At 39.0% G+C, this 59,416-nt stretch overlaps 1 protein-coding gene across 1 annotated transcript; it reads left to right on the forward strand.

Annotated features, from left to right (window-relative positions):
- Nucleotides 1-16,282: 16,282 nt before the first annotated feature.
- Nucleotides 16,283-58,159, forward strand: LRRC72 (leucine rich repeat containing 72). The gene is made up of 9 exons (XM_032643730.1): nt 16,283-16,443; nt 22,138-22,211; nt 26,706-26,775; nt 34,914-34,995; nt 36,327-36,437; nt 44,161-44,250; nt 45,180-45,332; nt 56,919-56,946; nt 57,930-58,159. Exons 1-9 carry the CDS (start codon nt 16,351-16,353, stop codon nt 58,093-58,095), a joined length of 867 nt encoding a protein of 288 aa, XP_032499621.1. The 5' UTR covers nt 16,283-16,350; the 3' UTR covers nt 58,096-58,159.
- Nucleotides 58,160-59,416: the final 1,257 nt, after the last annotated feature.

Here is a 59,416-nt window from a genome sequence, read left to right on the forward strand (position 1 = left end):
AAAATAAATTAACATGTCATCTAGACTAAATGCAAGGAAGATGTTCATGTTGCACTTGGTGCAATGTGGCGTATAGGAAGAATGAAACCAGAAATATGTGGTATTCATAATAGACAGTCAAAGCCAGATACAATTCAAGGGGTTTACGGAGTGTATGAGGAGAAGGTGCCAAGCACTTAAGAGAAAATGAACCAGAGCTGCAGCCATGGGACATGGACCAATGGTTAGGAAAAGGAAAATAGAAAAGGCAACAGGAGACATTTACTAGTTGATTCCAGTTAATTCCAGTGGAAGGAACACTGTACAAAGCCTGGTCAATATTTGCCAAATTGTGCTGTGCAAGTATAACCTGACACCTGATTGCTCACAGGTCCTAATAAAAATGCTTCGTTTTGTTTTCCTTTAAACACATTGTATTAGTCTGTATAAGCTGACCTATGCTGCAGTAACAAATAATGTCTCCCCTACAAAATCTCAAAGGATCAATACCACAAAATGTCTCAGTCACACACCATGTCCATTAGGAGGAGGTAGAAGTCATTCAGGAGCCCAGACGGATGAAGCAGCCACCTTCGCAGATGTTGCCATCCTCATGTCAGACCAAAAGAAATGTCATGGAAAATCTTGCACTGGCATTTAAATGCTCCCATTCAGAAGTGACCCAAATTATTTCTATTTATAACTCACTGGCTATAACTAGTCACCTGGCCCCATGCAATGAGAAGGGATCAAGGAAGTGTAATCTAACCATGTGCTGAGAAGAGCAGAGGACCAGAAATATGACAAGCAGTTCAAATGGTACCACCATCTTCATGGTGAAACAGTCAACCTTTTCTTGTTTTTCTTGTTTCTCATGGAAACAGCTATGCATAAAGATATGTCATGTTATATAACTCAGTTGTACCCACTAAAATGTAATGAGGGAAAGAAATTTTGTTTTTATCTGATGTGTCCCTAGGGCCTAAAACAGTTCCTGTAACATGAGAGAGTTTAAACAAATATTTTTGGATAAATAAAACTCTTGTGAGAAGTAAGAATAGGCAGAGAGAGAGAGCTAAGAGTAATGTTATCATTTATCAGAGTGACTATCACTAACTTGCTATTAATTATTTCAAAATCACCAAGAAATTTCCACAGTCAAATGATTCACCAACTGTATTGAAATGATTCTGTCACCACTTTACTAAATTGCTTCAGAAGCCTTACCCCAATTAAGATCAAGTACAAATCCCATCATAGACTATGCCCAACACCACATATTTAACCACAAATAGCCAAGTCAGTCTTTAAAAAAATTTTTTTAAAGAGGATGGGCAAAGAGATGGCCTTGTCCTCTGAGATACTGATCTCAGCAAATAGAATAACATTTCATACTCCTGCACCTGCATGGGAAGTCAATCATTTATATTGATCTGGATTTTCCCTAAATTAATCTATAAATTTAGTGCAAACCATTCAAAATTCTAGTCAGGCTTTTTTCTCCATAAAATATTTCCATTTTAATTTCATGAAGTTCCTAACTTCCATAAGTCACCAAATTTCACCCAAAATGCCTTTGACATTTGCAAAACAGCTGGATTGGTTTAGGAGAATGCTTAAGACCACTGAAACTCTCTGGCGAATTTGCTAAGAAATAAAACCATATGAGGATAACCATCCTGTCATCTTGGGAGAAGCCCTGGGGCCCTGTCCTCTCCCACTCTGGGGCCACCCGCGGAGTGTAGCAATGGAGACTCTAAGCATGGGGTCGTTCCCCCTTTCCCAGACCCCGGATTCTCCCAACCTTGCTCTGGACCTTATGACCAGTTAGACGGAGCTGCCTAGAGAAGCCAGGCTGAGACTTCCCTCTGATCCTGGGCCCAGGGTCTCGGATGCGTGGGGACAGAATCTGACCATTTTACAGTTTGAGTCCAACAGGGAAGCCCAACGTTACTCATATGGTGACAAGTAACATCATATGGTGACTGGTATGAAAGTAGAAGAAGCCATCACGACAGGAGGGGTTCAAGCCTCCTGGCCTTACCCAGATGGCTCTGCGTTCTGGATGGTGGTCTTTACTCACAGTCAGAAAGAAAATGTGGCCTCTCAAATGGAGTGATACAAGGTTCAAAGGTAGCTGACAGGCAGATTAACCCTGGCCACTCACCAAATCAGGACAAGAACTGAGTCTCATTCCTGTGTTCACCCCCAGTATCAGCTGCCTTCCTGAAACATGGTGGAGGTTCCTGAACTTCCCCTGAAGGGAGTTAAACAGAAAGCAGGTCAGGATGTTCTGAGTAGACTGTTCATGACAAAGGGCTGGTTAACCACAGCAGAGGTTCCGAAAGGGACTTTTGTTTCTCTTACACACCTTTGAGCTTTTCTGTCTAGTGAGGGACCAACCATGGGCTTGAGCTCTGTCCAGCATTTATTTACCTGGCATTGGCTGCTGGTCACGGCGTGTCTTTTAACACTGAAAAGGTGAGGGACCCAGGAGAGTACACCTGGCCCAGGTATGCCTGATATCACCCTGGAGTTGGTCTGGGCAGCTGGCCTCCCGGCATGGAGCTGAGAGAGGGGAGCCCCCAGTTTCTGGCCTGTGGGATCCACCCCACTCATTGGGTAGCATGGACCTCCTAGGTGTTCCTGTCTCTCAGGTGGCCTGCTTGACCTTTCCTTTCTGAGCTGTGTTGACTCACCTCTATCCCCTGAGATTCCTCATTTCATAACCCAAATTCTGCTGTCCTCTCGTACTCCAAATTCATATCCCAATTCTGCTCTCCCAGAATGACACTGTGGACACTTTGCCTAGAATCCTTCCAGTCCTGCTTGGGGCATTTATAGGTTTATACAAACACTCGCTTTATAATCTGTAGATGGTCCTGATTCAGTTTTTACAGCAAACATTGTGTGATAAACTAAACATCTTTCCTTATTGGTAAATGTAACTCTATTGTATCATTCTTTTCAGCTGTTTAATTTCCACAGGACAGATGATTCATAAATCCTTTCCCCTCTCTGGTTATTTCTTAATTTTCTTCTAGTAAAGATAATACCACAGCCATGTATTTTTTCCTCAGGTGAGCACACACTAGGAACTATAAGGGCAAGGGAGCCAGGCTGCATGGGGTGGGTCCTGCCTGTCCCTCTTACAGCTGTGTGACCCTGGATCAGTTACTTAACTCACTGTGCCTCAGTCTTCACATCTGTAAAATGAGCCTGCTGTGGAAATCGTGCAGGTAATATAGCAACATAAAAGGTTTATTGCCACTCTAAGTTCCCTTCTAGTGACAAGAATGATGAAATTATGGTCAGGACCGATCATAAGTACCATCACATTAACTCTTAAAAGTCAACTGTTGTGTTTTAAATTCATTTCTGGCAAAACAGGGTCAGATTCTTATTTTTATATTTCCAATTGACAAATACCACTACATAGTTTTAAAAGTTAAAATGTCATTTGAAATTGCTATTCTCTGTTTCTGTAACTTGAGATACTGCTGATGAGATGGGGGAATAGTTATATATATTTTTTAATTTATGAAAACCACATTTGTTAACTGTAGGTACTATAGCAACAGTGTGCATGTACCATCAAAGCTTTCTAGTCTGACCACTCCCATTTATTTTTTCCTGCAAGTGGAAAAATCTCATAGCTTTTTTTTTTTTACTTTGTACATTGCTGTTTTCCATATCAACTTGCTTCTTTAAATAGACTGCTATAAAAATTACATCTGAGCAAGGTTTTAACTCTTGTTGGAACAGACCGTTGCTGGGTAAGCAGTCTCAGTGGCGTGACAGAGCACACGGGTGTCAGAGCCTGGGCTGGGTGAAGAACCCGTCGATGCATGGAGTGGGCCCATACTGAGGATTCAGAGCCTCTGCTCATTGTCGGAGAAGCCCCACGGGGTGGTAGGTGGGTGCAGTATCAGAGTTCAGGCCAGGGAAGAAGCATGTCCTTGTGGAAGGAGGAGCCCAGTGGGTGATGTAGGAGTTCAGCAATGATTGACTGTCTACCAATGATAGCAATACCACTCCCCTTGCCAATGTTTAGGAGGGCATGTGATGCCATTCTGGCCCAGGATACCTGAAGGGAAGCATTCAGGGAAAGAAAGACTCCCTAAAAGGTTTTCACTCTTGGAAGGTGAAAATGGAAAGCCGCCCCTCTTATTTCTCTCAATAGTGGCATGTCAAACTGTGAAACCTGGAACTGCTACTGCTGACCTGTGTTGGGGGGAGGCAACCTGAAAAGAAAGTTGCCTTAGAGGAGTGTAGCCTTTAAAACCACCAGAGTTCTGGAGCCCCGTTCCTGACTGTATGGAGCCCAGAACTGATTTCCTTTGGACTTCTTGTTAGGGAGGCAAGGCATTTCTTTACTGTTGAAACAAGTAGAGCCTAGTGTCCTGATACTATAATGAAAGACATCCTCACTGATAACTACACCTTTCCTCCAAGGTTAGCACCTATCACTGTCAACGAGTCTGCTAGTGGCTCTGCGCACGACAAACCAGAAGGACTTGGAAGCAACAACCAGGATCATTTATAGATAAACAATATAAGATCCAGGGCTTAGAAGCTGCCCTGGGAAAAAGCCACAGCCAGACTTTATGATTTTCCAATGGGTCTCATGTGGATCTCCAGACAAGAGCCTTGGGGTCATTCCACCAGTTAAATGAAGCTTCTTAAATGTTCCTAATTAATACAAAGTGTGAACTTGTTATGTTACCATAGCTACCTACAGTTTGGGTGTGAGCCATATCTAAGTTACAAAATAAAGTTAATAAAAAATAGTTTATTCAAACAAGAATCGTACAAGAAAAAATGTGTCAAGAGGGAACAAAATAGCTGTAGGGTAAGAAGTTAAGATATGGAAGCTAGACTTTCTTAGCAAAGAAACTGTCAAGTTTACCAATCCAATAATATTCTTGGTAACTTCTCTTGTCAAAGGACTTCTGATGGAATTCCTGAACTTATACAGAAAACAGAACCAAAAAATAGCAAGAGATCATATCAAAGAACTGAATAATTTTGATAGTAGAAGTCACTTTCAGCATTGGCCACACCAAGATAAACAGTTATGGGAGTGCACTTGTAATACTTTGAGTCATTAATTTGTAAATGACAAGGATCGGAAGTAAGGGATTTTCTTCACCCCAAAGACATCCTAGTTGCTAAAGCTATGATACAAATATAACAAAAGTCAACAAAAGGAAGTTGAAAAGGAATGTATGTAATCACACCAAAGGCAGGATGCATGACATTTTCCACCAACTAACATTACTATAGGTAGATGGATTAACTACTTATACAATCTGACTTAGAAAATATAGAAAAGATTATTTAAAATAATGTCATATAAAGGGCTTGGTTGACTTCCTTTGTCGAATGGTATTCACACTTTAGTGACAGTATTTAAAAAGTTGATTAGTAAAGGTAGGAATGCAGTAAAATATTTTTAGACCACCTACATCTAGCATACATTAAATTACACAACACATTCTTTTTAGTAAATGCTCTTTTTATAACATTCATTCCAGTTACTGATAGAAACTGCAAACAGGGTTATGATATTTAACTAATTCACAAAATGCAGCTGTACTTCAAACTCTTGACAGCTGTCCAATAGTTTTAATGTAAATTTATATATAGAGAGGGAGAGAACAGGAATTATTTCAAATTTTTCTTATTAGTTCCTAATTTGGGGGACGGGTGGGGCAGGTAGATCAATAGACGCAAACTCTGGGCAAGTGTTGCAATAAAAATTAGAGTCAGTGTCGGCAGGATGTAGATCCAAGAAACAACAGGTATATGTGAAAATGCCATGATATTATGCGGTACACACTCAAGATAACATTACCACATCAACTAACTTGGTCACACTCTTGATTTAACCTAGAGAAATCTAATGCAAACCAGCTTAAACCAAAAAGAAAGTATACGTTGACCCATGTAACCAAACTGCAGTGGAAGCACGCATGGAGCAAGCTAGAACCAAGAACTCAAATGCCATTAGACTTGATCTTCTCTTGCTCTGTGTGTTAGTTTTATTTTCCTCTACTGTAGCTCCAGTTTCTATATGGAAAGAAACATGGCTGATGGCAGTCTCTAGGCTCATACAGTAATAGCTTAAAGATAGTGAAAAGATTCTAGAGAAGGATTCTGATTGGCCTGGCTTGTGTGATTGACCAATAATTGTGGCTAGAGTTGTGAGGTCTGGATAAGCTTAAATCCCCACCTTTAGACCAAAAACTGTGGCAGAATAAAAACCATATGATCATCTCAATAGATGCAGAAAAAGCTTTTGACAAAATTCAACATCCATTTATGATAAAAACTCTCCAGAAAGTGGGCATAGAGGGAACCTACCTCAACATAATAAAGGCCATATACAACAAACCCACAGCAAACATCATTCTCAATGGTGAAAAACTGAAAGCATTTCCTCTAAGATCAGGAACAAGACAAAGATGTCCACTCTCACCACTATTATTCAACATAGTTTTGGAAGTCCTAGCCACAGCAATCAGAGAAGAAAAAGAAATAAAAGGAATACAAATTAGAGAAGAAGAAGTAAAACTGTCATTGTTTGTAGATGACATGATACTACACATAGGGAATCCTAAAGATGCCACCAGAAAACTACTAGAGCTAATCAATGAATTTGGTAAAGTTGCAGGATACAAAATTAATGCACAGAAATCTCTTGCACTCCTATACACTAACAATGAAATATCAGAAAGAGAAATTAAGGAAACAATCCCATTCACCATTGCAACGAAAAGAATAAAATACCTAGGAATAAACCTACCTAAGGAGACAGAAGATGAGTATGCAGAAAACTATAAGACACTGATGAAAGAAATCAAAGATGATATAAACAGATGGAGAGATATACCATGTTCTGGGATTAGAAGAATTAATATTGTGAAAATGACTATACTACCCAAAGCAATCTACAGATTAAATGCAATCCCTATCAAATTACCAATGGCATTTTTTATAGAACTAGAAGAAAAAATCTTAAAATTTGTATGGAGACACAAAAGACCCCGATTAGCCAAAGCAGTCTTGAGGGAAAAAAACGGAGCTTGAGGAATCAGACTCCCTGACTTCAGACTATACTACAAAGCTACAGTAATCAAGACAATATGGTACTGGCACAAAAACAGAAATATAGATCAATGGAACAGGATAGAAAGCCAGAGATAAACCCACGTACTTATGGTCAACTAATCTATGACAAAGGAGGCAAGGATATACCATGGAGAAAAGCCAGTCTCTTCAATAAGTGGTGCTGGGAAAACTGGAGAGCTACATGGAAAAGAATGAAATTAGAACACTCCCTAACACCATACACAAAAATAAACTCAAAATGGATTAGAGACCTAAATGTAAGACCACACACTATAAAATTCTTAGAGGAAAACATAGGAAGAACACTCTTTGACATAAATCACAGCAAGATCTTTTTTGATCCACCTACTAGAGTAATGGAAATAAAAACAAAAATTAAAAAATGGAACCTAATGAAACTTAAAAGTTTTGCAAAGCAAAGGAAACTACAAACAAGATGAAAAGACAACCCTCAGAATGAGAGAAAATATTTGCAAATGGATCAATGGACAAAGGATTAATCTCCAAAATATATAAACAGCTCATGCAGCTCAATATTAAAAGAACAAACAGAGAACGGGGGGGCGATGGGGGACAGCACCACACCTGCTGTGACTGGATACACTTCAGGTGCTGCATTCATACAAAGCAGCTGGCCAAAACCCAGGTGGTGCCATGGGGGATAGCACCATCCATATTTAGAGAGGAACCTCTACTCTCAGTAAGAACACTGGTGCCCCCAAGTCAGGACACCCCTCTGACTTAGAGGAGGCAGCATTGTGTTTGGAGGCTCCTGGTCAGGGCAGCTGTGCCTGTGCTCATCTGAGTCTGGCAGCCTCATAACCAGCCCAGGACTTCATGGGAGCCATCAGCTAATTCCTTTCTTCTATGAAGAAACTCAACAAATGAAGAGCAGATCTTATTCTGCAAACTGTGAGCTTTGCAATGGACTTTGCGTCACTAGAAAGTGGCTCAGCCCCTTTAAGTGAAACTTAACCTCCTCTCTTCCTACATCAAGCCGGAGGACCACACCTCAGGGGTGTGCCGGAGTGTGTGTGTGTTTGTGTTGGAGGGTGAGGAGCATATGAGCCCAGTTCAGAAATTACATCAGACTTGAGAAGTTCCGGTTACGAGAATGGAAGAGAGCTGCATGTATCATCCACTGTGCCATCCCTCGCTTGACTGTTAACTTGGCCGACCCAAGCTCCTGGCCAGTTTTCCCTAGACTTGGAAATGTCAGGATGCCCACAGCTGTTTTCAGATGCGTCCTCTCCCCCTATGCATTTGCCTCAATGGTCCCTTCTCTTTCCCAGATTTATGTACATATATATATATATATATATATATATATGTATGTATGTATATATGTCAAGAAAATCTTTTTCGTATTAAAACAAAAAAAACACTATCTCCATTTCTGAGTGTCGGGAATCTGGGTGTGCCTCAACTAGGTGACTCTGGCTGAGTCTCCCACAAGGCTGCAGGGCTGTGGCCATCTCAAGGCTCCTTTGGGGGGACCTACTTCCAAGCTGGCTCACATGACCATTGCAGGCTTCAGGTCCTCTCTGACTGTTGGCCAGAGACATCAGTACCTTGCCATATGGGCCTCCCCATAGGTCAGCTCACAACACGGCAGCTGGTTTACCGGAGTGGGCCAGAGAACAAGAGAGGGTGCCCCAGACAGAAGCCACAGTCTTTTTGTAAGCTGCTCTCAGAAGTGATTGATAGCCCATGCTTCTGCTGTATTCCATTCATTAGAAGTGAGACCAAAGTCCAGCCCACTTGCAAGGAGAGAGGATTAATAATACAGGATATGAAAACCAGTGGGGATCACTGGGGACATTGTACAGTTTGCCTGCTATATGTGTGTGTGTGTGCATGTGTACATGTATATGAGTATATACATACATGCACGCACACACATGTGTTTATATGTGTATGCACACATATATACACACATATGTACAAACGTATACATACCCACACATTTATATATAGAGAGAATTTATGCTTGAAATGCCTGATTGTTACATCATATGTGTGAAAAAATTCAGCATTCTTAATAGCACTAACAAGACTTCTCTGCTAGCTCAAGATAAACCATCAATAACTCATCAAGCCTAAACTGAGCAAAGTGAGGGAAGGCTTAGTAATTTCAATGACCTCACACAATGAAGTCCTATAATGGAAACTAATATTTGTGACTTGTATGACTTTTCCACCCAGTACCACCTCTAATTTCAGGCAAGGGGGCTTCTGACCTAGGCTCTGTGACTTAGAGGGCCCTGCTCAGTTCTTCCACTGGACTCTTTCCCTACCACTCCCACCCACTCCACTGTGGGAAAAGTGGATGAACCCACCTGGAGTTCTTGTCCCCTCATCTTTTTCACACTGTATACCTAGGACCCTGATGGACATGTGATTCCCTAGGTGCAAGGGATAGTCAAAGGATAGCTATTTGGTGAGATAGAGCTTAGACATGGGGTTCTTGGGAGAAGATGTGAAATCACACTGAAGCAAACTCAGGTTTGGAATTGAAAATTTATTATTTGGTTAAGCTGGGGTTATATATACAAAGAAAAGGACACTCATGTATGATTCATTAATATCATCAAGGGATTTCAGCTAATGGAATATTAACCCAAGCGCACAAAAGCATTTAATACAGCATTGTTTATCATAGCAAAAAACTGGACAATGTAAATGTCCATCAATAGAGTAATTAGTAAATAAACCATAAAATACGTTGCGGTGGAACATGATACAACAATTTAATTCAGTAGCTGACTTTAAAAGATGGAGGTTTGGGCTTCCCTGGTGGCGCAGTGGTTGAGAGTCTGCCTGCCAATGCAGGGGACACGGGTTTAAGCCCTGGTCTGGGAAGATCCCACGTGCCACGGAGCAGCTGGGCCCGTGAGCTACAAATACTGAGCTCTGCGCGTCTGGAGCCTGTGCTCCGCAGCAAGAGAGGCCGCGACAGTGAGAGGCCCGCGCACCGCGATGAAGAGTGGCCCCCGCTTGCCACAACTAGAGAAAGCCCTCGCACAGAAACGAAGACCCAACACAGCCAAAAATAAATAAATGAATAAATAAATTTAAAAAAAAAAAAAAAAAAAAAAAAAGATGGAGGTTCATGAGACGGTAAGGAGAAATATAAAAGCTGAAAAACACATTACATGGATGCATTCCATTAAAAAACAACAAGAACAAAACCAAAAACCTGCACAAGCAGAAGAAAAAGCTAGCCAGCCGCAGTGTGACAGATGCTGGCAGAAAATAGAGACTTTTGGGTCAGAGACTAAGGACAGTTTATTACTCACAGTAACAGCATAGCCAGAGTTTGGATATTTGCACTAATTCCCTTAGCCACAATTCCTAGTCCAGGTGATGTGGCCACATACAGTGGCTTGTGTTATAGGAGAGGAACTCTGAGCTTAGGGAACCCAAATCTTTTATATTGGGTAGTAAGCCCGCCTGACCTTATCGTTATTATAAAGGAGGGAGACATGATCTTTATGATGCTGCACAGTAACAAACAAAACACCCACCCTTTGCTCTGGAGGTAGACACTGTCTCTATCTCCCAAGGCTGTTCACTGTACAAATATCCTTTACAATGCTTTACAATGTGGTCCTGAACAGAGGCAGTCAGTGCCTGTTCTCATAAGATGTGCAGTAACGTGAAAGACTCATGTAGAATTCCAAGAATTCCCAACGTTCTATTGTACTTTTCATTTTGGAAAATCTGGAAACACACAGAATACTGTAGCTGTCAATTAAAATGGTATGTTATTTTACCTAAAGGTGTAACAGTGAAAATGTTGATGCTCTGGTCATTATATAACATAAAAAGATATATCTTTTTATACATATAAGAATGTGATTTGATTGTAACTGATATATGACTCATTCTATGCTTATTCTACACAGTAGAAATGGGTGATAATGATTATTTTATTTCATAAATATTTTTTACTCACGTAGAAAAATAACATCCAGACTGGAATTATTCAAGACAAAATTAAGAAGAGAATTAAAAAAAAATTATTTAGCTTTAATGATAGCCATTACATGCATAATTTTTTCTTACACTTTTTTTTTTTAACTAGAAAATTGTTCTTGAAAAACAATTACATGTCAACAACTCCATAAGAATCTTTTACTCTGTGAACAATACATACTACCTGTCTGGGAGAGTGTAATTAAATAATGGATTTTTTGAGCTAAACTTCCAACTCCTTCATTTTACCGTTGAAGACACAGGCTCAGAGCCATTAAGTGCCTTGAAGGTGGCCAACAACTAGTTAACGTCAGAGCTGAAACTAAATCCCACATGCCCTGACTTGGAGTGCAAGGCTCTTTTTTCTTATCCAAATCCACATACGTGGTATGATACAGCTTTCAAACTGGGTTATGCATACGCCTGCAGGCAATGGCAGCATGCCAGGGAGGTAAAGCCACAGGGTAAACACAGGGTGTCTTGCTTCAATGTAAATATTACTCAAAGATTTGAGAGGGGTTAGGGGGAGCCACTTTATTTTTATATTAAAACAAGATTGATTATAAAGGAGAATGTACATTTTACACAAATTTTTAAAATTTCAGGCTGGATTGCTCAGCTATAATCCCACCAAATGGAGGTAAAAGTTCTCTCTGCTCAGTCTGCTAGGGATACTTCTTTTGTAAATCAGCAATGTGAGGACGTCTAGGGAGAACCTTTTATCCAAGAAGTGTCTTCACTAACGCCCAGCTTTCACATTCCATTTTAAATTTCCATTATTTTATTCCTTGTGATCACTTAAATTGTAAATTTTTCTTGAAGAGGGAACACATGAAGACCTTATAATAAATGAGTTTCTGAGTTCCTTTCCTAAGAACAGAGCTGTTCTTTTTAAAATTTATTTTCCTCTTCTTAATCGGTATAAGGTAAAAAGATTAAAAAATTAATCAACAATATAATCTTTAAATGTGATTCTAATAGAAATTAACTTGTTAGTAGTTTACTTCTGTAAGATGCTCTCTGAAAGTATTTGTTTTTAATTGAACTGTTATTTTTCTTTTTACATCTTTATTAGAGTATAATTGCTTTACAATGGTGTGTGTTTTTTTTTTTTAACATCTTTATTGGGGTATAATTGCTTTACAATGGTGTGTTAGTTTCTGCTTTATAACAAAGTGAATCAGTTATACATATACATATGTTCCCATGTCTCTTCCCTCTTGCGTCTCCCTCCCTCCCACCCTCCCTATCCCACCCCTCTAGTTGGTCACAAAGCACCGAGCTGATCTCCCTGTGCTATGCGGCTGCTTCTCACTAGCTGTTTACCTTACGTTTGGTAGTGTATATATGTCCATGCCTCTCTCTGGCTTTGTCACAGCTTACCCTTCCCCCTCCCCACATCCTCAAGTCCATTCTCTAGTAGGTCTGTGTCTTTATTCCTGTCTTACCCCTAGGTTCTTCATGACATTTTTTTCCTTAAATTCCATATATATGTGTTAGCATACGGTATTTGTATTTCTCTTTCTGACTTACTTCACTCTGTATGACAGACTCTAGGTCTATCCACCTCATTACAGATAGCTCAATTTCGTTTCTTTTTATGGCTGAGTAATATTCCATTGTATATATGTGCCACATCTTCTTTATCCATTCATCTGATGATGGACACTTAGGTTGTTTCCATCTCTGGCCTATTGTAAGTAGAGCTGCAATGAACATTTTGGTACATGACTCTTTTTGAATTATGGTTTTCTCAGGGTATATGCCCAGTAGTGGGATTGCTGGGTCATATGGTAGTTCTATTTGTAGTTTTTTAAGGAACCTCCATACTGTTCTCCATAGTGACTGTACCAATTCACATTCCCACCAGCAGTGCAAGAGTGTTCCCGTTTCTCCACACCCTCTTCAGCATTTATTGTTTCTAGATTTTTTGATGATGGCCATTCTGACTGGTGTGAGATGATATCTCATTGTAGTTTTGATTTTCATTTCTGTAATGATTAATGATGTTGAGCATTCTTTCATGTATTTGTTGGCAGTCTGTATATCTTCTTTGGAGAAATGTCTATTTAGGTCTTCTGCCCATTTTTGGATTGGGTTGTTTGTTTTTTTGTTATTGAGCTGCATGAGCTGCTTGTAAATTTTGGAGATTAATCCTTTGTCAGTTGCTTCATTTGCAAATATTTTCTCCCATTCTGAGGGTTGTGTTTTGGTCTTGTTTACGGTTTCCTTTGCTGTGCAAAAGCTTTGAAGTTTCATTAGGTCCCATTTGTTTCTTTTTGTTTTTATTTCCATTTCTCTAGGAGGTGGGTCAAAAAGGATCTTGCTGTGATTTATGTCATAGAGTGTTCTGCCTATGTTTTCCTCTAAGAGTTTGATAGTTTCTGGCCTTACATTTAGGTCTTTAATCCATTTTGAGCTTATTTTTGTGTATGGTGTTAGGGAGTGATCTAATCTCATACTTTTACATGTAGCTGTCCAGTTTTCCCAGCACCACTTACTGAAGAGGCTGTCCTTTCTCCACTGTACATTCCTGCCTCCTTTATCAAAGATAAGATGACCATATGTGCATGGGTTTATCTCTGGGCTTTCTATCCTGTTCCATTGATCTATATTTCTGTTTTTGTGCCAGTACCATACTGTCTTGACTACTGTAGCTTTGTAGTATAGTCTGAAGTCAGGGAGCTTGATTCCTCCAGCTCCGTTTTTCTTTCTCAAGATTGCTTTGGTTATTCAGGGTCTTTTGTGTTTCCATACAAATTGTGAAATTTTTTGTTCTAGTTCTGTGAAAAATGCCAGTGGTAGTTTCATAGGGATTGCATTGAATCTGTAGATTGCTTTGGGTAGTGGAGTCATTTTCACAATGTTGATTCTTCCAATGCAAGAACATGGTATATCTCTCCATCTATTTGTATCATCTTTAATTTCTTTCATCAATGTCTTATAATTTTCTGCATACAGGTCTTTTGTCTCCTTAGGTAGGTTTATTCCTAGATAGTTTATTCTTTTTGTTGCAATGGTAAATGGGAGTGTTTTCTTGATTTCACTTTCAGATTTTTCATCATTAGTGTGTAGGAATGCCAGAGATTTCTGTGCATTAATTTTGTATCCTGCTACTTTACCAAATTCATTGATTAGCTCTAGGAGATTTTTGTAGCATCTTTAGGATTCTCTATGTATAGTATCATGTCATCTGCAAACAGTGACAGCTTTATTTCTTTTCCGATTTGGATTCCTTTTATTTCCTTTTCTTCTCTGATTGCTTGCATATGGTTCTAAAACTGACCTTTGTGTAATGTACAAAATTGACCAAGTAGTATGCATTTCCATTTTTCCATGTAGAATATTCATGAATGATATCTGAAATGTTGTAACACATATTAACAGCAAATGTGGGAGACAAGAGGCTAGTAAATTATTTTATACCTTTTCTCAGTGGACCATTCTTCTCATCTGATTTTTATTTCTGGGATAAAAGCTATTTAAATAATAGTTTTCAGATGATTACTCTCTCAGTGATAACTGGGAAGACTTTTACCCACCCACCTACCCCAAAAGGCTCAAATAATTTTTAGAAGTACTAAAAATAGTGTGTTTGATTTGAGGAATAATGATATTACATAGTTTCAAAGTATCTCCCCACAAGAAACCTATACATTACAAAGATAAAATAGTAACTTTACTATTTGACTGGAGAAACGTGGCAGGTATGACCTTAATTGAATAATCAAATGTAATACTACCAGTAACGGGATTAATTGACAGCAACTGCCTCTGAAGTGATGCACTGAAAAGCACTCAACATCACCTCTGCAGTATCCCAGCAAAAAGTCCATAACCTGGATCTAGTCACGAGGAGACATCAAACCCAAACTGAGAGCCGTGCTACAAAATAACTGGCTTGTACTCCTAAAAATTGTCAAGGTCATGAAATATAAAGACAGACTCAGAAACTGCTCCAGATTAAAGGAAACTAAAGAGAGACAAGATGAAATGCAATGCATGATCTTGGATTTTTTTTTTTTTGCTACCAAGTACATTATTGAAATAATCAGAGATATGAATAAGTTCTGTAGATTATATAATAGTATTATAGCAATATTAATTTCTGATTTCAATAATGGACTGTTTTTAAAAGAGAATTCCTTGCTTTTGGGGAAACACACTGAAGAATTTAGGTGTAAAAAGGCAATATATCCACAAATTACTTTTAAATGAGAGAGAGAGAGCAAGAAAAAAAAATGTAGTAATATATTTACATTTGGAATCTTGGTGATGGGTATTCAGGAATTCTTGTATTATTCTTGCAGCTTTTCTGCAATCCTGAAATTATGTCAAAGTAAAATATTTCTTTTTTTCAAAAAAAAAGTGTGTTTGATTTCTTCACTGAGACTTTTTTAAACGCCCTATTCCAATACCAGCATTTTTTAATGCAAGTAGCTTGATGCATTTCAAAAAATTACATTTAATTCCTAGATTTCAAGTTCAAATTTGGAGCCAAGAAACCAACCCATTCAGTTGAATCAACATTTATTAAATGCAGTGTGTTAGGTCCTGGCAAAAAACAGTGATGGCACAGACAGAATCCTGCCTCCGAAGTTTCCCAAACTAGAGGAGAACCAAACTCATAAATAAGATCATAAGATAGTCTTGAAGTCTTCAAGATTGGAGGAGACTGGCCAAATAGTGACTCAACTTAGCAAAATAAACCTTAATGCAATGTTTTTAGAAAATCAAAATTAATGCAAGACATACATGACGAACAAAATGTCAAATTTTCAAATAAAGAGAGGATCAGCAGTATTGATTGTTTTTTCCTTTTGCCTTAAGCTCCACTAGGACTCTGTTAGGCACTGCTTCACCCCTACCCTCCGGGACGGCCAGTGTTTTCCAGACCCATCTAATTTTCAGAAACGTAAAATTTCTGATATTTAGATCTCAATAAAATTATTATTACTCGGTGACTGCAGTTGGGGTCCTCTGACACACTTATGGTCTCTGGCATATGCTGTCTTTCCGGCATGTATGGCACGCAGTACCCGGCGCAGGGGAAACACTAGTGTATCTGAGGTACGACGCGGGGTGTTGCAGGGTCACACGCGCGAACGTCACAGAAGTCAGGATTTGGCTTCAGATCTTCCCTACTTTGGATTGGCTGTTAGTCAACAAGGTTCTGGTAACTGTTGGCAACCGTCAGAACAATCAGCCGCAGGCCAGGCTGGGTTGATCATACGTGCTGCTGAGTCCCCCTGTGTCCTGATGACTGGGTACCTCGAACAGCTGCCCTGTGCCTTCCAACACACGACAAGCCAAGCGAAGGCGGCAGATGCCGCCCTGGAAATCAGCCGTAGAGTAAGCATCGCCCCGTTCCCCAGATCACGGAGCATTTCGGGGCGGGGGCAGGGGCGGGGGCGGTGAGGAGGGGGCCTGTCAGATGCCCTAGTCTTCTGGAAGCCACCCCTGGGATCCAGGGTGGAGGGATGGAGCAACGGCGGACCTCAGCCAAACCCTCCACTGGGGCTAGAGGCCTGTAATCACCTGGGTGGGGGTTGGGGACTGCCCCTGATCCACACTAACTGATATATACTGACTTTTTCCCACTTAATATCTCCTGAATATATAATTATGGCAGTTTAGAGATTAGGTAATAAGGCCATAAATTTGGAGTCTTGACTCTCCAAAGGAGATATATATATACACATATATATAACACTGAAATGTTTCCCTAAAGTGCAGATCGACACACCGGGGAGGAAAAGTTCTTTGAGGGACAATACAAGCAGAGTTGAGGGCAGTTAAGATAATGGCTAAAAGAATATTTGAGTGGAAAAAAAATGTCAAAATTGTGTTATGCCACTTAGGACCTAGCAAGGTGTTCTTGAGTTCTCACACTTGTCTAGAAAGGCTGGGGGCTATGATGATTAATCAAGGCTGAAAGTTCTGTAATGAACTGAAAACTTCACACTAAATCTTAACTAACTTGTGGTGCCTGTGTATTGCATGTAGGTATAGGAATTTATCTATCATTAGTTTTTAATACAGTCTTGATTCTTCTAGGATTTAATAATCCCACAATTTTCAAACATTCTTCTCCTTTATCCAGATTCCAAGGCATCTGCCGTGGAAGAAGTTGCTTTTATTCTTTCCATGCTAGAACTGTCTACACCGAAGTTCTGTGTTGGATTGTTTTTATTTTCCTGTTTTGTCAATCCCTTAATTTGAAAGCTAACATTTCGTCCTCATCAGGTTGCTGAAATTTTTTTTTTTTTTTTTTTTTGCGGTACGCGAGCCTCTCACTGTTGTGGCCTCTCCCGTTGCGGAGCACAGGCTCCGGACGCGCAGGCTCAGCGGCCATGGCTCACGGGCCCAGCCGCTCTGCGGCATGTGGGATCTTCCCGGACCGGGGCATGAACCCGTGTCCCCTGCATTGGCAGGTGGACTCTCAACCACTGCGCCACCAGGGAAACCCCTGAATACCTTTTCTGAGTGGTATCCTCTACCACCCTATGCAACACTGCAGATTCAAATTCTACCTTCTTGAAATCCTCCCTCTCAGCTCCCACTGTCTTTTTGTTTCTCTTCCTCACTTTATAAAAATCCCCGTCTTTCTCCTTTTCCATCTTGGTTCTCTCCTCCTCTTTCTAAATATAGACACTTCACGATGATCTTACCTGGGTCCCGCTCTCTCCTCTGTGCTGGCCGACTGGCCAGTCTGTACACACCCACCCTGGAATCTCTGGTGAGATCCGTTCTCCCACTTGCAGCTTCCTGGTGGATGGCTTGACTTGTATGTTCCACCAGTGCCTCAGTTTCAGCATTTCTCAACTGCAAGCATCTTCCCTCCCAGTCACCTGTCTCATCATCATGTCATCACACAATCATCATCACCTGTGACTTCCCTTGCCCTTATTCTCTGCCTCTAGTTACTTGCCAGTTCCCATCAGTTCTCTTTGTACATCACACGTCATATCTGTTCCCTGCTTATTCTCCCTTGCTACTGTCCTGGGGCAGGCTCATCAGCTCTTGACTTGATTTTCCAGAGGCAGCCTTGCTTCCTATCTGGAGTTCTGTCTGCACCCCAGGCCATCATATATGGTGCTGCTACAGTCATCTTCCTGAGATTTAGCTTTGTCACATCTTTTTCTCCAGTTTGAAAATCCTATAATACTTCTCTATTGCCCCAGAATTGAGTGCGGTGATGAATTACCCAATAGTTATTAAGCCCATTCTTTTACAGCCCGACAAAACAAGGGCACAAAAAAAGGAGGAAAAATGATTTTGAAATAACTTGATATTGCATATTACTTAAAAGCATTGATGTAGTTGTCATGGGAAAAATCAGAACTTTATTGGAATTCCTTACACTGATTTTACCGTGCAGTTAGTATATATATTTCATGTATATGTATATATATCTCGTATAAAATTAAATTAAATTTAAATTTCAGATTACATAAAATATGTGATTTTAGGTTAGCATTCTTAGGACCTATAAAAGTTTTGTTTGAGCAGTAGGTGCACACTTCTGAGCCTAAATTTCAAAGTTAGCACAAATAATATGACCCTAATCCACCTTTTAAAATTGATTCCTCACAATTGCCTTCCCTGTGCCTTTCCCTGCAGCCAAAGGCTGTACAACCCTAACGCCCACACGTTCTTCCCCTGCTTTTTCTCCTTTGTGTACTTACTCCCCTGTGTCTAAAATGCCCATCCATCGATATCTGTGTCTCAGTTCTCCTCACTGTTTCAGACCCAGCCCAATTGTCAGTGCTGCCCTAAAATCCTCTCAAAGTTCCCAGGGTTGACAGTATTTTCTTCTTCCTCTGAATTCACCAGAGCATATTTTCCTTTTCTCTTAGCCCTTAATATTTGCAACCTTCTTTTGCAACATTGTGTATACTTCCTTCTCTTACTAATAGTTTAGTCATAGAGAGTAGGCACCTTTCCTGATTCATTGCTACATTTACTAGCTAGTCTCAGACTAAACTAGTCATAGCCTGAACTAAGACAAAGTAGTTTGTGGTTCAATAAATAGCTGAATGATCTGTTTGGACCTACGACTTCAAAAATGTTCATATTAAAGAGTGCTGTTGTGTGCAGCTGTTGTGAAAAATAGTATCGCAATTCCTTAAAAAACTAAATATATAATTACCATGTGATCCAGCAATTCCACTTCTGAATATATACTCAAACCAAGTGTAAGCAGGGACTCAGATATTTGTATACCCATGTTCATAGCAACATTATTCACAAAAGCCAAAAAGTGGAAACAACCCAAGTGTCCATTGATAGTTAAATGGAAAAACAAAATGTGGTATATACATACAATGGAATATTATTCAGCCTTAAAAAGGAAGGAAATCCTGGCGTACATCACAACATAGATGATTCTTGGAGACATTATGCTAAGGGAAATAAGCCAGTCGCAAAAAGACAAATACTGCCTGACTCCATTTATTTGAGGTACTTAGGGTAGTCAAATTTATAGATTGAAAGTAGAAGGGTGGGTGTCAGCAACAGGGGAAGAAATGAGGAGTTAGTGTATAATGGGTACGGAGTTTCATTTGAGGAAGATGAAAAACTTCTGAAAATGGATGGTGGTAATGGCTGAGCAGCAATGTGAGTGCACTTAATGCTACAAAACTGTACAGTTATAACAGTAAATTCTATATTATGTATATTTTACCACAAAAAAAAAAATAGTCCAGGGCAAGAATTCTTGCGCTTCTTTAGATGAAAGGAATATGCTGCTAGTGAAGTTGTTTGTTGTTTGGGAACTAGAACTGCTCCACCACGGATTCACTGAAAGTTGAAACTTCTTGGCACGTTTTTGGGTTCTTTGGCATTTTGACACTTTCTTGTTACCAGATTCGTATGAAGTTTTCAGTTGGAAGGAAACATGCCATGATAAAGAGCTGTGTAAATAAATAATTAATTACATCAGTGATTCACATATTATGACGATAGTTTCAATTTTCCTTTTCATGTTTTTATTTTCAAAATTTGATTTAAATCCTAAAATACTCATTCCATGGCTAAAATGTTCAAAATGTGTATTAATTTCTGATTACTAAGTTAATATGTGTTTATCATAAAATATTCAAACATTATTGAAAAGTGGATTGCTTTAAAAGTGACAATCCCTCATGATCTCAAGTGATAACTTGTTAATAATTTGGAGTGTGTGCATTTTGTGTGCATATAAATATCATTGGTAACAAAACTGCCTATGACATTTTAACTTAAAAATATATTTTGGATATCTTTATAGCTCTAGATATCCATCTGTCTACATTTTTAAGCTACTGCACAGCGTTCTATTGAGAAGTTACATTTCTTTTTTTTCGGCACGCGGGCCTCCCACTGCTGTGGTTTCTCCCGTTGCAGAGCACAGGCTCCGGACGCGCAGGCTCAGCGGCCATGGCTCAGGGGCCCAGCCGCTCCGCGGCATGTGGGATCCTCCCGGACCGCGGCACGAACCTGTGTCCCCTGCATCGGCAGGCGGACTCTCAACCACTGCGCCACCAGGGAAGCCCAGAAAGAAGTTACATTTTAATTTAACCCATATTCCAATTAATGGGGCATATTTCACAACTACAATGTATGTATGAGATGAGCAGTGGTATTCACATTTTGCATGTGTGTGTATGTACTGGTGTATTTCTGAGTGCTAGATGTGAAATTGTGGGAGTAAGTTAAAAGCAAGTTTGTAATTTTAATAGATAGCTGCAAAATTTTAATTCTAATTTGACCAGGCTTTAACATTCCAAAGACTTTGGTGAAATTGAGATTGACTGTGTACAGTAGAAGCTGATGGTTTGGATGTTAAATTAAAATTCCCAGATGTGGTTGCCTAAGACTGATCTATTGGGTTTTTCTAAGCCCCAGATTCAGCTCACTTACCATGGACACAAAAATACCCTGATGGAAATGCCTACACCTGAGCCAATAAATTCTCTAAGCCCCAAGATTCAGGTTGTGTAGCAGGGTCGCAAAGGAAGTTTGGGATATATATTAGCAGCTGCTCTCCATCCCTGGGGTATCTGCCTTTTTCACTTCTTCAGATATTTGTTCATCCCATTAAATCTAGCTCTTCTAATGTCCTCTACTAAATAATAAAACCATTGTCAAAATTTCATAAATCCCTTACTGACATTACTACCTCACCACCCACAACAAATCCCAGCTGAAATTTGGTGATTGTTTTGACTCTGGTAATTACAATGTTTGTCAGATTCCAGAAGTGCAATGATTATACTTTCCACTTTTGTTGTATCTTGTTAGCTTAACTCCCTCATTGATAAATTATAGATGGGCTTTAATTTTTCCATATCATCTTAGGCCATGTGGCCTATACATGTTATTCTGTAGTTTAGTAAAGGACCTTAAGAAGAAAGAGCAAAGCAGTTAAATAGCTGTTGTTGGATGTGTGTTTTCCAAAAATAACCTATGGGAATAAAATCGCTACTTCTCCACCAAAAATTCCCATTGTGCAAGTGTGTCAGTAACTCTTGAAACATGAATACACTGTTTCTTTGCAGAGAAAAGAAAACATTTATTCATTCATTCATTCGTCTGACATGTATTGAGAATTTACAGGGTGCCAAGCCCCTACATGATAATGTACATTATACTCTACTCCCTCCACCTCCAACCTTGATACTGTGTCTTCTGCAAATATGGAAAACCTACCAAATGTCAGTCCTTCACACTTGAAGGTATATTTACAGATATTTAAAGACCAGATTACTCTTCCTCACAGAGAATCGAATACTTGGTTTTGGTGTATATGTACACATACACATTTTTTCTCTTGATTAAAATTTGTTTACACATCTGTGCCCGAGATTAAGGATAATGAAATTCAACCACAAAAATGATTAAGTAATGTATAATTGTAGCATTGGAATTTATCAGTTTAGAGTAGTTGCCTCCATATTCACCTTTCTTTTGATCTTCTTGTAGACATTATTGTTATTGACTGTAAATGTCTCAGTATTTTTGCTCAGTGGAATGTGGCTTGACAGATTAATTATATGTTATCAGGCAGTTGAAGATCAACTAAAGATATGTGGCCACAAGAAGGATGCTGATGTCTTTGAGCTGTTTCTTTCTCAAAAGTAAGTGTGCTTTATATGTGAAATAGAAGAGCGTCATGTTATGTTTCATAGATTCAAATGTTCTCTTCCATTGTTTTCCCCTTCTGTGGATAGGCAAGTAGCACACGCTCGTTGGCATCCACAGTCTCTATTGGAGATGCAGGATCCTGAAGTGGATAAAAACAAAGATTATGGAGTCAGGCTGAGTTTGAATCCCAGTTTTATCTCTTCCAGCTGGGTGACCGTGGGTGGGTCATAAGCCTCTCTGTTAGGGTTGTCAGGTTTAGCCAATAAAAATATGGAACATCCAGTTACATGTGAATTTCAGAGAAACAAATGAATATAATTTTTTTAGTATAAGTATGTCCCACACTGCATTGGGACATTTGTTGTTTCTTTGAAGTTCACATATAACTGTGTATCCTGTGTTTTATCTGGCAAACCTACTGCCTGCATATAACAGTGCTATCTGCTTCACAGGGTTGTTGTGAAGATTAGGTGAGTTAGTAGAAGGTAGAGAAGGGTCTGGTACACAGTAAGTACTCAATCAGCATTAGTACAGTTAATGTTACTACTACTATTAGAGAATAATGGCTCATTATACCACTATACTATAATAATAACCCCTATTATACTATAATCTCTACCTAACAACCTTTATACTAATTTTACTGGTAAGTATGAAACTTCTCCCTTATATAACTTCTTTATATCGATTTCTTTGATTCCACTCCAACTCCCCAAGGTGGCAGACAGCAAAGTTGGGTTCTTCTTCTACAGAGAAATCACGGTGCCTGAGATAGAACCCAGGTGGAAGAGGAAGTATGTGTTCCGTTAGATGCTGACAGCACAGGTTTTACTAGCCCACAAGTGACACCTGTGTAGTCACAGTTAGCATTTTCATCATGATGACCGTATTCCTACTCTTCTTTCCCTTCTTCATACTTTTTGATCTCTGTGAATTCCATGTATTATTTTTAAAGATACTTAACGTATTTCTACATGTACGTAATATTCGGAACTTAGCTGCTTTTTGAAGAAAATGTCCTACTTTATCAATGAAGTTAATCACTTTATCTCTAGTGATTTGAGGAAATCCTTTATTAATAAACATATTTCTTTTGTTTTATATTAATATGTTTTAGTTTATTAGTGTGGTGAATAATATTTAAAATAATATTTATTTCTGTAATGGCCCTGAATCTCTTGGTAGTAAGGGAATATATAGCTGACAAATATAAGCTTTTTTAAAATATACATCTTAGAATGGAACAAGTATGTGGGTAATTCTGACAAACTTAAGGTCATGCTTTGAACCTTCCTATAGATCAGTTGGTTTTATAATAACAATAAATATTTTTCTTGTCTTCAAAAGATTGCATCTCTAAGCCTTTCATGATTTTAAAAACTGTACACACTTGATCACTAAGATAAGTAGATAACAATAAGAAAAGCTTTAAAACACTAGAAAAAAATAGAAATATTGATCTTCTGACAGTGGTAATTGGTGGTCTTCTCAATTAAAGGACAATACGTTTTGAATCCTAAGAATACTAAGTCATCATTTAATCCATTTGGGTACAAGAAATGTTTCACTGTCCAGATGCCAATAAACTGGGTAAACTGGGTTATTTGCCTAAGTCTTTGTTGCCCTTGGAAAATATCCTATCAGTGTTTCCTTGAGAAATCATGCAGCACATATACTGTAACAACAGAGCTGACGTATTATTGTCAGCCTGAGTCATTGCCAGCATTAGTAGTAGAATTTCCTATCATTGTCTTCCATTGGCCTCACCTTAAAATGTAACAGCTCATTATTGATTTAGGATGGGTTTATACGCAGAATAAACCCTTCTGACTTGAGTTAAATTCCCCTCAACAGTAAGCCACTTTATTACATTATCTAATAGCAGAAAGTTCAGCACCAGTACTACTAATACAAGAAAATTAATGACACTTATTTGACACAGTTGATATTTTTAAGCATTAATGTATTAAAATAACTTTCCTGGGAATTCTTGGAGAGATACTCTAAGTGGGGCTTGAGTTTCTCTGCTACCATGTAGTGATTGCTTTATTTTCCTTAGGAAATATTGAAGCTAACATAATATCATTGTTGTCCAATGCAATAGTTTAAATGTGTCAGGGTCCAAATTCCCCTCCCAGAAATTAGCTACACATCTACAGTGAAAGAGGAGAATGCATTTTGTGTGTAAATCTATTACAAGTTGCTTTGAAGAAGCCTAGAATATTTTGTTGTGCCAGGGAAGTGCTCGAAGACTAACGGTACATGTCAAAAGGACAAGGTGGGCTGCTTGAAAAGTCTTTTGTTTGGGATAATTTGAGAATAAAAAAAAAAAGTACGAAAAGATTAAGAAAAAACTACTCAAATGAGAAAGGTGGAGATGAGATGGAATGACAGAAATAAAGGGGAGGGGAAGATCTTTTTTACGGAATACCAGCTAATAAATGTAAAAAGAATGAGAGCATTAGAAAAATTACCATTTCATAATACCAAATCTACTGATTCAGGTAAAGGTTATTAATCAAAGCTAAAGCCATTAAATAGTTATTGGGGACCACTAATCTGTTCTCTGCAGATTGGCGGTTACCAGAGGGGAGAGGGATTTGGGGGTGGGGCATGATATAGGTGAACAGGATCAAGAGGTACAAACTTCCAGTTGTAAAGTAAGTCTTGGGGATGTAATGTACAGCATGACCACATGCCGTGGAGGCTGCAGAGCCTGTGCTCCGCAACGGGAGAGGCCACAACAGTGAGAGGCCCGTGTACCGCAAAAAAAAAAAATGAATAAATAAGAAAGTAAATGTTAAAGTCAACAAAGAAGAGAAGGTGACTATTCTAAATTTTAGAAGACTAAGGGGTTATACTAACTGAAAATGCAATGCATGAATGTTGATGGGATTCTGGGTTTAAACAAAGAAAAAATCTATAAAAGAAATGTAGGAGCAACAGGAACAATCTGAATATGAATAGTAGTGTATTAGATGATATCATTGAATTCAATTTTAATTTTCCTAAGAGTGATAATGGTATGGGGGTTATGCAGGACAGCGTCCTTATTTGAGGGATGCGTGTGCCGAAGTATTTACGAATCAGAGTCTGCAACTTATTTTCAAATGATTCACCAAGAAAATTATCAACCCACAAATAGATATATTGTATATATAGATAAGAGAGTGAGCATAAATGTGGCAAAATATTAAAAATTACGAAGGCATGCATTGTACTATTCCTTCAACTTAGGTTTGGAATTTTCCAATATAAAAAGTGGGCGAGAAGGGTTTCATTTGTTTAGAAATGTTGTTTGCATGACAAAAAATATGTTTTCACAAACATTTAAAAAAATTAGTCCCTCAGTGTCCCAAGGTTAAACATAATTGTGAAAGGATGTTGCTACAAGTTAGTAAATGTAATATTAATTAACATTAGTATTTTTAAAGTGTTTAGAAAAGTGCCTTGCACACAAAATGTGCTCTATAAGTGTTTAATAGAGACATATATGTGTATATACCTGGCCTGGGCTCACGATTTCTGTCCTAAGAAATAAAAGAGATCAGAATACTCCAGCCCACAGCAGTCAAAGGGCCAACTGTCGGCAGAGGCCGTGCTCTCTTTGCTGACAGCTCCTCCACCACACCCTACGTCTGCCCCTTCGCTGAGTGAGCTGCATCACCAAAGAGACTCATGACCACTGGGGCAGCTGGAGTCCTGCACAGTTCAAGAAGGATGGGTAACATTTTTGACCCCATATTTAATAAACAACAAAGGGAGAATAAAACACTTAACCCAGTCTCTGTCTCTTGGTGTCCTACAATTTCCATGTCTTAAATCCAGTTTGGCCAAGATCTGGACAACCTCAAAGTAAGGACCCTGCAGGCGCTGTTGAAGCAGGAGTCAAGGCTGTTTCCCATATTTACCTTAAGTCCCATGTCTTCTGCACTTTTCTTCCTCTGCTCTCTCCTCAGTGAAATCTTTTAAAATTAAGGTCCCCCAAAATTCAGTCATAATGAGGTATAAATTTCTACTAATGTCATAAAATTCTCTTTTAGTATTCATTTTACTAGCTGACAAAAATCTTAACCCAAGTGAATGAAGTTTTTTTTTTTTTTTTTTTTTTTTTTTTTTTTTGCGTTACGCGGGCCTCTCAATGCTGTGGCCTCTCCCGCCGCGGAGCACAGGCTCCGGACGCGCAGGCCCAGCGGCCATGGCTCACGGGCCCAGCCGCTCCGCGGCATGTGGGATCTTCCCGGACCGGGGCACGAACCCGCGTCCCCTGCATCGGCAGGCGGACTCTCAACCACTGCGCCACCAGGGAAGCCCGTGAATGAAGTTTTGAAGACGGAGTTTAGGAAGTTAGCACATATAAGAGTGCCAGTAATTTTGAAAGGACAGAGAGAGGCCTTTCCAGTTCCCCCCGAGTCATACTACATAAGCCACCTTACCCATGAATGAATTAATCATTGCTAATGTTCCCTTTTTGTTTTCCTTTCCAGGGAACTGACAGAGGTCATTGATCTTTCTAGGTTTAAAAAATTAAAATACTTATGGCTACATCATAACAAGGTAATATGATATTTGATCTTAAATGGCTCTATAATTAAATTGCTATCTTAATTTCATGTTTTTAATAGAACTGATCCTGAAAAGTATTAATACTTTATACTCCTAATTTTAATTTAGGTAAGAAACTTTATATATATGCAGGTATATTGAATAGCACGATTTGTGAAATGTTATCAGACTGGAACCTTACTTTTTTCTCCCATGTGCTTTCAAAACTGCTCAGTGGAAGCTATTGCTTCCCAGTTTCCCGGAAGAAAACTTGGGCAGTCTCATGACCTTTCTTATCTCTCTTATGTAGTTCAAAAGCTTACAGTCCATTTTGAGACATAGTCATACTCTCAGTTCAGAAATGAGAATGTGGAGGTGAATATGTTAATTCATAAATGAGACATCCCTCTGTCTCCCCTCCCTTATCCAGCTAGGGCTGACTGCAGATGGCCGCCTGCCTGCTTCATTAGCAAGGGGGGTGTGGTTGGTTGTTTCCCTTGCCTCTCACCTCCACCCAAGCCTTCTCCAGGGTTGGTATGGAATGGGGAGGAGTGGAGGCACAGGAAAGGCAAAGGAAAAACAAAGTTTCTATTTGATTTGCACCCTCTGGTGTCAACATGTTCAGAGTTTACTTCTCTTAATGGGTTATTCAGAAGCTCCCCTGCTAGGTTCCTCCAACTCTAATTTCCTCTTCGCTGGCCACTCCTGACCTCCCTTTCACCTTGTATCCCAGTGGTACTTACAACTGAGCATCTCCTGGCCTTGGCAAACTGCCCATTTGGGCAGGATCCTTTGTAAAGTGCCCTAGATCAGCATTCCTCCAATGGTCCTGCATGTATTTCCCAGAACTCACACACCTTTGTCCTGCTCTCAGAAGGATTGATTACCTCCCAGTTGCCACCCAGACTGATCCAGCTTCTTCAGGAAGTGCCAGGCACTAAGCCAACATGTCCCCAACTGCAGGGAATGCTTTTCAAGGGCACTGAGTGTGGCCCTTGAAGCTTTTCTTCGAGGCTAGGGTTTAGCTGGCAGTGCCTCCTCTGTAGTGGAGTCCTGAGTGGGGCTCCAAGCTCTCTTCAAGTCATAGAGCAGGACTGAACTACAATTCAAGCCAAAACAATCATTACAGTGAGTCACTCTCAAATTTCTAAAGTTGGACTTTCCAACGGCTTGTATTTTGTTCATTATAAATTGATGACCCAATCTTAGCATTTTAAATTTAAACTTTCAAACACCAGCTGATTAAAAAATAATGATTTGAGTTTTCAGTAGTAGTCTGCTTGTCAAGCAAAAGTCCAGATTCACAGCATTGAATCTTTAAGCATCCATGTTTATGAAAGTATTTCAATATTACGTTGCATTTTCAGTCTGTTCTTTTAACCAAGTGGAAAATGGAAAATGAAAGTTTTTCTAGTATTAAGTGCAAGCATAAGTTTCATAAGCTTAAAATAAATTCTAGGAGAACAAACACAAATACATTCAAGGCCCAGGCAGCTAACAACTGAAATGGAAAGTGCACACACTACTTAAGAGCATACAAGTTCAAAACTCTTTTAAATACCCTGCCAAAAATTATCCTGGGTCACAGTGTGTGACCTCTGATTAGAAAAAGATGGAACTCATCAAGCATGGCAAAAGTGACTAATCTTTGCTTTTCATGTGTGTTCCTTGTGGAGTTCAGTATTCAGTTTTGAAGGAAAGAATGTACAAATGTTGGCAGTATTTCTAAAGGGAGAGGTATAATTAGGGATTTTGTAATATTTTTTGGCTTTCTTGTAGTGGACACCGTCCCACCTTCAGCCAGTCATTGAATTTTCACACAGTTGAATTACAGATACATTACGTACATAGGAAGGGATTGCATACACTGTCAACTATTGTACTTTCTTTTGTTTTGGAAGGGGTGGGTGGGGAAAGGGTGCAACAAAGGGCTAAATTATCTTCTTGTGTTTGGTTATTTATGCTCAACATACTATATTATTTCCAAAATAACCATCACTTAACTTTGTTTTTTAAAAATAGACATTTATTCCATATAATCCTGAAAGGATATCATATTTGAAATAAGTTTTAAGTGGTCAGGAGATGAGTGAATAAGCTAACGTGAGTTTTTCTATTGATCGATAATTGACTGGTTGCTAAGTTGCCTGTGTATTCACACTCTATGAAAAATTAAAATCTTATTCAGGGTCCAAAACTCTAATGGGCATATTACCTATGATAGTACTTCATCAAAATTCACATGGAAAATTTTGATTATCGCTTTTCTTTAATATCTAGATTATATTAGGTGGACCACTAAGAAGTTACTTTGCCAGAATAGAAATGGTATGAAGAATCATGGTGAAAATCATCAACATTGACAAAGGAATACAAATATTTAGAATTGTAATGTTTTGTTAACAATGATCTAAATTTGTGACCAGCATTGTTCTTACATTATATTAGGCTACCCTTTATTTAGGAACAAGTAAGGCACAAAATAGTAAAATAAAATGAACATACCTTTTTTTGTTTATTCATTTATTCAATCAACAACTTTGTTGAGATGTATGTACTGACCATTATTGGTTGTCCATTCATTATCCATTCTATTCTTTTACCTATACAGCAGAATCTGGGTTAAGGTATTGGTACATACTTCTTTTTAGTCAGATAGGTGGCTCCATTCCCAGTTCCAAGAGGTGGAGCCTGAACTGTTTAAACCAATCAGGATAATCCCATCTTCCTTGTGAGTGGCTAGTCAATGAATTGGCTCATAACCCGGCTGTCGTAATAGATATATTGGAGGTAGCTACTAGGAGACTTCTGTGAAAGGTTTCCTTATTCCTGAAAAAGAGCACTAGAAGAGAGGTCCCTTGTTCCCTCTGGATGTTTTCTTGCCTGGCTAGTAAGCCAGGAACCATCCTATCAACTTGCGGATGTATCCAACATTGTGAGAAAAGCAGAGCTCAGAGAAGCATTGAGATATTCAAACTGAAGCTCTCACAACCTCTGGACTCCTTGATATGTGAGATAATAAGTGTTCTAATTTATGTGCCAGTTTGAGTTGAGCTTAGGAGTTACTTGGAGCCCAAAGCATCCTCTGTAATATGGTTTATTCTGTACTTGCATTAGGCTACTGATAGAATATAAAAATAAATGTGATGGTGCCTGCTCTAGTGATAGAATTAGGAAGGGCAGAAGGTGTGGCTGTACTCCTGATGAGGAAACTGTGGTTGCGAACTGCCTGGAATGGAATGAGAGAAAGCAGTGGTTTGGGGAGACAAAGGATGAATGTAGTTTGGTGTGTTTGGAGCCTAACATGCTTGAAGGGTGCACACTTCTCCCCATTATTATGTAGTGGATGATAAAACTGGAGCTTCTGGTCTGACCTGGAACCAGCAAATTAGATAGGTACAAGTTGTTTCTGAGGACGTGCAATGCCCCAGCTTTCCTAGGTTTGCTCAGGCTGCCCCGCTTCCTTCATTATGCTCTCCGAGGGCTTGCTTTCTCCTTGTACTGCATAGATATCTACTAGTCCTGCAGCTCCTCTCTTTTCTGGGTCATCTGTTTCTAATCTCCGCCGATGTAATTAGTGGGAGGCAACTGCTCTTAGGTGCGTATTAACTGAGGCCTTCTGAAGACTCCCTGCCTTGTCTCATCTTTTAGCAAGGCTGACCGAGGGAATTTTAGGTCAGTTCATCTTCTCCAGCTTTCCTAAGAAAAGAAGCTGGGTCTGCTCAGACGGGTGATCTAAGTGATTTGCATTTTATACTACAGATTCAAAGGTATATAGACATTTGATCTGTTTGTGTTTTGGGTCATTACCTCAAAATTTTTCTTTTACAGACGTTTAGTAGTGAGCTCATAATATTGTTGTCACAATGCTGGTATCCTTCTATTTCTGGAAGACCTAGCATTACTTGGGTGTATTTCATGTGTCACAGATTAGAGTAAGCATTTGATGAGAAACCTGTATATAATGCCTCACCAAGCAACTGTCCAAAATGGAATCTGAGTTTCTACCATGTAGCAAAAACTGAACACTTGACAACTTTTACAAACTAAATTTAAATAAAAATACCTATTCTGGCAAGGTCATTGTTTATAAACGTCTTCATCTAAAACATAATCAAAATACTTATTTATAATAACATTTTCCACACTAAAATAATATACAATAATGTATGGTGTACTATACACCAACTTTATTTTTTTCTTTTTTCGGTACGCGGGCCTCTCACTGTTGTGGCCTCTCCTGTTGCAGAGTACAGGCTCCGGACGCGCAGGCTCAGCGGCCATGGCTCACGGGCCCAGCTGCTCTGCGGCATGTGGGATCCTCCCGGACCGGGGCACGAACCCGTGTCTCCTGCATCGGCAGGCGGACTCTCAACCACTGCGCCACCAGGGAAGCCCTGTACACCAACTTTTGATCCAAGTCAGATAGCCTTGAGTTTGAACCCTTGCTCTGTTGTCTTGAGAAAGTTGTTTTTTAACTTCTTTTAGCCTCAGTTTCCTCCTAGGTAAATAAGGGAACAAAACAACATGGGCTATTAGAAGGATCATATTAGATAATGGTGAAAACATCTAGCCTAGTGCTTGGGTCATAATAAGCACTTAAAAGAGGGCTTCCCTGGTGGCGCACTGGTTGAGAGTCTGCCTGCCGATGCAGGGGACACGGGATTGTGCCCCGGTCCGGGAAGATCCCACATGCTGCGGAGCGGCTGGGCCCGTGAGCCATGACCGCTGAGCCTGCGCGTCTGGAGCCTGTGCTCCGCAACGGGAGAGGCCACAACAGTGAGAGGCCCGCGTACCGCAAAAAAAAAAAAAAAAAAAAAACATATGACTGTCGCCTTGACTCTGAACCAACAGTTCTCAACTAGGAGCGACTTTGCAACCCCTGCCACACCTCCCACACACAAGGAGAACATTTGGCAATGTCTGGAGACCTTTTTGATTTTCACAACTGGGGTGTGTGTGTTCCTGGCATCTAGTGGGTAGAGGCTGGGGATGCTGCCAACCATACTACAATCCACAGGGTAGCTTCCCCAGCCCCCCAACAAAGAATTATCTGGCCCCAAATGTCAATAGCTGTAAAGGTTGAGAAATCCTGCTCTAAAAGAATGCCTCCTTAATTTTAAATTCATGCTGGTGTAAAATTTTCCCCACTAGTACCTCAGCAGTTATGTGTAAGAGCTTTACCTTGAATGTAAGTGCTCTCAGCTCTATGAAAAATAATAATGGTTAAATAGTAAATAATAAAAGCTATCGTTTATTGAGCCCTTGCTATGTGCTAAGCCCTGAGCTAAGATATATGATCTGTGGAATGTCACATTCAGTATAAATCCTATGGCAATCCTTAGACTCAGTAGTACAGATTTTCCTAAATGGATAATTATAATAACATTTTACTTTAACAATGGTTTGAGTGTCAGAACAATCAGCATGTCTTCCAACTCCTATTCCTACATCTTGACTTCAACAACTTGGTACATTGCAATGTCTATCTAAGTCCTGTGAATTCTGCCTTGGAATTATCTCTCAGTTCCCTCTACTTTGCTCTTCTCCCACTGTTATTACTCTACTCTGGGACCCATATATTCTTTGGAATTAGCATAACACCATTTTTGTTCATCTCTTGCTGTTATACTTACTATCTCCTCTAAATAGTACTCTTCCCTGTCATTTTTTTTTTCCAAAATAAAACTGGGCAATAACACTCCTCTGCCCAAAATCTTTTATTAGTTCCCCAAGATTCTCATGATCTGGCCTTATCTCTTTTCACTACATTCCTCCCATTCATTTCGCCCCAACAAAAGGTACAATCTTAAAATTCCAATAATCATGGTCCAAAGATGTTAATGCTCTTGGGAAAGTTATTCTATAGTCAAGATGAAATGGTTGAGTTTATTAGTATTCTTGAGTTAATGTGTAACGCAAGAGAAATTAAAACCTCAACTAATTAGAATGTTCTGTTAATGTGTGGTTGAGCAGGCAACTGGGAAAAAAGAGAGAAGAAAAGTCGTGGTTTGCCCTGGTGTTCTCTTTCTAGGCTGATGTTAGGTGTGGCTCTCATTAGATCAGGGAGTGGATGGAAGGTAGTGAGTTGCTGTCAGGAGGCCAGCAGGAAGAGTAGAAAGGGATATGAAGCCAACTGGGACCCACCCCTCACTGTGTTGAAGGGTCTGTCCTACCTGGGGGAAACATGGCTCCTTTTGTGACTTAACAAAGCTGAAGTGCAGTTACTGGTGGTTCTCCTGCATGAGTGCTCACATAATTAGGTACAGATGAGACTGTGAGACAATGAGATGAGCAGCACATGTGCCTTTTATAGCTTCATAATTTGTGACTGTTACAAATATAAGAAAAAATTAAAGACAATTCATTAAAGAAACCCATTTTCAAACTTTGATTACAAATCTAAAATAGCTTTTCTGAGATACAAGAGGGCATGAGTAAAATTTCCAATAAATCCTCACTAAATCAGACAGGTTGGCATCTGTCTATCTGAATCAACCAATCAAAGGTCAAAACAGTTCTATTTAACTGATGACAGTAGTTACTGTGATAGGCTTTAATAAACATGTGAAACTAATTTACAACCATAAGCATATATTTCTGTATATATAAATTAGGAAGCACTTGATCAATAACTATTTCATATGATTCTTCTCCCTGCTAGATCCCGTATTAAGCAGTAAATTTAGCCTTGTTACATTTAACTTAAGGGCTGCTTTTAGAACATACCAGCCCCACGTTAAGACTCTACCATGCCTCATCCTCATAACTCAAACAAATCTGTCAATTTCTATTGAGGTTATAAAGTCAGTATTTTTAAAAAAGTAGTGGGATTCTCCTTGCAGGGTAACAGAAACATTTCTGAATTCAGTTTAAATACTCCTATCATGTACTTTAATGGTGCATTTGAGGAATTTTCAAGAGCGTTTTGACTATTTTCAATTCTTACAGTACACCGAATTTCTAATCTAACCTTAAAAGCAAGATGCAGCTTCACCATATCATTAGGAGAATGGAGAGGTGGGAAGGATAACAGACTGAAGAAACATCGTTTCTTTCCTTAAGGAAGACACAAAACTAGTGATCAAGTAATTGCACAAGTCATAGGAGGTGTTGGATGTGGACAAGAAAAGGAAGATTCATGGGCATGGGGGTTGTCAGGAAAGGCCTTATTTAAAAAAAGATGAGCTGTAAAGTAACAGGATTATTCTGTGCCTTGTCTTCTCCTTGGGGATGGTGGCTGGTTGAGCTGTTAGCACTGACCTCCTGTGTGGTCAGATTACAGAGTCCTCGGCTAAGCTGAGATCTGTTGACCCAAAGGACAATGAGCCTGAGAAGAGGAGATGGTTCATAGACTGGGGCATAAAGAAAGGGAATTCAGAATTAGACAATCTCGGAGGTAGAGCTTGGGGAGGGGAGGTAGAGCATTGACTGCAGAATTAGACCATCTCTCAGGAGATCTGACTTAAAATGCTGGAGCAGGTGGAAGTTTAGAGAAACAAAAAGTGGGTCAAAACAGAGCAAGAAGACAGCAGTGAGATGCAAAGAGATCAAAGAACGGTCTCAACAAATCCCTGGAGCAGTGGAAACTTCTTGTGGCAGCCTGCTCAGGCATGGTTGGATAGGCCTTGCCAGCCTAGGGCAGTTCCTTTAAGAATAATCAGAAATGTACCAGGAGGAAAAGCCGTGCAGGCAAAGAGAAATCGTGACTCATACACAGATGCAGAAACGATTCAGCATTATCGGAGGAGAGAGCCCTTGGCACATAATAGGCACTTAATAATATGTGATGGTGAATTAGTGGATATATGGAGCCAATCCATTGTGACTATAGGGCAGAGAAATGTAGGGAAGGCTGTGAGAGCAAAAGGATAGGCCAGATTCCAGAGGCTTTGAAAACCTTTCAGGGAGTTTGGTGGAGACGTGGTAAGAGAAGTTCGAGTATTAAGTTAGCTAAAAGCACCCTTTTTATTATACGTATCTTCAAAGACAATCCAGACATAAACTCATGGCCCAGATCAAAAGGTTGCACATAATTAATAAAAACAGCAAACGCTGAACTTCTATGGTTCTTATTAAATTTTTATATCTGTATGTAATTACATGTAATTATTGTAGAAAGAATATTGTTCTCTAACTCTCATTTTCAGCTCCATGGAATAACATTTATAACTAGAAACTATTGTCTGGCAGAACTATACCTAAACAACAATGCAATATTTGATATACAAGGTATGTCTTAAATTTTGTCTTTTGATTGAATTGATTTTCAATTAAATAATAACTTTCAACTATGGTATTGCTCATGGCGTGCAATAATCTGTTTTAACATTTCTGTTGAAAATATATGATGGAAGCTGTTATTTTTTAATGTTCTTGTGTACATTTCATTTTAAGATGTGCTGTTTGATTATGGTTTTAGCTCAATATTGTCATGTATCTTATTCAAGATGTAAAAGAATCTTTTTTTAGCATAGAAATTTTGCCATTCTACTGCACAGTTGGACACAAACTAGATATTGTGGAAGCAAATTTTAATGTTTGGGAGCATTAATAAAAAATAATGACTTCATAAATAGTTTTAAATATTTTTACAGGCTGTAATTTTTCCCAGCCAAATTTCTGTTTCACTCTGAGTTAATTTTGTACCTGCAACAATCTCTAAACTGACAATTTCAAGCCTGGTATAAAAGTACATGATAGGGCTTCCCTGGTGGCGCAGTGGTTGAGAGTCCGCCTGCCAATGCAGGGGACACGGGTTTGTGCCCCGGTCCGGGAAGATCCCACATGCCGCGGGGCGGCTGGGCCCGTGAGCCATGGCTGCTGAGCCTGCGCGTCCGGAGCCTGTGCTCCGCAACGGGAGAGGCCACAACAGTGAGAGGCCCGCGTACCGCAAAAAAAAAAAAAAAAAAAAAAAAAAAAAGTACATGATATACTAGGATCATGAGATACAAAGAAGTATGGTACAAAACATTTTTCTTCTGTATTACATGCTGCAGAATTGAAATATCGTAAATTTTGAGATCCAGTATGATTCCTTGTTCCATGAAGAAAGGAAACCTTGCCAATTCAACTATGATGTCGTTATTGCAAAGATACAACACACTTTCACTTATGTTAAAAATGTGGGAACATGTGCAATTTGGAATCAATAAGATGATAGGAATATTTGGCTTCCCATTGTGTAAAGAAAATATTTAGTTGAGCAGTTTGGGGGAGATACTGATTTGAATAACCATTTCCTGGATGGGCACTATAAACTAAGCAACATTGGCAAAACAAAACAAACAAAATAAGGATAACGAATACAACCCCTTCAGAATCAGACAAAATCATTGCTACAGAAAAAAAAAAAAACAGTGGAAAGAAATTGGCTCTATATTCCCAAATTACAGTCACTTATTTGAATTGTTATGCTTTGTTGTATTCTTAATGATAATTCATCATATTATTAATAATTCCTCCCTTCACCAGATGTCATGTATTTGCTTTTGCTTAGGTAGCATGTTTAATTAGCATTAAAAATGTTTAAAATCTTATACAAATATTTTAATTTCTTTTAGGCCTGCACTCTTTGCATTCGTTGCATATACTCCTGCTGCACCACAATGAGTTAACAAACATTGAGGCAACAGTAAAGGAATTAAAGGGAATGCTAAATCTGAAGACCCTAAGTATTAATTTGCACTTTTATATAGCCATAACTTAAAATAGTGATACCACAGGACATTTTTTCATTCTTTGAATTTAAATTAGATCAGTGTTTATAACAAAACTACTTAGTTTCCCGAAAACAAGACTAGATCTTTTTCTTTTTAATAATACATTTTTGAAAGAACAACAGGTAGAAAAACAATTTTTGTGAAATGATATGGCATGCCAAATGGAAATGATGAAAGCAAAAAGAGAGGAGGTACATGTTTAAATCTGTGTTTTTGGTTTTACCTCTAAAGGCAGTTTTAGCACATATTATATGATTCCATCTATTTATATAAATGTCCAGAATGGGCACATCTATCGAGACAGCAACACTGAGAGGTAACTGTTTTTAAATAGTGGCTGCCCAGTGCTGGGGGGATGAGGGTCTGGGGAGTCACAGTCTGGGGTTTCTTTTCAGGGTGATGAAAATGTTCTAAAATTGAACGTGGTGATGGTTGCACAATTCTATGAATATACTAAAAACCATGAATTGTATACTTAAAATTAGTGAACCGTGTGATATGTGAATTATATTAGTAAAACTGACACTCCCTCCCCCTACACTAAAAAAAAGAGCACGTTTTAATGTAATCTTCCTATTGGGTGAACAGCAAACAATTCATATATATATAAATCGCACCCAGCAAGGAACTGACCTCAGTATTTGAAGAAGGTGTGAGGTGGGTTGGAAAAATAGATAATACACAGTTCCTACTCTCAATAAGTTTATAGTTGTTTGGTTGGTTTGTTTGTTTTTAAGCTTATAGTGTCGAAGGGTAAATAAACTGGTACACGATTGCAATTCAGAACAAATGGTTCTAGGTGGACCAAGGGAAAAGACTCAGAGCAGTGAAGGGGTTTTCAAACCTCAGAGTTTGTAGACTTCTTTATACAAGGTCATAAAATAGATGGTTTTTTCCTATTTATTTTCTATTCATTTCTCAGAATTGCCAAAGATAGTGTTTTGAATATGTGTAAAGTGGTGTTGATGGTGGAGCTTCTAACCAGCTCAATACATAGTTATTAAAATTTTCAAATATTTTGAGTGTTAATCAGTTATACCTACTATATTAAGGAGAAATGATTTAAGTTCTTATAGGTAAGATTCTTTAAACCCAACTATTAAAAGTACCCCAAGTTCTAAGGAATTTAATGCTCATTTTTGAGACGTGATAAGGTCTGTGAAAGACTTATCAGGATTGGCCTGCATATTTGAATTACTTGGCCTTTCTGTGCTGAACAAATGCTTAAAATGTCTTTAAATGATTAAAAGACTGGTTATACTAGATCTTGAACTCTCTCTTACCTTCATTTTTCTGTAAAATGGGCTAATAACTACCTCTCAGGATTGCTTCAAATATTAAGCTAACTCTGTAAAGCATTAATTGGTTTGAAGGAGTAACAACAAAAAATTGTTTTATTATGGTTTATGTAAATTAGATAATGAATTAAGATGCACACAGTCTAGAAATTCTGCCGATTGGTAAATAGATTTTCAAAAAACGGACATTTTGAATAATAATTATAATAACATGTTTGAATGTTGAGAAAATGCTTTCTCATTATATTCTCATTTAAATCTTCATAGCAATCCAATGATGTGATTAGAATTATTCCCTCTTTAATGGTAGAAATGCAGGGCTCAGAGCTTTACCCAGACTACTAAGGAATGTTGAAACTTAAACTCGTGCCTTGTTTCTTCTGTTTATCAGTCATTCATTCAATAAATATTTATCATGCATTCACTAAGGACACTAATAGATGGAGATACAAAAGTAAACAAGAAAGACCCTACCTAGACCTTTACGGAGCTTATAGTTTTGTAACTCTCAGCCTAAATATTTCTTACAGAACTGAGGGGGCTCGATGCAAAACTAATTGGACAATTTGCTAAATGTAAGAACTGAATAATTTAAGCAAGCTTATTTTACAATGTAAGATTTGGAGGTTAGCCATCAAGGTTGCCCCATCATAGTCAACAGTGTTATGCCTTAAACAAAAGTGCCTGGCGGCAGGGGGGGTAAGTGGAGTCTGAAATTCAGCCCTTGCCTGCCTTACCAGCCGTGTGTGTGGGCGCAGAATGGTGTCAGCCCTGAGGTGGGGTGCAGGAGTGCCTTTTCTAGTTCTCTGAAAGGCTATTAGGTCAGCCTGGTAGTATAAGGTCCATATCATTGCCTGTCACAACATTTTAAATGACCTCTATTTAAAATCATAGTGACTATAAATTGTTCCAACTGAGAATCTTGTAGAGGGATCATTTTTTGAAATGGAGAAAATGCTGCATCAAGTTACCCAAAAATGCATTTTCTGAAAATTTTTGGTAGCAAATATGCACAGTTTGAACCCTTGCCCTATTTTGGTTAAAGATATTATACAAAAAAGTGTTGGTGGACTTCCCTGGTGGCACAGTGGTTGGGAATCCACCTGCCAATGCAGGGGACACGGGTTTGAGCCCTGGTCCAGGAAGATCCCACATGCTGTGGAGCAACTAAGCCCACGAGCCACAACTACTGAGCCCACATGCCACAAATACTGAAGCCTGCACGCCTAGAGCCCGAGCTCCGCAACGAGAAGCCACCACAGTGAGAAGCCTGGGCACCACAACAAAGAGTAGCCCCTGCTCGCTGCAACTAGAGAAAGTCTGTGTGCAGCAACAAAGACCCAACGCAGCCAAAAATAAATTTAAAGAAATTAAGAAAAAAATGCTGGCATTTACTAGCTACTAATTATATTGTGCAGTAATGTCCCCTGATTACGTTCCTATGAACCTCCTTTGCAATCACAGATTAGATTCAGCTCATTAACTACAATAAGAAATCCATGTATTTAAAAACTATATAAATTTATTAATTTATTTATTTAATTTTGGGTGTGTTGGGTCTTCGGTCTTCGTTGCTGCACGTGGGCTTTCTCTAGTTGCGAAGAGTGGGGGCTACTCTTTGTTGCGGTACGTGGGCTATTCATTGCGGTGGCTTCTCTTGTTGTGGAACACGGGCTCTAGGTGCGTCGGTTTCAGTAGTTGTGGCACGTGGGCTCAGTAGTTGTGGCTCACAGGCTTAGTTGCTCCGTGGCATGTGGGATCTTCCCAGACCAGGGCTCGAACCCTGTTCCCTGCATTGGCAGGCGGATTCTTAACCACTGCGCCACCAGGGAAGTCCCCCATGTATTTTTAAGTGTTAAAACTTCTCAAGTTATAAAACTGTTTAAAATGCTAAAATATTATTATTCCACTTCAATTACAGCTCTTCATAGGGTGAGAAAATAGCCTGGAGGGTAAACCTCTAACCTATTTCAGCATTGCACCCTCCACTGGCAATGAGGAGAACTGCCAAGAGATTACCCAGTATACACGTGGCTGGGAACTTCAGGGAGGCCTAAAACCAGCTGCAGAGTGTGAGGTCCTACAAACTGGAATTCCTGACTTCCAGGCTGAGTCAGGAGGGCCACACCTTTTCTCTCCAGGCGGTCTACCTTTCCACACCCTCCCCCTCTGGCTCCATTTTCCTCTTCCCTTCCCTCCTCCAAACTCTTTCTAAATCTGCATGTTTCAAAGATTTGCTTGTGGCTGTGGACTTTCACTAACCTTCAGTCTCCCTGCCTCTTTCCCAGCACAGAGAGAAAAAACACCACCGACAACAGCAACAAAATACTTAACCCATTCTCCTGTTCCTAAATCTTTAGTCTCCTCATTTTTCTCAAATTTTCTCTATGTTGCATTAAGCTCCAGTATTGGAAAGTATACTTGAACTCCTACATTCCGTAATTGTTAAGACTTGCTTCCTAGCAGAGACTTAAGGATTCACCGTTGGAGACAGGAAGTGCCCCTTTCAAAGAGAAGGTCTCCATTTTTTACAGATTCTGCTCTTAAGCACGTCCTGCCTTTCTTCATTTGGCCGCAGTCCACTGCTGATGGCAAATAGCCAGGGAGTGAAGAGGGATGCTGAGAGGTCAGCGTGGGACTATGGTCTCAGTGGTCTCTTCATCTGAGACTCTTTACCCTGAAATGCCCCTCAAGGTGGGACCACTCCTCCCAAACAACACAAGAGAATAGTCCACTCAATAAAAAGAGCCAACTGGGTCTTTCACTGCTGTTTGTCTTGAAACAGCATCCCTCACTCTCCTAACTCTTGCTTTAGTCCAGGTTTGCCTTTTAAAAATCAGGGATCATTTCCATATTCAGTACAATCACGTGGTGTGCTGTGGCCCAGAGATTTTAGTTAAAATGAGATGGTAACAATGGAGATGCTGACCTTACTAAGTAACCTTGAGCCAGAACCTCTGTCTGATCATTGACAGTTGAGCTTCTTTCCACAGGCTGTTCTGTATGGGCACAGATGGAACTGCTTTTAAATCCTCTACATCGTTTTCCTATCTATTAAAACGGATATGTTGGTACATTATTAATTACATCAACTTTCTTCAAAGGTGGTCTAAAAAACATCCAGGTTCATTTAAATGGTGATTTTAAATTTTGCCTTAAAAGTTAAAAAAAAATTAACTGGAGCCAATTATTTAGATGACTTTTTTTCCCTCTTCTGTTTCAGTAAGAAGTAGCTTCACACATGTGACTCATGTAACTCAAGCTTGTGCAGTAAGGTAGTAGAAACATTTTGCTATATTATTGGGTAAATGTAAATTGCTTAGACTCAGAATCCCAAATTAAGATAAGCAAGACAGTGCTGGCGCCACCAAGGTGTACTCTATAAGTAGCCTAGAGGGAAGGTGGATTAAATAGTATTAGCCTATTGAAAGTGAAAGTGTAAACAATTTCGCTTCATAGTTTCTAAAGGAATGTACCCATACATCATAGAAGGTTTTCAGAACTTTCAGACACAGGAAACGAATATCATATCTTAGAAACTTTATTTATGGTAATTTTAGTAGCATCAATCCAAACCTCATAAATCCAAAATGTTAAATGCTTAATAGTATAGAGGGGAAAAAAGATAATTCAAAATAAGATTGCTTCCTTCTAACATTTAAGAGTAAGAAAAAAAAAGTGAAGAATAATAAAAATGAAATTCTTTTTAAATTATTTAATTCTAATTATTTTTTAAAGTTAATTTAGTCAGAGACTAGGCTTAATAGCCCAGTTTTCTGACTTGCTGTCATTTAGATTTTATTTTATGATGAGATGAATGTTGAACCACAATAAGTGCATCAAGTTTTTAGTATTATGACACCTTTTTAATAAGTAATGTAATAGTAGTAAATCCAAATTTGGTGATTTGTTTAGCTGAAGCCAGAAGTTTTAAAATTTACGTAAAGCAGTTATTTAACTAAGCACTAAGAAGAAAAACCAAGAAAAGAAATGAAATAGTAGTGTTCTCAGAGGGAAAAGAGAATATGAAGTGTATCCTAAAAGTAAACATCATTGAAAGATGTTGGTACATTTTCCATTAACATCATATGCAAAGGCAGACTCTACTCCCAGCTGCTATAATGTAGGATAGTGTTATGAGGTGTCAGATGTTATTCTTCAAGACAGTAACCACAGAGCAGACTTCTGCACTAAAGCATCTGTGAATTTTTCTCCCTCCTGAACTCTCATTAAAAAGAACTGTGTTTTGATGGGCTTACCTGGTGGTGCGGTGGTTGAGAGTCCGCCTGCCGATGCAGGGGACGCGGGTTTGTGCCCAGGTACAGGAAGATCCCACATGCCGCGGAGCGGCTGGGCCCGGGAGCCATGGCCGCTGAGCCTGTGCGTCCGGAGCCTGTGCTCTGCAGCGGGAGAGGCCACTGCAAAAAACAATTGCGTTTGGCAATTTTTTTTTTTTTTTTTTTTTGCCGTACGCGGGCCTCTCACTGTTGTGGCCTCTCCCGTTGCGGATCACAGGCTCCGGACGCGCAGGCTCAGCGGCCATGGCTCACGGGCCCAGCCGCTCCGCGGCACGTGGGATCCTCCCGGACCGGGGCACGAACCCGTGTCCCCTGCATCGGCAGGTGGACTCCCAACCACTGCGCCGCCAGGGGAGGCCGTGTTTTGCTTTTATACCCTTGAAGGGTGACCTTTTTTCTTCTTTGTCTGGCTCAAACTACAAGGTATGATCCCTGTGGATCTTTTACAATCTGTCCTTATTACTGGTTTAGTATACATCCGTTCTATTCCCTGTCCTGTAGTTATAATTATTTGCTACCACTTTAAATTCCTTCTCTTTTGAGATTAAAATTCAAACCAGTTTTGTCACTTAAGAAATCTTGAAAAATATCCATTTCATTTTTCCTCTCATTTCCCCCAATACATACATATTTCCTTTCTTTTAAATTTTCTCGTTGCCCCTGGCTCTACATTTTCTTTTTTGCCTTTCCTCTTATAACTTTTGTTTCTTATGCACCAGGTGTCTTCCATTGCCTGCTTTAAGTTCCTCTAAAGCTCATGTTTTCCACAGCGAATAGCTACCTATAACGATTTTATTAGCCAGAAAAGTTTGTGTTTATACAACAAATATCAGAATATTTTATTGCCTGCAGAGAAAACATTCAGATGATTAACTTCTTCAGTTTTTATCTAGTTTGTTGTCTTTCAAGCATCCCCCTTGACCCTCTCTTCTTTATGTTGCAAGCTCTTCTTTATAAATATTCATCAGTTTTTTCTGGGTTTCTAATGCTTAATACTTTCATGCTTTTATCAAACCTCTTTGTATTTTATAACTAGTCAAATGCTACAGCAGTACTCCTAGATTTAAATGTACGTTAAATGAGCCTCATGTTGTTGAGTGATGTTTTTGTACACAAGCTGGAGCTCTTTCTGCTACTGCCATCTAGTGGTTCTCCTCTTTTCCAGGAGTATTTTCTAGAAATTACGTGTAGGTGGAATTCAATAGCTAAAGATATCCAAGTGGAAATTATAAGAGTTTTATTTCACATTGTATTGAAATAACCCTGTTTAATATTATCTAAAGAAGAATAGGGAAAGTACCTTTTCCATGGAAATAAAATACAACTTCTAGCTGAAGATTTTAAAAAATATACCTACATGCTGATGCCTAAGGGATGTCATGTCAGAAGCGCCTGGAGCTCTTCCGCATCAGCATGCCTCCCACCTCCAGCCTGGTTCATTAAGTATCCTAGCACCTGCGCACAAGGAAATCCGAGTCCCCTGTGCCTGGCCAGAGGTAGATGAGATGCAAAACCCGCATCTCTTCACCTCTACTCCTGCTGAGATCTGAAGCTGCTACTGGCATTTATATGTTCTGAACTAGGTGCAATGGTGTGAAGCCGAGGAAGAAAATTATAATAGAACAGTGTGCCACAACTCTGCCCATCTCCACGCAGGCACCCATGTGACTTTTGAGACTGGAAGAAGATAACTAATGAACAAATACTTTAATAAAGAGCAGCATCAAGAACCCTCTAGAGCTGATATTGCGTTCTTTCTTTACTGATTAATTTACGGACATGTTAAACGTTTCCTCATTTGTGACAGATTTGGGTCAAAGATATGTCCTCAGCACCTAGCACAGTTCCTAGTAGATAGTAAGCACTCCGAAAATATTTGTTGAATGAATGAATTTAACAGATAGGAAAAGTAAGTCCTGCGATGAATAAGTAAGGGTTTGGTGAAACCATTGGTCTGTGAAGCAGAGCTTTATATACTGTTATGTTTTATATTAAGCTTGCAATTTCTCATATTTTATCAAGTGATAAATGTAACTGATTTCGAAACCTGACGTCTTAATTTGGATTCTTTCTTTGCAGCTCTCTACCAAAACCCTTTATGCCAATATAACTTGTACCGTTTATACACAATCTACCACCTTCCAGGAGTAGAGTTGCTTGACAGAAATCGTAAGAACACCTCTTCATGCAGAGAAATATTTGAGAGTCAGTCTTATAACTCAGTGGTTTAAACTGCTGATGTTTTTTTGGAAATAATTGTCTTTGTAAAGTTTTTCAATTATTTATTTTCGAAATTTTTGCTGTATGAAATTTGCTATAGTTTAGGAATTCATGTCTGTTGACCACTTTATAGGAAAGGCCATCTAACTGAGCATGAGGAAATGTCTCCTTTTGATTCTAGTTTTGACAGTAATGTGTTGAATGCCAATTTACTGACCCCCCGGCACGCTTAATTTTTTATTTCAAAAATGAGACAGTTGGACTAAGTCTCACAGGCCTATTTAAGTTCTAAAAGTTATATTCTTTGAAATTCTGTAAATATGTATGTATATATATACTAAAACATATATAACTTCTATGTGATATATTTTTAGACATTGTAGATAAACTAGTATGTCTGATTTATATAAGCCACAAAAAAGAAAAATCAACCTCAGTGCGTTACATTTTACATTTTTTGAGGTCTATTTTACCCAGAAGTTCTTTATTACCTATCTACTTACCTTTCTACAGATTTGAACATTCTTAATAACTTACAATTGAGTAACTTCTAAATGAGAATATATTAAAACCTTATGTTTATTCCTCTTCTTCCTCATAGCCATGAGGAAAAGAAGGGATGTAGCACAGCTGCAATTTCAATCATCCATGGTGATGTGTTAGAATGTGATGCGGTAGGATTGATTTGTGCCTTGTGACATGAGGGACATATATTGAGCACTTGTAAGACTATGGAAATAACTTTTTACAAATTAATTTTGACAGGATGTTCACATACAACATGGGATAAATCCATTTTTAAAAGTAATTCTATTTTGAATCACTCTGCATATCTATTTATAATGTTATATAATAACATTACTTTTTGCATTTATCAGAAGTTACAGAAAAAGAGAGAAGATCAATGATTACGATTTTTAACCATAAAAAGTCTCATATTGTTCAATCAATAGCATTCAGAGGAAAAGTAGATGCCTCATGGAATCCAAGATCACCACTTAAGCAAAAACCAGCCCAGAGAGTACCTTCAGGTATTTAGAAAAAATGAAAAAAATGAAATGAAAACTCCTCAAACTTTTGGTTAATTTAGTTATAATAATAACTTCAATTTACAATAAGCTAAACAGTTATGTAGTGAAATAAATATTTTCCAATTTTATTAGCCTACCTAAATATATAACTTTCATCTTCATTTGTATTAAATAAGGTAATGTGATAACGAGATAATACATTGAAGTCCTTACCCCAGTATCTAGCACAGCATAAAGGTCTCAATGAATAAGCTACACTTGCTATTATTACCATTGATACTGGATAATTTCAACAATTAAGGCTATAAGTTTTTGATAATATAGAAAAATATAAAGAAGAAATAAAGATCATCTGCAATTCCTCCATTCAGAAATAAGCACTATTATTTTGTTGTACTCTCATAGATGGTGATCATATGCAAGTATAACCTGAATATCTTCAGTAATGTTTCATTAGATGGAATTTAATTTCTTGTATGTAACAGAAATCCAACTACAGTGACTTAAGTAAAAAGAGGTTAACTTTTCTCACACAACAAAGAGTATACAGTGTCCAAGGTTAGTGTAAGGTTCAATGATATTTTCAGTGTTCGAGAATACATCTATCTTTTGTTCTGCAATTCTTTTTAAAGAAATATGTTTATTTGGTCACAACAGCTAAACCTGCTATTAGGTTTAGTAACATACCCTAGTGAATTTAGATTTTTGACCCATTTAGGATCTGTATTCTATAAATTTTATTTTATTTATTTATTTTTTTAACATCCTTATTGGAGTATAATTGCTTTACAATGATGTGTTAGTTTCTGCTTTATAACAAAGTGAATCAGTTATACATATATATATGTTCCCATATCTCTTCCCTCTTGCATCTATCTCCCTTCCTCCCACCCTCCCTATCCCACCCCTTAGGTGGTCACAAAGCACCGAGCTGATCTCCCTGTGCTATGCGGCTGCTTCCCACTAGCTATCGATTTTACGTTTGGTAGTGTATATATGTCCATGCCACTCTCTCACCTTCTCACAGCTTACCCTTCCCCCTCCCCATATGCTCAAGTCCATTCTCTAGTAGGTCTGTGTCTTTATTCCCGTCTTGCCCCTAGGTTCTTCATGACCTTTTTTTTTTTCTTTTTCCTTTCTTAGATTCCATATATATGTTAGCATACGGTATTTGTTTTTCTCTTTTTGACTTACTTCACTCTGTTTGACAGACTCTAGGTCCATCCACCTCACTACAAATAACTCAATTTCGTTTCTTTTTATGGCTGAGTAATATTCCATTGTATATATATGCCACATCTCCTTTATCATCTGTTGATGGACACTTCAGTTGCTTCCATGTCCTGGCTATTGTAAATATAGCTGCAATGAACATTTTGGTACATGACTCTTTTTGAATTATGGTTTTCTCAGGGTATATGCCCAGTAGTGGGATTGCTGGGTCATATGGTAGTTCTATTTTTAGTTTTTTAAGGAACCTCCATACTGTTCTCCATAGTGGCTGTATCAATTTACATTCCCACCCACAGTGCAAGAGGGTTTCCTTTTCTCCACACCCTCTCCAGCATTTATTGTTTGTAGATTTTTTGATGATGGCCATTCTGACCAGTGTGAGATGATATCTCATTGTAGTTTTGATTTGCATTTCTGTAATGATTAATGATGTTGAGCATCCTTTCATGTGTTTGTTGGCAGTCTGTATATCTTCTTTGGAGAAATGTCTATTTAGGTCTTCTGCCCATTTTTGGATTGGGTTGTTTGTTTTTTTGATATTGAGCTTCATGAGCTGCTTATAAATTTTGGAGATTAATCCTTTGTCAGTTGTTTCATTTGCAAATATTTTCTCCCATTGTGAGGGTTGTCTTTTTGCCTTGTTTATGGTTTCCTTTGCTGTGAAAAAGCTTTTAAGTTTCATTAGGTCCCATTTGTTTCTTTTTGTTTTTATTTCCATTTCTCTAGGAGGTGGGTCAAAAAGGATCTTGCTGTGATTTATGTCATAGAGTGTTCTGCCTATGTTTTCCTCTAAGAGTTTTAGAGTGTCTGGCCTTACATTTATGTCTTTAATCCATTTTGAATTTATTTTTGTGTATAGTGTTAGGGAGTGTTCTAATTTCATTCTTTTCCATGTAACTGTCCAATTTTCCCAGCACCACTTATTGAAGAGGCTGTCTTTTCTCCATTGTATATTCTTGCCTCCTTTATCAAACACAAGGTGACCATATGTTTGTGGGTTTGTCTCTGGGCTTTGTATCTTGTTCCATTGATCTATATTTCTGTTCTTGTGCCAGTACCATACTGTCTTGATGACTATAACTTTGTAGTATAGTCTGAAGTCAGGGAGCCAGATTCCTCCAGCTCCGTTTTTCTTTCTCAAGATTGCTTTGGCTATTTGGGGTCTTTTGTGTTTCCATACAAATTGTGAAATTTTTTGTTCTAGTTCTGTGAAAAATGCCATTGGTAGTTTGATAGGGATTGCATTGAATCTGTAGATTGCTTTGGGTAGTATAATCATTTTCATAATGTTCATTCTTCCAATCCAAGAACATGGTATATCTCTCCATCTGTTTGTATCATCTTTAATTTCTTTCATCAGTGTCTTATAGTTTTCTGCATACTCGTCTTTTGTCTCCTTAGGTAGGTTTATTCCTAGGTATTTTATTCCTTTTGTTGCAGTGGTAAATGGGAGTGTTTCCTTAATTTCTCTTTCAGATTTTTCATCATTATTGTATAGGAATGCAAGAGATTTCTGTGCATTAATTTTGTATCCTGCTACTTTACCAAATTCATTGATTAGCTCTCATAGTTTTCTGGTAGTATCTTTAGGATTCTCTATGTATAGTATCATGTTATCTAAAAACAGTGACAATTTTACTTCTTTTCCAATTTGTATTCCTTTTATTTCTCTTTCTTTTCTGATTGTGTGGCTAAAACTTCCAAAACTATGTTGAATAATAGTAGTGAGAATGGGCAACCTTGTCTTGTTCCTGATATTAGTGGAAATGGTTTCAGCTTTTCAGCATTGAGAACGATGTTGGCTGTAGGTTTGTCATATATGGCCTTTATTATGTTGAGGTAAGTTCCCTCTGTGCCTACTTTCTGGAGGGTTTTTATCATAAATGGGTGTTGAATTTTGTCAAAAGCTTTTTCTGCATCTACTGAGATGATCATATGGTTTTATTCTTTCAGTTTGTTAATATGGTGTATCACATTGATTGATCTGAGTATACTGAAGAATCCTTGCATTGCTGGGATAAACCCCACCTGATCATGGTGTATGATCCTTTTAATGTGCTGTTGGATTCTGTTCGCTAGTATTTGTTGAGGATTTTTGCATCTATGTTCATCAGTGATATTGGTCTGTAGTTTTCTTTCTTTGTGACATCTTTGTCTGGTTTTGATATCGTGGTGATGGTGGTCTCGTAGAATGAGTTTGGGACTGTTCCTCCCTCTGCTATATTTTGGAAGAGTTTGAGAAGGATAGGTGTTAGCTCTTCTCAAAATGTTTGATAGAATTCGCCTGTGAAGCCATCTGGTCCTGGGCTTTTGTTTGCTGGAAGATTTTAAATCACAGTCTCAATTTCAGTGCTTGTGATTGTCTGTTTATATTTTCCATTTCTTCCTCATTAAGTCTCAGAAGGTTGTGCTTTTCTAAGAATTTATCCATTCCTTCTAGGTTGTCCATTTTATTGGCATATAGTTGCTGTAGTAATCTCTCATGATTCTTTGTATATCTGCAGTGTCAGTTGTTACTTCTCCTTTTTCATTTCTAATTCTATTGAGTATTCTCCCTTTTATTCTTGATGAGACTGGCCAATGGTTTATCAATTTTGTTTATCTTCTCAGGGAACCAGCTTTTGGTTTTACTGATCTTTGCTATTGTTTCCTTCATTTCTTTTTCATTTATTTCTGATCTGATCTTTATAATTTCTTTCTTTCTGCTAACTTTGGGTTTTTTTGTTCTTCTTTCTCTAATTGCTTTAGGTGTAAGGTTAGTTTGTTTATTTGAGATGTTTGTTTCTTGAGGTAGGATTGTATTGCTATAATCTTCTCTCTTAGAACTGCTTTTGTTGCAACCCATAGGTTTTGGGTTGTCGTGTTTTCATTGTCATTTGTTCCTAGGTATTTTTTGATTTGCTCTTTGATTTCTACAGTGATCTCTTGGTTATTAAGTAGTGTATTGTTAGCCTCCATGTGTTTGTATTTTTTACAGATTTTTTCCTGTAATTGATATCTAGTCTCATAACGTTGTGGTCGGAAAAGATACTTGATAGGATTTCAATTTTCTTAAATTTACCAAGGCTTGATTTGTGACCCAAGACATGATCTATCCTGGAGAATGTTCCATGAGCATTTGAGAAGAAAATGTATTCTGTTGTTTATGGATGGAATGTCCTATAAATATCAGTTAAGTCCATCTTGTTTAGTGTATCATTTAACGCTTGTGTTTCCTTATTTATTTTCATTTTGGATGATCTGTCCATTGGTGAAAGTGGGGTGTTAAAGTCCCCTGCTATGATTGTTCTGTTACTGTCAATTTCCCCTTTTATGGCTGTTACCATTTGCCTTATGTACTGAGGTGCTCCTATGTTGGGTGCCTAAATATTAACAATTGTTTTATCTTCTTCTTGGATTGATCCCTTGATCATTATGTAGTGTCCTTCTTTGTTTCTTGTAATAGTCCTTATTTTACAGTCTATTTTGTCTGATATGAGAATTGCTACTCCAGCTTTCTTTTGATATCCATTTGCATGGATTATCTTTTTCCATTCCCTCACTTTCAGTCTGTATGTGTCCTTAACTCAGAAGTGGGTCTCTTGTAGACAGCATATATACGTTTTTCTTGGTTTTTATCCATTTAGCCAGTCTATGTCTTTTGGTTTGAGCATTTAATCCATTTACATTCAAGGTTCTTATTGATATGTATGTTCGTATTACCATTTTCTTAATAGTTTTGGTTTGTTATTGTAGGTCTTTTCCTTCTCTTGTGTTTCCTGCCTAGAGAAGTTCCTTTAGAATTTGTTGTAAAGCTGGTTTGCTGGTACTGAGTTCTCTTAGCTTTCTCTTGTCTGTAAACATTTTAATTTCTGTGTCAAATCTGAATGAGATGCTTGCTGGGTAGGGTAATTTTGGTTGTAGGTTTTTCCCTTTCATCACTTTAAATATGTCCTGCCACTCCCTTCTGGTGTGCAGAGTTTTTTTTTTTTTTTTTTTTTTTTTTTTTTTTGCGGTACACGGGCCTCTCACTGTTGTGGCCTCTCCCGTTGCGGAGCACAGGCCCCGGACGCGCAGGCTCAGCGGCCATGGCTCACGGGCCCAGCCGCTCCGCGGCATGTGGGATCCTCCCGGACCGGGGCACGAACCCGTGTCCCCTGCATCGGCAGGCGGACGCTCAACCACTGCGCCACCAGGGAAGCCCTGTGCAGAGTTTTTGATGAAAGATCAGCTGTTATCGTTATGGGGATTCCCTTGTATGTTATTTGTTTTTCCCTTGCAGCTTTTTTTTTTTTTTTTTTTTTTTTTTTTTTTTTATGCGTTACGCGGGCCTCTCACTGTTGTGGCCTCTCCCGTTGCGGAGGACAGGCTCCGGACGCGCAGGCTCAGCGGCCATGGCTCATGGGCCCAGCCGCTCCGCGGCATGTGGGATCTTCCCAGACCGGGGCACGAACCCGTGTCCCCTGCATCGGCAGGCGGACTCTCAACCACTGCGCCACCAGGGAAGCCCCTCCCTTGCAGCTTTTAATAATTTTTTCTTTGTGTTTAATTTTTCATAGTTTGATTAATATGTGTCTTGGTGTGTTTCTCCTTGGATTTATCCTGTATGGGACTCTCTGTGCTTCCTGGACTTGATTAACTATTTCCTTTCCCATATTAGGGAAGTTTCCAACTATAATCTCTTCAAATATTTTCTCAGTCCCTTTCTTTTTCTCTTCTTCTTCTCGGACCCCTATAGTTCAAATGTTGGTGCACTTAATGTTGTCCCAGAGGTCTCTGAGACTGTCCTCAATTCTTTTCATTCTTTTTTCTTTATTCTGCTCTGCAGTAGTTATTTCCACTATTTTATCTTCCAGGTCACTTATCTGTTCTTCTGCCTCAGTTATTCTGCTATTGATTCCTTCTAGAGAATTTAAAATTTCATTTATTGTTGTTCATCATTGTTTATTTGCTCTTTAGTTCTTCTAGGTCTTTGTTAAACGTTTCTTGTATTTTCTCCATTCTATTTCCAAGATTTTGGGTCATCTTTACTATCATTAGTCTGAATTGTTTTTCAGGTAGACTGCCTATTTCCTGTTCATTTGTTAGGTCTGGTGAGTTTTTATCTTGCTCCTTCATCTGCTGTGTGTTTTTCTGTCTTCTCATTTTGCTTAACTTACTGTGTTTGGGGTCTCCTTTTCGCAGCCTGCAGGTTTGTAGTTCCCATTGTTTTTGGTGTCTGCACCCAGTGTCTAAGGTTGGTTCAGTGGGTTGTATAGGCTTCCTGGTGGAGGGGACTGGTGCCTGTGTTCTGGTGGATGAGGCTGGATCTTGTTTTTCTGGTGGGCAGGACCACGTCCAGTGGTGTGTTTTGGTGTGTCTGTGACCTTATTATGATTTTAGGCAGCCTCTTTGCTAATGGGTGGGGTTGTGTTACTGTCTTGCTGGTTGTTTGGCATAGGGTGTCCAGCAGTGTAGCTTGCTGGTTGTTGAGTGGAGCTGGGTCTTAGTGTTGAGATGAAGATCTCTGGGAGAGCTTTTGCCATTTGATATTCGTGGAGCTGGGAGGTCTCTGGTGGACCAATGTCCTGAACTTGGCTCTCCCACCTCAGAGGCACAGGCCTGACACCCAACTGGAGCACCAAGACACTGTCAGCCATACGGCTCAGAAGGAAAGGGAGAAAAAAAAAAAAGGAAGAAAAAAGTAATAATAAAATAAAGTTATTGAATAAAAATTATTAAAAATTAAAAAGTAATTAAAAAAAGAAAAAGAGAGAGCAACCATACCAAAAAACAAATCCCCCAATGATAACAAGTGCTAAAAATTATACAAAAAAAAAAAAAAAATCCCAAAACGGACAGACAGAACCCTAGGACAAATGGTAAATGCAAAGCTATACAGACAAAATCACACACAGAAGCATACACATACACACTCACAAAAAGAGAGAAAGAAAATAATATATATATTGTTGCTCCCTAAGTCCACCACCTCAATTTTGGGACGATTCGTTGTCTACTCAGGTATTCCACAGATGCAGGGTACATCAAGTTGATTGTGGAGATTTAATCCGCTGCTCCTGAGGCTGCTGGGAGAAATTTCCCTTTCTCTTCTTTGTTCACACAGCACCTGGGGTTCTGCTTTCGATATGGCCCCGCCTCTGCGTGTAGGTTGCCTTAGGGCGTCTCTTCCCTCCCCAGACAGGACGGGGTTAAAGGAGCAGCTGCTTCGGGGACTCTGGCTCACTCAGACCGGGGGGAAGGAGGGGTATGGATGGGGGGCGAGCCTGCAGCGGCAGAGGCCGGTGTGACGTTGCACCAGCCTGAAGTGCGCTGTGCGTTCTCCCGGGGAAGTTGTCCCTGGATCCCGGGACCCTGGCAGTGGCAGGCTGCATAGGCTCCCGGGAGGGGGGTGTGGAGAGTGACCTGTGCTCGCACACAGGCTTCTTAGTGGCTGCAGCAGCAGCCTTAGCGTCTCATGCCCGTCTCTGGTGTCCGGGCTCCTTTAAGCGGCTCTCTGAATCCCCTCCCCTCGCGCACCAGGAAACAAGGAGGCAAGAAAAAGTCTCTCGCCTCTTCGGCATTTCCAGACTCTTCCCGGACTCCCTCCCGGCTAGCCGTGGCGCACTAGCCCCTTCAGGCTGTGTTCACGCAGCCAAACCCAGTCCTGTCCCTGGGATCCGCCTCCGAAGCCCAAGCCTCAGCTCCCAATCCCCGCCCGCCCCGGCAGGTGAGCAGACAAGCCTCTCGGGCTGGTGAGTGCTGGTCGGCACCGATCCCCCGTGCGGGAATCTCTTCGCTTTGCCCTCTGCACCCCTGTGGCTGCGCTCTCCTCCGGGGCTCCGAAGCGCCCCCCCTCCACTCCGCCACCCGCAGTCTCCGCCCACGAAGGGTCTTCCTAGTGTGGGGACACCTTTCCTCCTTCATAGCTCCCTCCCACTGGTGCAGGTCCCGTCCCTATTCTTTTGTCTCTGTTTTTTCTTTTGCCCTACCCAGGTACGTGGGGAGTTTCTTGCCTTTTGGGAGGTCTAAGGTCTTCTGCCAGCAATGAGTAGGTGTTCTGTAGGAGTTGTTCCACATGTAGATGTATTTCTGCTGTATTTGTGGGGAGGAAGGTGATCTCCACGTCTTACTCTTCCGCCATCTTGAAGGTCTCTCAGCTGCTTTTTCAAACAAGAATCCAGTCAAGGTTCACGATTACATTTGGTTGTTGTGGCAGATTTCTCTTTTAAAATAGTCTTGGGCTTCCCTGGTGGCGCAGTGGTCGAGAGTCCGCCTGCCGATGCAGGGGACGCGGGCTCGTGCACCGGTCCGGGAAGATCCCACATGCCGCGAAGCGGCTGGGCCCGTGAGCCATGGCCGCTGAGCCTGCGCGTCCGGAGCCTGTGGTCCGCAATGGGAGAGGCCACAGCAGTGAGAGGCCCGCGTACTGCAAAAAAATAAATAAATAAAAATAAAATAGTCTTAAATTTTTTCCGTGACTTTTTGTAGGGACCAGGCCAGTTACATTATGGAATGCCTCAATTTGTATGATTGTTTCCACAAAGTATAATTCAACGTGTCCCTTTATCCCCTATATGTCCTATAGAATAGAAGTAATGTCTGGAGGACACGTTCTGGATGCGGAAGGCTATAGTGTAGAGCAGTGGCTCTCGAAGTGTGGTCCCGAAATCAGCAGCAGCAGCATCACTTAGTAATTTGCTACAGATGCACATTCTTGCCCCAAACAACATCTACTGAATTAGAAACTCAGGGTGGACCCAGGAAGCTATGTTTTAACAAGCCTTTCAGGTGATTCTGATGCGTACTCCCACCAGAGGACAACCAATGTAGAGGCAAGAACACAAGGTTTAGATCAGATTCTCCTGGATTTGAACACCAGCTCTGCTAGTAATTACAATTTTTATTTTGGACATGAATTTGCTTCACCTTTCTGTTTTTTTAAATGGGGGTAATATCTTCCTTTGGCTATTAGGATGCTTAATATGCAAACCATTGCAACACCTGATCTGACACAAATCAACTGCATGATAAGTTGGACTGTTCTCTTGGTCAGCCACTTCCTTGTTTTTTCTTTTAGTTCATGTAAAAGCTAATGCTCAAACTGAATGTTTACTGGATTAGTGGGGGTAAGCCATGCTGTGGTAGGAAAGGAATCTCGGGATAGAAAATCTCCACTCTTAAAAATAGCTAATACACCCAGTAACAAGCAACATATGGTAACTCCCATCTGTTTTTCAGGGCTAGAGAGTTTTTCAGGTGTGAGGAGAATAGCTGATTGCTACCTTTAGTGCTTTACATTTCTTTCATATCAAACCTCCAAAAACAAAATTAGGGAAGAAAGGATAGGGAGAGTATTTCATTGCATTTGAAATTTTTTCTTCTTAATTCACATTCTTAATTCATAGAAAGGCTGACTGTAAGCCTCCCCCAAATTGGCAGCATAACCGTAATCAATCTCCTCATTTTCTACAAACCAAATATATATAATAAAATTAATAAAACTCACTCTGTAAGTTTTTAAAACTTGTGCCTTATAGTTTTTATAGTTTCTATATTTGTTCTTACTGTGACATGCACATTTAGGACTCTAAATTCTTTTATTGGAAATAAACTATTCTTGAAAATGTTTATAAAGCAATTGTAACACCACATTTTGATTTTATTATTCTTAACCCTAAAATGAGAAAGAAATCAATTGTATTACAAATAGATTGAGAAGCAAGGACAACTTGAAGTTTCTTCAAATTTCAGGAACAAAATTAAAAGACACAATTGGAAGAAATATTTGCAATACATACAATAGGAAAAGTTAATGCCCATTATCTCGAAGGACTCCTATAAATCAATTTGAAAACTAGTCACAAAAGATACGGACATTTATAGAAGGAAAAAAATGTGATGTCTAACAATCAGCCTCACTAGTGAGCAAGTAAGTGCAAATTAAAACAATGAGATACCATTTTCATCCTGCAGGTAGGTAAACACTGAAAAGGTTGGTGAAGTTGAGGGGATAAAAGAGCGCAGCTCATAGTCTTCCAAGAAAGTTGAACCAGGGTAAACTGGTTCAACTTTCTTGGAAGGTCATATGGCAGTATGACAGTATCCACCCATATATAAAATGTGCAACACATTCAACACAGCAATTAAATTTGAAATCTGTCTCCTACAGAAGTATTTGCACACATGAACAAAAATATATGTATAAAGTGCTAATTGAAACTTTTTGTAATAGAAAAACAGAAAATCTAAATGGTCACTCATAGAATGTTAGCTTATGGCACATCCATACCATATGAACAATTGGATTTAGAATCATTCCATGGTATATTTTGAGTACAAAAAAATATGTTGTGGAGTAATATAATGCAGAATAATGACAAAATTAGAATTTCGTCAGCAAACAAATCTTTGTGTATATGTCTGTGCGTGAGTGCACGTGCATACGCACATAGCGGGCTGGAAGCATACATACAAAACTCTTAACGGTGATACTTCTGATATAAGGAATTGGACAGGTCAAAGGGAGATTTCACTTTTTACTATTTTCTTGTTTATATTCATCAAAAGTAAAATGTGAGCTTTTTGTAATTAAAAACGTAGAAAGAATCTGGGGAGATGAAAAAAGACATGGGAGACTTGGGTTAGCCACTTGTGAAGGGAACGATGCCTTGAACCCCTCTCCTAAGGCAGAGGCTGTGTGCTCCCTGCTGCCTGTGAGTTGGCAAGAGCTCAGACTGTGGGCTTTGCTGGCCCAACAGGTGCTGGTACATTCCATCACTAGCCTGGCACTGGGCCTTCTGGAGAGGAATAAACAAAGTAATGACAGTCTCTAGAAAATACCATAAGAAATTCAAGCTTTGAGGACTAGCCTTTGAGCTCCAAAGCTAGGTAAGATGTAGATTCTTGTGATCTAGGATTTGTTTATTTTGTGTCTTTGAAGTTAATGCCAAGAATCCAAGAGGTTTAAACTGCCCTAAATATTTTTTACTCATTTGGTCTATTAGTCCATTTACAGATGCATGTGCCTATCTGAAAAAAGAAAACGGATCCGTTTCCGCACATGAGACTGAGTATCTTAATTATAAAAATTTCCATTTGGATTCCGTTGGTAACTAAATTGATTGAGCATTTTGTTCTCAGAGTTTTGAGACGCGTATTGTATTAAAGAATTTGCCTTAAAACCTTAGACACACCTAAGGCACTATATCTGAAAGAAAATTTGAGTTTGAGGTTAGGTATCACGGCAATTTTGACCGATTGAACTATTTATTTAAATGATTGCTCAAAAACCAGAGAGCTATGCTCTAGACTTTTTCCTTTATAGCATTATTTCATTGTTTTAAAATGTTGACTAAACATTTGAAAAATACTAATTTAGAATTTTTCTTTTAGACTTTGCATTTGCGAATAATGTAGACAAGTAAGTGATTTTAAAACTTTACTTTTCTTACCAGATTATTTCATAATCGTGTTGATTCCCTAGATTATTCCCATTTCCCAAAATGGATTTTAATGGGTTAAAAAAATGACTAACTCTTCAATAGATCAGAAAAATTGCTGTCTTCCTGGGATATATGAGTTCAAACTATGTGTTCATATTTGACATATTTAGATTTTTTAATATTATTATTATAACCTAAAATAAATGAAAATGTGGGGTGAGGTGGAGGGAGAAGTTAGACAAAAAAGTTAAAAAAGAAAAAGACAAAATCTTGAAAGTAAGCGTAAAGAAACCTTAAGAATTACCTGATATTGTAAATGAAGGTCTTTACTTCTTTGTTTACTGTTCCCCTAAATATGTTCAGTGAGAGCAATTATTAACATTTTATATTCACTGGAATTTACATTTTCAAAAGAAATAGTTCATAAAACTATGAAAAACATTAAATTTATGAATATTGATGAATTTTAAAATCATCATTCTGTTTTAATATTGCACTTAGGAATTTTTTCTTTGGACTCAGTCTTGAAAAACAGTATCTCCAAGCGCTTTTACAAAATATAGTATAATATAGAGTTATATAGTAATTAACTATTATTAATAATAATTATAATTAAAAGTTATAATAACTTTTCAATAAAATGTACATAAGATACTAATATGCATATGATATCTCTATATATTTTTTAATCATTTCATTTAACCACTGATTTGAAATATGAATGCTTGAATATGTGAGACCTATTATAGCTGATCCCAAATATATTCACTCTATTTTTAAAATAAACAATATATACAATAAAAATGGTGTTACTTGTCCTGAAAGTCATTTGTCAGTAGGGCCCAAAAGTTATTTGTCAGTGGTACTACACTACAGATAAACAAAAAATATGGCACTGATTCACTTAAATTAAACATTGGTCTAACTGATTTTTTTTCTGACATAATTGCCATTTTTTCAGAACTATGTTTGATGACCCAGAAGATGCTGTTTTTGTAAGGTCCTTGAAGCGATCGGCAATGGCTATTACCTATCTGAACTGGGACACAGTTCCAACACGAGAGGAAAAATACCTTGAAGAGAAAGACACAGAACCTGTCCAAATGCTCACAGTTACACTGAGATAATCCTTGGGGTTTCTAGAAATCCTAGTAGTTTTCAGTTATACATTAAACTTTTCTGTGATTAGCATATTATATATTTATTGTGGTATTATTTGAAACATTTGAATGTAAACAGAAACACCAAGGAAAAATAATTCCTACATTTTATCTTGTTTCTTTTGAAGTAAAACATGTATATAGAATTGTATACAAGTCATAAGTGTTTTGCTCAAAAAAATTTCCAAAAATGAACATGTTCAGGTAACAGGCATCCTAGATCAAGAAATGGAACCTTACCAGCACTCTAAAAACCTCCTCATTCCTGTTACCAGTCCAATGACCTGTTACTATCCACCTATCCTCCTGATTTCTAAACCATATATTTATTGTGTCTGTTTTTGAAAGGCATATAAATGGAATCATAGAAGTTGAATTATTTTTTTCTGGCTTCTTGTACTCAACATTATAAAATTGTAAAATTGACCATGTTGTTGCCAACAGCAATAATTCCATTCTCATTGCTGTATAGTATTCCATTGTATGACTACACCATATTGTATGACTTTCACTCTCACCTTTGGAGGCACATGCCAGTTCTGGGTGTGGGTTTATGATCTGTGGTTGGCCTACACCAAAGCACTCTGCTAGAGGGAAGGGAAAACAGAAAAGCTTTCAGCAGTTGCCTTGTGCTGAGACGCAAAACCGGACATGTAAGGTAACCCAAAACGCTTTGCTGATCTTCACCAGCTAAGCTAAAGCACTAGATCTAAAGCTTATAAAAAGCACAAGGGGGCTTCCCTGGTGGCGCAGTGGTTGAGAGTCCGCCTGCCGATGCAGGGGACACGGGTTCGTGCCCCAGTCCGGGAAGATCCCACATGCCGTGGAGCGGCTGGGCCCGTGAGCCATGGCCGCTGAGCCTGCGCGTCCAGAGCCTGTGCTCCGCAACGGGAGAGGCCACAACAGTGAGAGGCCCGTGTACTGCAAAAAAAAAAAAATAGCAGAGGGACATTTCCCCTTATCTGTTGATGCCTAGACAGTATCACACTGTACCACAGACACACTGGAGAAGTGGGGCTGAAATCAAAACAAGCAAGAGATGAAAACCCTAGAGGGAGTAGTGAACTGTCACTGAGAATCTGTGATCTCCTTCCCCCTGTGGGCACTTGTGATTCTGTGCACAGCCAGAATCTGCAAAGTCCGGTATGGTCCCTGGCAGAAGGTTGCAGCTGAGGAGAAGAAAAAGTTAGGTATTGATGTAGGTGAGTGGCTGATATTAAGGAAAAATGATGGTGTGTTGCTTCCAAGATTAGGTCATAGAAAGAATCAAAGTCTTCTCTTCCTCTCT

The sequence above is a fragment of the Phocoena sinus genome, chromosome 9 (genome assembly GCF_008692025.1).
Source record: "Phocoena sinus isolate mPhoSin1 chromosome 9, mPhoSin1.pri, whole genome shotgun sequence".
Lineage (NCBI taxonomy): Eukaryota > Metazoa > Chordata > Mammalia > Artiodactyla > Phocoenidae > Phocoena > Phocoena sinus.

Coding starts and splice junctions, on each gene's coding strand:
- LRRC72 (XM_032643730.1), top strand. CDS start 16,351: ATGACTGGGTACCTCGAACAGCTGCCCTGTGCCTTCCAACACACGACA. Junction 26,776..34,913: donor TATGGCTACATCATAACAAG/GTAATATGATAT, acceptor TCTCATTTTCAG/CTCCATGGAATAACATTTAT. Junction 34,996..36,326: donor TGCAATATTTGATATACAAG/GTATGTCTTAAA, acceptor AATTTCTTTTAG/GCCTGCACTCTTTGCATTCG.